The 71,535-nt window shown below is 51.0% G+C and overlaps 1 protein-coding gene and 1 non-coding gene across 2 annotated transcripts; both read right to left on the bottom strand.

The window, feature by feature from the left end:
* Positions 1 to 648: 648 nt before the first annotated feature.
* TRNAI-AAU lies at positions 649 to 721 on the bottom strand. The gene has a single exon. It is a non-coding gene; the product is annotated as a tRNA-Ile (tRNA).
* Positions 722 to 32,108: 31,387 nt separating this feature from the next.
* LOC120381625 (zinc finger protein 3-like) lies at positions 32,109 to 65,668 on the bottom strand (the record flags this gene model as incomplete). Its single annotated transcript, XM_039499783.1, has 2 exons — positions 32,109 to 32,931; positions 65,496 to 65,668. Coding segments are annotated over 2 exons (996 nt in total), but the record flags the coding sequence as incomplete, so codon positions are not given.
* Between the last annotated feature and the right edge of the window lie 5,867 nt (positions 65,669 to 71,535).

Below are 71,535 nucleotides of genomic sequence, written 5' to 3'. Positions count from 1 at the left end.
AATTTCCTCCCAGAGCTTTGCTTGTCTTCCTTTCACCAGAACCATCCTTCTTCTCCTGGGCTGCAAGTAGCCATCCCTGGGAAGCCAAGAGGCAGGCACAGGATTCTGCCAGGTAAGTGTCCCCCAGCGCCGCGATGGACGGTGCGATGAAGGTAAGTCTTCCCGAGGCATGATGGAATGTAACGCAGCGAACCACTTGCCAGGCGGTCGGGGAGAAGGGCATTCACTGGAGGTACAAGCTTGTGAGTGACTCCTGAGCACAGGGCCCCTTCCCCTTTTAAGGACCTGCTCCTCATGGCCTGCGATTAGAGATGACTTGGCTGCATCTGGTGGGTCACACTCCACCTTGGGCAGTGTCCATTCTCTGGGTGTGTGATCGCTGCCTAATTAGAGTCCCAGACACCTTGTCTATCTAGGAGCTCTTCTGATCTTCCAGCTGTTCAACCAGCTCCTTCATCCCACAAGCACTGCAGGAGGGAGCGGGAGAGGGAGGGGGAGGGGGAAAGCCACTTCACAGGCATTCAGAGAGGGAGAGGAGACAAAAATGGGAATGGGGGAAGTATAACAGACCTATTGAGCATAGAAATCACTGCTGCTCCTACAACAGCAGGGACAGGCCACTAGGAGCTGGGAAAGATTAAGCCAGCATGTTTCTGCCTGGTTTTGAACCAGGGAACTTTTGCATATTAGGCAAACGTGATAACCACTACACTACAGAAACTCTGTTGCAGGGCTTTGCCCCTCCCTTCATAGGAACAGAAGAATGGCCAGACTGGGTCAGACCAAAGGTCCATCCAACCTCATATCCCATCTGCCAACAGTGGCCAATGCCAAGTGCCCCAGAGGGACTGAACCTAACAGGTAATGATCAAGTGATCTCTTTCCTGCCATCCATCTCCACCCTCTGACAAACAGAGGCTTGGGATACCATTCCTTACCCAGGCTGCCTAATAGCCATTAATGGACTTAACCTTCATTAATTTATCTGCAAAAATAATGAGGAGTACTTGTGGCACCTTAGAGACTAACAAACTTATTTGAGCATAAGCTTTCATGGGCTAAAATCCACTTAATCAGATGCATACAGTGGAAAATACAGCAGGAAGATATATATATATACAGAGAACATGAAAAAATGGGTGTTGCCATCCACACTATAATGAGAGTGAGCAGTTAAGGTGAGCTATTATCAGCAGGAGAAAAAAACTTGTAGTGATAATCAGGATGGCCCATTTCCAACAGTTGACAAGAAGGTGTGAGTAACAGTAGGGGGACAAATAAACATGGGGAAATAGTTTTACTTTGTGTAATGACCCACCCACTCCCAGTCTTTATTCAAGCCTAATTTAATGGTGTCCAGTTTGCAAATTAATTCCAATTCAGCATCTCTCGTGGGAGTCTGTTGTTGAAGGTTTTTTGTTGTAATATTGCGACTTTTAGGTCTGTAATCGAGTGACCAGGGAGATTGAAGTGTTCTCTGGCTGTGTTTGAATGTTATAATTCTTGATGTCTGATTTGTGTCCATTTATTCTTTTATGTAGAGACTCTCTGGTTTGGCCAATGTACATGGCAGAGAGGCATTGCTGGCACATGATGGCACATATCACATTGGTAGATGTGCAGGTGAATGAGCCCCTGATGGCATGGCTGATGGTGATTATGTCCTATGATGGTGTCCCCTGAATAGATATGTGGACAGAGTTGGCAATGGGTTTTGTTGCAAGGATAGGTTCCTGGGTTAGTGTTTTTGTTGTGTGGTTGCTGGTAAGTATTTGCTTCAGGTTGGGGGGCTGTCAGTAAGCAAGGACTGGCCTGTCTCCCAAGATCTGTGAGCGTGAGGGATTGTCCTTCAGGATGGGTTGTAGATCCTTGATGATGCACTGGAGAGGTTTTAGTTGGGGGCTGAAGGTGACAGCTAGTGGGGTTCTGTTCCTTTCTTTGTTGGGCCTGTCCTGTAGTAGGTGACTTCTGGGTACTCTTCTGGCTCTGTCAATCTGCTTCTTCACTTCAGCAGGTGGGTACTGTAGTTGTAAGAACGCTTGATAGAGATCTTGTAGGTGTTTGTCTCTGTCTGAGGGGTTGGAGCAAATGCGGTTGTATCTTAGAGCTTGGCTGTAGACAATGGATTGTGTGATGTGGTCTGGGTGAAAGCTGGAGACATGTAGGTAAGTATAGCGTTCAGTATGTTTCCGGTATAGGGTAGTGTTTATGTGACCATCGCTTATTAGCACAGTAGTGTCCAGGAAGTGGATCTCTTGTGTGGTCTGGTCCAGGCAGAGGTTGTAGGTGGGATGGAAATTGTTGAAATCATGGTGGAATTCCTCAAGGGTTTTCTTTTCCATGGGACCAGATGATGAAGATGTCATCAGTGTAGCACAAGTAGAGTAGGGGCATTAGGGGACGAGAGCTGAGGAAGCGTTGTTCTAAGTCAGCCATAAAAATGTTGGCACACTGTGGAGCCATGTGAGTACCCTAGCAGTGCCGCTGACATGAAGGTACACATTGTCCCCAAATGTGAAATAGTTATGGGTGAGGACAAAGTCACAAAGTTCAGCCTCCAGGTTTGCTGTGACATTATCGGGGATACTGTTCCTGACGGCTTGTAGTCCATCTTTGTGTGGAATGATGATGGAGCGTCTACACAGCCAGACAATCCTGCTGTCAGGGTGCCAATGCCTGAGATGATGGGGCGTCCAGGATTTCCAGGTTTATGGATCTTGGCTAGCAGATACAATAACCCTGGTTGGGGTTCTAGACTGTCTTATTGCCAAGGGACGGAGAAACTCAGCCAGCAGCAGGGGGTGCAGAACACCATCCTAGTGTGGGGGTGACAGCGCCTCCGGGATCATGACACCCCTATTGGTTCCACTGCTGGTTGTTTTCCTTTTCCGGTGGGACTTTGGGCAAGTTGCTCCCCCCTCTAGGGCTCCGTCCCCAGCAGGCAAATGGGGATTTCGTACCTTCCCGCTATTGGAAAGTGCTGGGAGAATCCCCCAGCCAAAGCTGCTCTGACAGAGCTAAGCAGCATCTGACCATTCAAGGTCGGAGCACACTGCCCAGGAGGAGGAGTGTTTGGCTCTGGGGTTTCACTTCAGCCCAGTCTAGAGAGAGGGGCCCAGCCATGGGGTTTGGCTCAAGAAGACCAAGTCTCCAATTCGTTAAGGGCGTTTTGAATTCCAATCCTGAGCTCCAAAGTGCTTGGTGTCATTTGCACATTTTAGAAGCAGGCTCTCCACTCCATTTTCCAAATTATTCATGAAACTATTGAATAGTACCGGACCCCGGACTGATCCCTGCCGGACCCACTAGCTGCCCCCTCTCCGTTGGGCAGCCAAACCTGGAGATGGGCCCTTGGAGTCTGGGCTTTCAACCAGCTCTGCACCCTCATGACAGTGATTGCATCTAGACCGCATTTCCCTGGTTTGCTTGTGAGAATGTCCTGCGGGACTGTGTCAAAAGCCTTAGTAACCCCGAGATAGATCCCATCTACTGTTTACCCACCTCCACTAGGTCTGGAACCCTGCCAAAGAAGGAAAGAGGCTGGGTTTGGGATGATTTGTTCTTGACAAATCCATGCTCACTCGTCCTAAGAATCAAATTATCCTGTAGGTGCTGCTGACAAACTGATTGGTTAAGAATGTATTCCAGTATCTCTCCAGCTATGGAAGTGAGGCTAGCTAGTCTGCAAGTCCCAGGGGTCTCTTTGTTCCCCTTTGAAAGATAGGTCCTGTCTTGTTCATGGATGGGAAGGGATGTTCTTTTTCAGGGATCTCAGACAAGAACTGGGGCACAACACCTGGTTTGTTAAGGCCACAAAAATGGAGGCAGGAACCTCTTCTCTCCTGCTGGCAAAGAACCCCAGGTACCGAAAAGACAGAGACTCAAATCCCTGAATGGGCTTTAGAAAAGGCAGTGGTTAAAAAGCTTGGCCCCGACCATTTCTTGTTTTCGCAGACTAGACATTTTAGCAAACTTTAAAATTCCTTGGTGCTAAACACCGTGAAACTCCCCTTTCTCCTTCACAGAGGGCTTTAATGCCCCTTATCTCACTCAGGCTCACGACTGCCCAGAGCTCGAGAACTGTCCCTGTTCCCATTGGACAGATGGGGAGGAGCCTGAGGTCCAGAGAAGGGAAATGACCTACCCAAGGGCCTACACAGCAAGGCAGTGGCAGAGCCAGAAAGACAAGCCACCAGTTCCGACTCCTGTTCTAACAGACAAAAAAAACTCCAGAGGCAGGGATAGAGCCCAGGAATTGAAATGGTGGGGAAATTTCATCTAAACCATTTCTGTCAGAAAATCCCATTCAGACTAAACCAGTTTGTTTCTCAAAATCATAACAAGTGGGATGAAAGTTCTTTGCAAAAAGATTTTGTTCAAAACAAAAGCATCTCCTGTTTGTCACAGTGTGTTAGATTGTCTCGTCACACACAAAGAGGAGACACTTCGATCTCAAACATTAGATAAGATGCTTCAATCTGAGCTAAGTCATTGCTGCTCTTAACAATTTAAAAATAAAAAATACAAATAAAATAGACTGTTTCAGCTATTCTATTATGTCATAATCTGCTCTGAGTAAACGTGATAGGACACCTCATATTATGCACTACTCCTAGTGACACTCTCCAATGGATCCCCATCCTTCACCCACCGTGAGGTAGGTAGGAGCGGATCATCATTATCCCTACTTGAAAGAGGGAGAAGCTAAGGCTGAGAAAGGAGAATTGACTTGTCTTAGGTCACACACCCAGTCAGTGGCAGAGTTAGGAATAGGACCCAGGAGCCCTGATTTTCAAACTAACCATCGGCTCTTGAATTTCAGACATTGAATGACCTGAATAAAATGCTCTCAGATGAGCTCCAGACCAACAACAGTGCACAGGAATTATTCAGCAAGTATTTGAGGAGAACTGCAATGTTAGAGAGAATCATGAACAACTCAGAGACCATTAATGTAGAGAAGCAGCAAAATTCGTCAAACACAGAACTGGTTCTGACTTATTTCCTTGGTCTTAAAAGAGACCAACAAGGACCTGAGTCTCCTCCCTGTCAATTACCACCTGCTCAGCCAATCAGGGTAGAGACTGAGGACGGGAGGCTGAGGGTTCTCACCAGAGAGCACAAAGGATGGCCCAGGTCACTGGTGGGGATCAAATAAAATTCAGAATAAAATTCGGCCTCCTTAAGCTTGTGTTTTCCATGCCTAGAATTCAACTGTCACCAGATGGATCAGACTGAACAGGTTTCAAACCTCCAGGAGGCTCTTACCTTCTAAACAGGGACGGCTGTTTTCTAGTAAAATCACTAAAAGGGAAGGAGAAAACTCGAAAGAGGTTCCTCCTGGCGCTCACGTCCGTGAACCCGAATACTCTCTCAGTCCTCAGAGAGAGACCTGGAGAAGGAGACTTGATGAAGCAAAGCCACAGGGGTCTCTGAGGTTTCCCTGGCCCCTCGCCCCGTCCTGCCTGGCTGATGTCAGCATCTCTCTGTGAGGTCACCACCTCCCCACCACCTTGGACCAATAGGCTGAGGTTCTGCAAAAGGCCTTTGTGATGTCACTGCCACACCCCTCCCTTGCTGGGCCAATGTCCTGCCCCTGGCCAGGCACTTTGGAGGTTTGAGCTGCTCCCTGTGGATCACCCCACTCAAGGAGCGTTTGTTCTAGGCAGCAAGCCGGCTAGACAGGGAAACATCAGACGGTGCTCCCAATGCTACACTCAGTTTTTCAGAAATTACTCGACTTTACGGCCAGAAGAGACCATTAGAGCATCTAATCTGACCCCCTGCATATCACAGGCCTCCTGTATGACACAATAGCAGGTGAGGGTGGGGGCTGAGGAAGCGAGCGGGCAGGCAGTGGCGGGGGGGCAGGTGAGCCGGCGGCTGGCCCCAGCTCACCTCCACTCTGCCTCCTCCCCTGAATGCCCCGCCTCGCTTTCCCCCTACCCCTGCTAATCAGCTGTTCGCGCAGGAAGCCTTGGAGGGGAGAGAAGCCGCATGGCGGCTTCGCACTCAGGCCCAGCAAGGTGGAGACGGAGACGAGGTGAGCTGGGGCAGGGGGGCCGCCCGCACCGCAGCAGGTAACCCGGGGGGGGCACTGGGGAACCGCTCCCCACCCCAGCTCACCTACCTCCCCTCTGCCTCCCTGGGCCTGAGCACGAAGCCATTTGCTTCTCAGCCTTCCCGCGTGAACCATCAGGGGCACGGACTCCAGGGGCCGTCAGGGGACAGGGAGAAGGGGTGGTTGGATGGGGCAAGGGTCCCAGGGGGGCCATCAGGAATGACAGGAGGGGTTGGATGGGGTGGCAGGGGGCAGTCAGGGGACAGGGAAGGAGGGTAGATGGGGTAGGGGTCCCGGAGGAGGTGTCAAGGAACATGGGGGGTTGGATGGGGCAGGCGTCCCTGGGGGCAGGGGTGGGCCACAACCCCCATGTAGGGTGAGGAGGGAACTGGTTGTTAAGATTTTGGCAGCTCATCACTGGCCAGGGGGGTGGGAGGCTGAGGAGGCGAGCAGTGGTGGGGGGTGAGTATGCGAGCCGGGAGGGGGAACGGAGCTGAGCGGGGGTCTGAGGAGGCAAGCGGGCGGGCATTGGCGGGGGGGCAGGTGAGCTGGCGGTGGGGGAGGAGAGGTGAGGAGGCGAGTGGGCGGGCAGGCAGGTGAGCCGTGGGGGGCTGAGGCGAGTGAGCCGGCAGCAGGGGAGGGGGGTTGAGGTGAGCGGGGGGGGGCTGAGGAGGTGAGCGAGGAGTCAGTGGCTGACCTGTTCTACTGATCTGGTCTGGCTCCCAGCCCCTCTCCAAGGGTTGCAGTTGTCTGGAGGTGCTGCCTTCCTCAGTCCCACCTCATTCACTCCACAGGGTGACGGATTACCAAGGGGGGGGGGGAGATCTTATTCTATCTCTAACAAAAAGACATTTTCCTTTTACCTTAATTATACTACCTTAGGGGCCCCCTATAACATATTAGCAAGGTTCATTACCGCTGTTTTGGCAGGGCGGTGCTGGGGAAGGAGGGTTTGTTTCCACGGAGCAGGCGGCACTTTGGGGGGGGGATTGTTTCGGAGTGCCTGGGCAGTGCTGGGGGAGTTGTGTTTCAGAGGGGCTGGGCAGTGCTGGGGGGGTTCGGTGGAATTTTCAGCCCTCAGCTGTTTTCTTTGGAGTAATATTGCCCTTGCCACTTCACGAGTTGTGCAGGCCTGGACTAAACCACAGCCTCGGGACTCAGCATTCAAGTATCCTGCAGTCTGAGCTTCGCATCTGATACATTCCCTCGTTGGCTACCATTGTTTGCCCAGCATGGAAGTGCTTCTTGTCCAACAAGGCAGCCAGATTGGGACCCGAAGGTGCGGAATGGCTCTGAAGGAATCAGCTGTTTCTCTCTGTGCTTCATCTAACTTTGGATCCAAATGGTAAAAGACAGTTGTGCCCAATTTAATCATGGGGTCCTTCAGGAGTGTGACCAATGCCACTTAACTAGGGAGCAGGGTTCTAAAAATAGTTTACCTGGGCCACAGCTTCCATCTCGGGGGTGACAATCAACCACTAGTACCTGCAATTTCTACCTGAGCTCTTGTGAAATCTTTGACCTTCCTTGGAGTAATTTTATACTTCTCTGGCGTAGAATTCTTCACCAACCGCACAACAGATCAGTAGCGATAGTGAGGTATAACTCCCCCTACTATGCCTTTTTATTTCTTTAATCTGCTGGCACAGATTTAAATTAGGGACTAAATTCAGGTGCGGCTTAGAATCCCTGTAAGACAACAAATGTCAGGTCTCGATTAAAAATAGGTATCTTTCTGAAGCTATATCACATTCAACATGGATTTCATTTTCTACACATTTGCAGCATCTCCCAGGGGTGAGCTGAAGAGAAATGTCACTTCCATTTTTCCCATCTCTACCTAGCTAGGGATTGCATTTCCCAAATAATAGGCAACATGCAGCTGATTAGGAAGGAGATCTCTTCAGGAGCGACCTCCTGCAGGGCCTGGGCCACAATGGCTTTGGTAGCCAAATGCATGGGCACTTTGCTTAGTTATAAGTTATTTATGAGTGAATCCTCTTCCCAGCCCTTTAGAAAAAATATAGACCTAAGAAGCTGAACAAAAGGGAGATTGGGATGGTGATGAGGAATCAGGGTAAATCAGAGGGATTCCCTATGTTCTTCTGCTGATAGAGGAGAAATGACGTTTTCCCCTATCCCTGCCTTGTTCCTGCACTTTGTTATAGTTCAATATATTTTTAGTGAGAAAAATGGTAGTAAAAATATCTGCTCCCCAGCACAACCTGAACCAACATCAGAGCAACTGGGAATGAAACAATTGGTTCCTAAAGGGGGAACTCGATGACTAACAATTGCTGTGAAATGGAGGAACAGTATAACCGGGATGCTCAGGGTTTGTTTAGACCAGGGAAAGTGATGGAGTTTAGGTCAGGTCACGGGGGAAGCTAATGCCAACCCCTGCACCCGGGCTGCATCTGCTCTACAACTCTAATTGTCTTTTTACACCAAGATGACTAACTTGAGCAGCCAACGCCATGTACAGCCCTAGTGGATGGAAGGCTCAGGTAGTTTTTGCCTCAGTGTAGCTTGTTGGGTGTGACGATGCGGTCTTGGTGGGACCCAACTGAGAGTGCCAGTTCAGGACCAATTGCTTAAACAGGGCAGTTCTAGCCCTGGGCTGGGGTTTTTCCACCTGTAAGGCAAAGCAAACCAGCCAGCCAAAGAGGACTTTGGTTTCACCCCACTGGCTAACCACAAGTCACACAAGCAATTTCCTTAGACAGTCCAGTCTCCCAGTATCCCCACCAGTGCCACTCATCCTGGGGATGAATGGTTATGAAAACCAACACCCCAATAAAAGAAAACGGTTCTCTCGATCCCAAAGGACCAAGCCCCAGACCCAGGTCAATATACACATCAGATCTTACCCACAAATCACGCTGTTGCCAATCCTTTAGAATCTAAAATCTAAAGGTTTATTCATAAAAGGAAAAAAAAGATAGAGCTGAGAGTTAGAATTGGTTAAATGGAATCAATTACATGCAGTAATGGCAAAGTTCTTAGTTCAGGCTTGTAGCAGTGACGGAGTAAACTGCAGGTTCAAATCAAGTCTCTGGAGAACATCCCCCGCTGGGATGGGTCAGTCAGTCCTTTGTGCAGAGCTTCAGTTTGTAGCAAAGTCCCTCCAGAGGTAAGAAGCAGGATTGAAGACAAGATGGAGATGAGGCATCAGCCTTTTATAGTCTCTTTTCCAGGTGTAAGAACCTCTTTGTCCTTACTGTGGAAAATTACAGCAAAATGGAGTCTGGAGTCACACGGGCAACTCCTTGCATACTTTGCTGAGTCACAAGGCGTATTTGCCTTCTCTCCATGGGTCAATTGTATAGCTGATGGTCCTTAATGGGACATCAAGCAGGCTAGGCAGAGCTAACACCAACTTGTCTGGGATGTCTCCCAGAAGCAGAGCACAAGTTTGAAATACAGACAGGATAGAGCCAATATTCATAACTTCAACTAAAAAATGACATGTATACAGACAGTATAATCATAACCAGCAACCCATAACCTGGTCTTAGACACCTTATATGACCCCCTTTACATAAGATTTGGTGCCACTACAGGACCTTGGTTACAACCATGTTCTATATGGTCCCAGATTATATCAATAACGTCACCTGGAGCTGATGAACATTCCTGGCTGGAGGGACACACACTCCTTCAATTCAAAAGGAAAGGAGTTGATAGAGAAGATCACAGGACTGACCCCAAAGAAGGGTGAGTTATACAAGGCAGAAGCAGGAAACTCATCTGAGGGAGCTGAGACACCACGGTGAAGATGGTGCAAAGATCACTATGACGGAATTAACAAATGTGATTAAAAAAAAAATCTTTGGTCAGTCCTAGTCAAGGCGTTTGTGGATTTTCAGATGTCTAATAAGGACTGAGCTGTAACCGAAGCTTTTCCCGCACTCAGAGCACGTGTAGGGCATCTGCCCTGTGTGGATTCTCCTATGTCTGATAAGGTGTGAGCTCTGCTTGAAGCGTTTCCCGCACTCAGAGCATTCATAAGGTTTCTCACCGGTGTGGATTCTCTGATGTGCGACAAGGTTTGAGCTCCGATGGAAGCATTTCCCGCACTCAGAGCAGGAGTAGGGTTTCTCTCCTGTGTGGATTCTACCATGTGCGAGAAGGGTTGAGCTCAGATGGAAGTTTTTCCCACAGTCAGAGCATGTGTAGGGCGTTTCTCCTGTATGGATTTTCTGATGTCTAATAAGGTTTGAGCGCTGATTGAAGCGTTTCTCGCACTCAGAGCACGTGTACAGTTTCTCTCCAGTGTGGATTCTCTGATGTGTGATAAGGATTGAGCTTCGATTGAAGCTTTTCCCACACTCATGGCATGTGTAGCGTGTCTCTTCCAAGTTGTTTCTCTCACGTGTAATAAGGTCTGAGTGGCTACTGAAGTTCTCCTCTGGCCTGTGCAGAGTCTCACAGGCTTTTGCTTTTTCTGGGAGTGCACAACTCCTGGAATCGTTCCCTTTGGATCTTCCTGATAACATCCTATGTGGTTCTACTTTCTCAGCATCTTCCTGCTGGGGTTTCTCCTCCTCATTCTCACTCACCTTCCCATCACCTGACGGGAGACAGAGAGAATCCAGACACAGGTCACTCTCTGCACCTGAGAGAAAGGAAATATCAGAGAGAGGAATGGAAAAAGGAGGGAACAAACCAAAATATGTGCAGGAAAGATCAATCCTATCAGGAGCTGATTTTCCCCAAACCCTTCCCCAGAGGAGAGAGGAAGCATTTCACATCTCACCAGAACACTCAGGGGAAAGTGAGATGGGGAGGGACCTGCTGCCAGTTGTCAGTCAGAATAGGTGGGAAGCCATGAGTGACATCTGCCATAATGATTCCACATCTGCAGGGAACAATCTTGAACTTGGAGAGCTCACAAGGTCTTTGTAGGGCATCCCAAATGTTTCCTGCATTCACAGACAGTTTTTGAGTTGGTTTAACCAATTCCTCACCTGTGCAGGCAGCTCTTGGGAGCACTTTTTTTCTCAGAGCCCTGGAGGTCTGGGACCCACGGCTCTTCCCCTTTTTCCAGCTGAGAGATCACATCAGGTCTGGAAACTGGAAACCCTACTGCAGGCAAAGAAAACAAGGGAGGTCAGTGGAATTTGTGGGATACTTGTCACAAGGAATAGTCCATGGTTTTAACCCCAGCTCATTTTTAAGCAGTAACATCCCAAGGCCAGCTTCCTTGGCTCAAAGTGACAGGAGAGTTATTATGATTATAAATCATATGAATTACCTTAGTGCCTAAGGACCCACTAACAGTGGGTCTCCATTGTGCTAGGCACAGTACAAACCCAGAATAGTAGCTGGGCCATGCCCTGAAGAATTTACAATCTGAATAGACAAGACAGACACAGAATGGGGGAAGGGATAGACCCCACTGTTAGAATAGAGATATTCAGGCCTGCCTGTAAAGCCTATAGTTTAAGAACTTAGGGGTATTTTTATCACTTAGCTACTTACAGGGGTATAAAAACAAAAACAAAATCACTGTCTGTATTTGTAAGGGCCTTCTCTTACTGTGACCGTCTGAGGCCTTGTTCTTAGGCTAAGGCCTTTGGCTAAGCAGCAGGGGCAGCCATAAGCTGGGAAGCGAAGGGTCACATCCTCACATCCCAAACCAGTCACACTGAAATAAGGTGCTATTGGGCTGTTAGGAAGATGATCCTGTCCCGACAGTGCCCATCACCACCAGATAAAGAAACAGATCTTAAGATGGTTAAAGAAAACTTAGTTTGACAGCAGCCTGTCTGGCAAGAAATCACTTCTCAATGGTTGTGGTTGTGAAACCCTCATTTCTGTATTGCTTTATCTTTATGGCCTCCACTTTTCCATTGTTAATCTGTCTGATTCTGTAATTGTTTCTCTCTGCTGTACAGTTAATTTTGCTAGGTGTAAGTTAGGGTGGTGGGATATAATTGGTTAGAGAAGCATGTTACAATGTGTTAGAATTGGTTCGTTAAATTTCAGTAAAATGATTGGTTAAGGTATAGCTGAGAATATTACTGTATAAACAGGGTCCAACAGGAGGGGGAAGGGAAATTGGAATCATGTTTGTTAAGGTGTGTGGGGGAAACAGGAACACAGGCAAGACTCAGCTGCATCAGAGCTGGGAAGGGGGACACGGGATAAACGCTCTGCGGCGTCAGAGCTGGGAAGGGAACACTGGGGAACAGACTGTATCAGTAGATCAAGATAAGCCCGACTGGTGTGAAGGGCTTCGGAATATGCTTCCTTGGAAACTAACCCCAATAAACATGGCATTGTCTGCACTTTGGACTTCTGGTCTTTTGCTGCTTCCTGTCTGCGTGACAAGACCCAGGGAAGTGGGAGGGTGAAGGGAAAACCTCTAACAAAACGGACATGACCTGATAACCAAGAGGTGAGCCTTAGAGGAAGGTTTTAATACACTTTGGAACAGATCAGGGATTCCCATGAGGACTGATGAGGGGCTGATGGTAAATACGCATTTAGATCCTTTTCTTGTTGTGTATCTTTTCCCCATAAGGCTGAACCTCTGGCACTGTCATGGATCCATAGGATCTGTGCAATGCCCTGGATTGTAAACAGTCCTTGGGAGGTGCCCCTTGAGTGCACTAGACCCCCAAGGGCTCCCACTCTTCCACAAGGACAGGCCACTTAGCTTCAGCACCTGAGACTGAGCCTCTGGCTTCAACACTCCTACTTCAACCTGAGAGCTCTGCCAGCAGGTCCAGCTGAACGACATTCCTGTTCAGAGACTGTTCCTCATTCATGCTTCAATGCACCTCAGGAAGTTTTTGCTGTGACACTGGGCAGACTTAAAACATTGCAGGGTTTATTAGTCAACCGAAACACAGCACTGGAAAGTCTTTTCATTAGCACAGAGAAGCAATGAAGACAATATAGTCCACACTGGCCAATGCCCTTGAGCCAGGCTGCTGTAGAAAACAGTTTGGTTTCTTTTCACTGTCTCTGTCCATTTGTCTTCACTCCAGCAAAGCTCCCTGTGTCTGCGAGCCCAGTTCTTCCTGCTCTCAAAAACATAACGAGTCCATGTGTGCTTCACTCAGCCAAGCTGAGATCCTCCCACGGACAGGTGACAATTATTCCCTTGTCTCTGTCGGGTATCCCATTGATCTATGTTGGCCCCAGCCAGTCCTTAATGACCCATTCGTATCACCCCATGACAGCTACGTGACAAAACACCTCACGTCTCCTGCTCTTTACAATCATAGCAATACCAATCACAGCAGGAAACTGAGGTGTGTATTGGCATCATACAAGTATCACCAAAAGTCCCACCTCTGTCTCAGACAGACACACTGCTCACAGCCCCTGGAACTGGCCGTTAGTCCAGCAAACACAGTGGAGGAGAAGCTGCAATCCTCACACACTGGTCAAAAAGGAGAGGCATGTGGGTCCCTGCCCATAGAGAGGGGCTGGCTAGAGGCCTGATACCTGAGGGGCCATTCCGTGAGCAGACCATGGAGGCAGGTCAAAGGCTTCGCTACCCCAGAACTGTGACATTGCAAAAGCACATTTTGGGGAATTAGGAAATCTAGTGACTCAGGTGTAATGGGAGGGAGAATTAAACTCCCCCAGTGGGAGGAGAAGGCTGGGGAATTACACACTAACATTCAGGAGCAACAGCCTCTAATTCTTCCGGAAAAGGAGAAGGTCAGAAACAAGAACTGGGCCAGGCAGCCTCAGGAGGGACAGGCTCAGAGATCCAAGGAGCCTGGAGGGAAGACGGCTTGTGGCTGCTGCAGATGGGGAGAGGGGGGACAAGACTCTCTCCAAACTCTCACTCTTCTTGACCCCGACCTGATTTTACGATCTATGACCCAGTCTCACGTCTTGTGGGCAATTTCATACTCACTAGAGGTAAGATGTCATGATCAGAGAATTGCTTATGAGTTTGGACCATGAGTGGAGGGGCAAGGAGGTGAACATAGATAAATGGGTTATTCAGCTTGCTACAGTTAAGGGCCTTATATTAGGTGGAGGATTTGTGGGAGAAGTTCTGCTGAAGTCTGGGATTTACCTGACCAGGCCTAAGGAGAGAATCCCAGGTCAGATATTTTGCACCCTCATTTTTACAGACTAAGGCGTAACTACAAACAGGTGGAATACGCCACAGGATTCTGAAAGAAGGAAGTTTGGGGTGGGCTTTAGCAATTAGGTTGCTATGCAGGATCTCAGCAGTTGGAAGTGATGTAAATCATGAGTATTAAGGCTTGATGCTAAATTATGGACTTCCCAAAGGCCAGGTATGGGTTGGGGCAGCTATTGACATTATTGTAATCAGAGCAAAGCAGCAGATGTGGTATATCGCCATCCTATTACCATAAGGAAGTGGATAAATTACCTCTCCTAGTGACCATTTTTTCATTTTGTCAGGTCCCCGAGACAGTGTAAACTGAAGCAGGGCCTCCCTTCTGACGGGCTCCCTTGCCCCTCGATCTTTGTTTCCATTGGTGTCATAACTTGTACGTCCGCACCGTGCAAGCCCCTCTTTACTATACTGATCTTAGTCTAACTGTTACGTGGATTGATCCTTGCCTGTGATTTCAGTTATAACTGTCTGTATTTAATCAAGTTTCTGTGTGTTTCACCAAATTCCATCTCCTCCATTAACGGTGAGTAGCCATGTACAAGGGCGAGTTGTGCCCCAATACGTAATCTTATAGGTGTAAAAATTGCACAGGATACACCACCACCCTGTGACATTATCAACAAAGTGCCCATTTGTGCCTGGGTAGGGGCCCTGCTCTGGGAGGGAGGATGCAGCAAGGACTCAGGATCGGTGGCCGGGGTCGCTGTGCATAGAGATGGGGAGGTTATATGGGGAGGGGGGTAATGAGTGGGAGAGGGAGGTCAAGAGTTAAAAGAATATTTGGGGGAGGAAACGTATAATGAAGTGAAACAGAACAGAAATAAAACTGGAGTGTAGGCTCTAGAACAACAAGGCTTGGGCAGGGATTCAGGGTTAAAGGTCTGGGATCCCCCAGCGCTCTAGATCCCCAAACCTCTCCTCCCTCCCACTGACCCACCCAGACCACTTCCTGGGTGCCCTTCTCCCACACTGCCCTCCCCTCCTTCCCATTACTCTCAGCCGGCACCACCTCCTGGCACCTTGGGAGCTTCTTGTGTTCCCTCCTCGTCTCTCAACCTCTTCCCTCCCTGCTGCTTCTTAGCTCTAATCCTGCACACACCCTCCCCATGTCCTGGCACCCCAGAATTAGTTACTCCCCCCTTCTCCTCCCCTCCCACAGCTCTGTTCTCCCTTCACCCGTGGGGTCCTGAATGGCAACATTACACTCTCCTATCAAAAGATGAGCTCATCTGACTGTCACCCAAGCCATGCATCAGTCACACACCTATTTTTATTAATTTAATTATTTATTTTTAAATAATTTTTAAAATATTTTTATTTTTTTATAATTTTATTAATTAATTTTAAAAAACCGTTGCTAATGTAGCCAATAAGGATACATTAAATGCAATTTCAAAATGACTGATGACAAATGTCTAAAAATTATTCTAGTGGGTGGGAGATGAGGCAAAAGGGGGGGGGGCAAGGAAACTTGTCAAAACTTGTATGATGAATAAAGGTATCAAGTTATTACTACTCAGGTTCTTTAGAGACCCCACAGCTTCTAATAACCCAGGGGACAGGATTCCTTACCCAGCGAGGTCACCGTCTCATAGTTCTCCTGCATGACATCCCTGCAGAGGGCTCTCTGAGTGGGGTCCAGCAGAGCCCCCTCTCCCCTGGTGAAATACACAGCCACCTCCTCGAAGGTCACCGGCCCCTGAAAGAGCAAGAGTCCAACACTCAGGACCTGCTGCCCCACTCAAACTTTCAATCAAATGGGAGCTCTGGGTGGCTCACAGGCAGAGTCCCACCCCCACCCCACTCAGAGCAGCCAGGAAACGCCAGGGGGAGGGACGAAGCGAGAGCCCCTTGTCTCTCCCAGCAGATCCATCCCCCCCTACTAGCCACAGACGCACACAGGAGATGGAGGCCCTGGCAGGTGCAGGGAGAGCTCGCTGGCAGGGAGCCCAGCGCTGTTCTCATTGTGAAGAGCTGGACGGGGCCAGACTCAGTGGGGGCCAGACGACATGACGGTACAGGGGGGCCTTGCTGAGGGGGTTCCTCCAGCAAGGGTGTCCGGTCCCTCCTCCCCCCACTTCTCTTCAGCTGTCTGCCCCTGCAGCTGTTCCTGCAGCCCTGCCCCCCGTCACTTGGAGCTGCCCCCGGCCAAGCTGCTCCCTGGAGCCTCCTGTGCTGTGCGGGGGGGTGGCCCCACCCTCCTGCCTCTGTGCCCAGTCTCTGCTGAGCTGAGGTGGGGGGACAAGATTCTGTGCTGCTGCCTCTGGATCAGGAGTGGGGTCTGCTGGCCCCTGCTGCCATGTGAACGAGCCTTCGGACTAGTGAGTGCGGCTGGGCTGGGAGTGACAGCGGGCGTGTCTCACCCTCCCCCCCCCACACACACACATACCCCACAACAGACACATCAGTTACTGTTGTTACTTCCTGTCAAAATGCACAAAGTACATATAGTCTCTCTAATTTTATTCTTTCACATTCAGTCAGGATGACAGTGCTGGTAGTTTAGCTTTTTAACGGGTCTGTGCATTTCATCATTTTATTTCTGTCTTATGCTTAAATTCAGTTCTTTGAGTAACGAGTTCTAAAACAACTCACCTGGCCTGGCTGGAGTAATTATCATTATTACTGTTATTGCCGTATTGTGCTTGGTCATTCGTTATTTACAATATTTACAATCAAACAACAGACTGTACATTTTGCTTGTACTTACCTTAGCAGGGCTCGTTAGAAAAAAAATAGCTAAACTCAAAACTTTAGACACTGTGCAGATGAAGATCATTTATCTGCAAACTGTATTTTTAAATCTGTCTGTAAAGTAACAAAATTTCTATGAAAATAAACGCAGCTCCAAGTATGATGGAGTCAAATCTTACTGAGTCACATACATGATAGTGATATGCAGAGAACCAGGCACATGCAGGGCAGTGGAGTTTTTATAGCACGTTGGAGGCCTTAGAAAGAAAAAGGTTAAGACCCCCCCCCGCCCCAGCCTCCCTGGTGGGTGCCCCTCACATCTCACAGCAGCCGCTGGTTAATCAGGTCGGGCTCCAGCCCTGGGATTCTGGCCCATTTTCCTAGCCCCACCTAGGGGGGTTGTTTCCTGTCCCACAAATTAGAGCATTTCCACCCTCTTACCTCGTGGGTCTGTTCCTAGAATGGAAGCCGCATATTGAACAAGTCCCAACAGGTTTGCTACACACTGGCCTCCTCCCATTCTCCACCCTGGGAATTTTTTGGCAAACTCCAACCTCCAAACCAGACTGCCCAAACCTCCCACCTCTGGTGCATTTGGTGTCCCTCTCCCTCCAGCAGAAACCCACCAGCAACTCCCCAATTACCCCTACCTGGACGGGATCCTCTGCAGCCATTTCCATTCCCTGTCCCATGGGAGGATGGGATGAGCTGGAGCGAAACATGGACGACATCCTGCAGCCTGGCAGGGTGAGAAGGGCAGTTGCGGAGGTTTCAGAACAGGCTTTAGTTCATGTCACATCACGATTCCCCCAGGATCTTTCCCTGCAGAGACACAGCCTAGGCTCTGCCATGCTGGGAACATGCTCCAGCTCTTTATTGCAAGGGAGACCTGGCCCCTCCTGCCAGGCTAAGCCCACAGGGAGATTTTTCAGCCTCCCCAGTAATAAAGTCTCTGAACAAAATGCTGGAAAGGAGCAGAACCAAAGGGGCTGGGCAGGCTCCATAGGGACACTGGCTCCTCCCTTCCCCTCCTGTGCGGCCATGTCCCTGTCGCTGGTAGAGATCGGCCCCCCCATGTCCCCCCCCAGAGGCAGCCGTGTCTGCGGGCTCCCCCAGCCAGCACCTACTAACCACCACCCATGCTGGGGGAGTGACACAGGACAGCAAATTCCACCTACCCAAGGACAAATTGCTGCAGATAAATGGGCTGGGTTCACATCCCAAAGCTGAGGAGAATTTAAGAATTATGGAGAAAATAGGGAAAATGAGAGACTAGAGAGTCAATAATTTTAGGGAAAACGAGGGAATCTCCTTGAGTTTTCTAGCCACATGTGGGGAGGGGAGAGAGAAGGGGAAGAACTAGAGAGAATTGTTCTCAGGTTTTGAGATGGAAAGAAATGGCACAAACAGGAAAAGGATGCAAGTAGCTCACCCTGTGACCATAGGCCTGTGCAGCACATTTAATTAGGGTGTGCACCCAGGGAGCCCCGCCCTAGCCCCATCCCATCCTCTGCCTCCCACTTCCTGCCCCCTGGCTGCCCCCCTCAGAACCCCCAACCCCCACTGCTCCTTGTCCCCTGACTTCCCCTCCTGAGACGACCCCCACTGTAACTGCCTCCCTAGGACCCTACCCCTACCTGTCCTCCTGACCCTTATCCACACCCCACCCCAGACAGACCCCGGGACTCCCACGCCCCATCCAACCGCTCCTCGCCCCTGACAGGACCCCAGAACTCCCAACCCATCCAACTCCCTCTGCTGCCTGCCTGCCCCAACCCCGCTCCACCCCCACCCCAAACCCTCAACCCATCCAACCCCTGCTCCTTGTCCCCTGACCGCCCCTCCAGAGACCCCCACCCTCTAATCACCCCCTCAACTATCCAACCCCCCTCCCCACCTCCTGGCAGCTCTGTCTAGTGGCTGCTCCCACACACACACTCAGAGTGGCAGAGGAGGTTCCCTCTCCTTCGGGGGGAAGGTTGCCTATGGTTAAGGCACAGGACTCAGGCTCAGGTGTTCTGGGTTTGAGTCTCTGCTCTGCCACAGACTCCCTGCTCAGCCTTGGGAAAGTCACTTCACCTCATTGTGCCCTAGATCCCACCTGCCTAATGGGGCCAACACTGACCCTGCCTCCTGGGCTAAATCCATCCATGGTTGGGTGATGGGGGGGGGGAAATGGAGATACCAACATGGGGAGATTGGGGCTGAATTTCTCCACAGCCGGAGAGTGAGAGCCAGCTCCACAGGGGGGATGGGAGCGAGAGGGGCTCAGGCCAGCTCCACACAGAGGGGGGTCAGGGCTTCAGCCCTACAACTTCTGCCACTAAGGTGGCTGGGGCTCCCGAGCCGGGGACTTCAGCCCCACAGCTTCTGCCAGGGTCCGGGTTTCTCCTCCCTGCCCCAGGGGGACTCCTCTCCTCCTCCACCCCCCCCAGTGCAGCTCCTGCTGGGACCCGGGGCTTCTCCCCCCCCTCCCCCAGCTCGGCTCCTCCCCCTGCCCCCGCCCCAGCCCAGCTGGGCTCCCCGAGGCACCCGCCGCTGCTGTGGCCGGAGCCGAGCCTGGCGGGCAGGGAGCAGCGATTCCCGCGGGGGCCCTGGCAGAGCCCCCAGCCCGAGCGGGCGGGGAGCCCCAGGAGCGGGGGCTCTGCTGCTGCTGGCCCCGCCCCACCGACCCCTGGGGCTGTTTGGGGGCTCACCAGCCCCAGGAGCGGGGGAGCAGCGGAGCAGAGCCTGCCCAGCAAACAGCTGATCGCAGCCGCGCCCAGGCCGCCCCCGGGGTCAAGCTCCGCTGAGGAGGCGCCACAAGCAGCCGGCAGCGCGTCAGACCCGGGGGCGCCGAGCACCCGCCTGCAGCCGCCGCAGCCTCCTCCCCCCCCGGAGCCCCCACGGGAGGGGGGGAGCCGCCTCCCCAGCCAGGCTCAGGGCATTGGGGTGCCGGGGCTCCCCCCCTGCGCACGCCTGGGCCCGGGCCACTCACACACACACTCTGCCCCGGGGCTCCCCTGGTGCCCAGAGACCGATCAACCCCCCGCCCTTCCCCGCCTGCCGCTCCGGCCTCTCCCCTCCTGCCCCGCCAGCCGCACCCAGGGGAGCCCCGGGCCCCAGGCTCTGTCCCCACCTGGAGCCCAGCGGGGCCGGGGGCAGCTCCTGCTGCAGCTGAGAACAGCGGCTCCGCTCCGGCCCGGGCGGCTCCAGCGCTGCTGGCAGCACGTGGCCACCAGGGAGCAGCTGCTGGGCCCGGGCTCCTGCGTCACAATGTGCCAGAGCCCCGCCCCCCGGAGCTGCCCCCCCCCCAGCTGTGCCAGAGCCCCGCCCCCAGGAGCTCCCCCGCCCCCGGGCTGTGCCAGAGCCCCGCCCCAGGAGCTGCCCCGCCCCGGGCTGTGCCAGAGCCCCGCCCCAGGAGCTGCCCCCTGGGATTTGTTCTCCTGCCTCCTTTTCCCAGCACCCACCGCTCCCAGCTGCTCCCTTCCTGTGTCTGCAAACACCTCCCGGGCGGGCTGCAGCGCTCGCTGGGGCTGGCTCCAGTGGCTGAAGTTGCCTCCATCTCTGCTCACCTGAGGGGGAGGGGAGGGATGAAGAGAGGAGATGGGCCCAGGGTGTGAAAGCAGAACCAGGGGCAGGAAAGAAGGACTGTTTGGAAAGGTGGGTTTTTGCAGGGGGGGGGGGGTGATCCAGATGGAGTCAGAAGCAGTTGGGCAGCAGAGGCTCAGGGAGATTGAGGGGAAACCCCTGGGTGTCCAGTGTTGGCAGGGTTTGTACAGCACCTAGCGCAATATGGGGTCCCAGAGCTCTAACTAGCTCTTTTTACACCCAAGGCAAGAATATAAAATTGCGCCCCCTGCTGTGCCATCCAGCCCCCTTGAAACACCCCCCCAGCGCCACCCACCCCTGTGGAAACAACCCCCCCGCAGCACCCCCCGCCCCGCAGAAACAAACCCTCCTTCCCCAGCGCCTCCCCACCGAAACAGCTGTGGGCCGAAAAGGAAGGTTTAGGGGAGGGGGGAGGGAGAAGAAACGGCCCCCATAGGGTGACCAGATCTCACCATCACACCCCTCTTCACCCCCTATCCCCCCACTGACCTGCTGCATCTCCTGCTAGTCAGTCCCCCACCCACCACTCACCTCCTTTCACCTCCTCCATCCCCTGCCAGAAACCCCCGTGCCCACCCCTAGAGCCCCTGCTGGCTCACTGCTCACCTCTGTGCCCACCTGCCACTTGCCCACCTGCTCCCCACTTGCCCCCCACACATCCCCCAAGTGTAAAGCCTCATTCAGAGACCCAGGGGTCACCATATCACTGCACCCCGCAGTCACTCAGTGCGGTTGTAGATAAATCTCTGCATTTCGCATTTTTGTATAACTTTTACATGACTTTGTATTGAACCTTGGTAATATGTTATAGGAGGCCCCTAAGGTAGTGTAATTAAGGTAACAGAAAAATGTCTTTTTGCTAGAAGTAGAATAAGATCTCTCCCCCCCCCGCCCCACTTGGTAACCCGTCGCCCTGTGGAGTGAATGAGGTGGGACTGAGGAAGGCAGCACCTCCAGACAGCTGCACCCCATGGAGAGGGGCTGGGAGCCCGACCAAGGCCAATCAGACCTGGCAAGTGGGCTGGCTAGAGAAGAACCGACACACTGACAGCCTTGGGGTTAGGAGCAAGCACCTTCCTGTGGGAACCCCTCTGTGCAGCACTGGGACAACCCCCAGCCCAGAGAAAAGCAGCAAAAAGGACCAACAGACACTGTCCCAGATTTTGAATCTGGGAGATTTGCCCCTCTCCACCCACCGACTCGCCGCTTGCCTCCTCACCCCCCACCAAGTGTAAAGCCTCATTCAGAGACCCAGGGGTCACTATATCACTGCACCCAGCAGTCACTCACTGCAGTACCAAACATTAAACTACTGAAAATGGCGCCCCCCTCCAGCCACCGACTTTTTGGACTAGAAAGCTTTGCCCCAGACATCCCCTTCAGAAGACATCCGCAGACTGGCCTCACCTGGCAGCCCCCAAAGAAGGAATTGGGGGGACTAAATGGACAGGGCCCCTCTCTAGCTGAAGCCTGGCAAGGGAGGTACGTGGATCTCACTAGAATTTAAAATGAAAAGTGAGAGGGGGGAGGCTCTGCTGGACCTGGGCAGCTCTAGATACAGCACCAGGCACGTAGGAGGATTTCCACTCCTGAACCATGGAAGCAGAAATTGACTTTTCCTTTCCAGATTTAGTTAATGTTCAGAAAGGGAATCTAGCGCCTGCCTTCCAGATTTGAACACCTCAACATTCAGGAGTGCTCAAGCTCAGTTTGGGCAGCTGTTACTTCATTTCTCCCAAATCAAATATGCTGATCCACTGTCGTTTGCTGTAGAAAAAGTAGGATAACATTGAGCAAGAAATGTGTCCCAGGAGTTATTAGGACTGGAATTGCAATTTTCAACAGCCATTGCCTTTTTGTTTAAAAGGAAGACAGTGATATTGCACTGGCAAATTCCCCAGAGGTAATAATTGGAGATATACCAATTTCCTAGAACTGGAAGGGACCTTGAAAGGTTATTGAGTCTAGCTCCCTACCTTCACTAGCAGGACCAATTTTTGCTCCAGATTCCTAAATAGCCCCCTCAAGGATTGAACTCATAACCCTGGGTTTAGCAGGCCAATGCTCAAACCATTGAGCTATTCCTCCCCCCTGCCCTGCTAAATGACCCACCCTGGGAGCAAGTTACAAGTGACCCAGGGCTGGGGTGGAAGGAGAGTGCAGGGGTGTGTGTGTGTGGGGAGAGCCCAGGGCTGGGGTGGCAGGGGGGGCAGGTGGAGGAGGCAGAGCCCAGGGCTGGTGTGTCAGTGGGGGAGCATTGGGGGGAAAGGGCAAAGCCAAGAGCTGGGGCAGCATGGGGTATGTGGGGGGCAGAGCCCAGGGCTGGGATGGCAGGGGGGGTGCGGGTTGGGAGTGGAGAGCCCAAGGCTGGGTTGGCAGGGGGTGTGGGTGGAGGGGGCAGAGCCCAGGTCTGGGGTGGCAGGGAGGTGCAGGGGAGAGCCCAGGGCTGGGGTGGGGGCAGCCAAAATTTTTTTTTGCTTGGGACGTCAAAAAACCTAGAGCCGGCCCTGCCTCCACGCACCGTGAGGTAGGTAGGAGCGGATCATTATTATCTCTACTTGAAAGAGGGAGAAGCTAAGGCTGAGAAAGGAGAATTGACTTGTCTTAGGTCACACAGCCTGTCAGTGGCAGAGTTGGGAATAGGACCCAAGAGCCCTGATTTTCAAACTAACCATCGGATCTTGAATTTCAGACATTGAATGACCTGAGTAAAGTGCTCTCAGATGAGCTCCAGACCAACAACAGTGCACAGGAATTATTCAGCAAGTATTTGAGGAGAACTGCAATGTTAGACAGAATCATGAACTGCTCAGAGACAATTAATGCAGAGAAGCAGCAAAATTCATCAAACAGAGAACTGGTTCTGACTTATTTCCTGGGTCTTAAAAGAGACCAACAAGGATCTGAGTCTCCTCCCTGTCAATAACCCCCTGCTCAGCCAATCAGGGTAGAGACTGAGGACGGGAGGCTGAGGGTTCTCACCAGAGACCCCAAAGGATGGCCCAGGTCCCTAGTGGGGATCACTGCCCAAGCACTATTTCAGCCCCACATTTTTGTGTGGACCTCCCAAAGTGGGAGCTGCAGAGCACTGCCCCGCAACACACACACACACACACACACACACGTGGTAGTGGGAGGGGAACAGGAGAAAGGACAAAATAAGCAAGAGAAGAAGAGAAAGGAGGGAGAGAGGGATGGAGGAAAAGGAAAAAAGCACAAACCCTAATGTCTCCAGTGATTCTAAGGGACAAAATCCCAGGTGCGGAATAAACTTCTGCCTCCTTAAGCTCGTGTTTTCCATGCCTAGAATTCAACTGTCACCACATGGATCAGACTGAACAGGTTTCAAACCTCCAGGAGGCTCTTACCTTCTAAACAGGGACGGCTGTTTTCTAGTAAAATCACTCAAAGGGAAGGAGAAAACTCGAAAGAGGTTCCTCCTCGCGCTCACGTTCGTCAACCCGAATACTCCCTCAGTCCTCAAAGAGAGACCTGGAGAAGGAGACTTGCTGGAGCAAAGCCACAGGGGTCTCTGAGGTTTCCCTGGCCCCTCGCCCCTGTCCTGCCTGGCTGATGTCAGCATCTCTCTGTGAGGTCACCACCTCCCCACCACCTTGGACCAATAGTCTGAGGTCCTGCAAAAGGCCTTTGTGATGTCACTGCCACACCCCTCCCTTGCTGGGCTAATGTCCTGCCCCTGGCCAGGCACTTTGCAGGTTTGAGCTACTCCCTGGGGATCACCCCACTCAAGGAGCGTTCGTTCTAGGCAGCAAGCCGGCTAGACAGGGAAACATCAGATGCTGCTCCCAATGCTACACTCAGTTTTTCAGAAATTAGTTGACTTTATGGTCAGAAGAGACCATTAGAGCATCTAATCTAACCCCCTGCGTATCACAGGCCTCCTGTATGACACAATAGCTACTTTGGGGGCAAACACATTCCAGAAAGGCATCTAGTCTTCATGAAATGACATCAAGAGATGGAGAATGCACCACTTTCCTTGGTAGCTTGTTCCTATGATGAATCATCCTCGCTGTTGAATTTTTGTGCCTTAGTTGTAATATGAATTTGTCTCTTTTCACCTTGCAGCCATTGGGTCATCTTATGCCTTTCTCTGCTCGATTAAAGAGCTCTTAAATACCCAATCATTTCTCTCCATTAAGCCACTTCAATGAAGTCACCTTTCAATCTTCTTTTGATAAGCTAATCAGGTTGAGCTCTTTCAATAGCTCACTAGAAGGCATTTTTTCCAGCCCTCAGAACATTAGGTGGCTTTTTGCTGCCCCAACTCCAATTTCACAACATCTTTTTCAAACGAAGACACCAAAATTGGAGGCAGTATTCCAGTATCAGTCTCACTGATGCCGTGTCATCTCCTGTGACGTTATTGACATAATCTGTAATTGTATAGATCACCATTGCGACCATTGTTCTATATTTGCAGTGAATATTGTAGAAAGGTTGTCGTGTAAGAGGTCTATGGAGAGGTTCTGATTGGCTGATTATAATGATGCTACCTCCAGATGTGTATCATTTTTGTAGTTGACGTTATGAATATTGGCTCTATGCTGCCCGTATTTCAAACTTGTGCTCTGCTTCTGGGGAACCCCCCATATAAGTTGGTGTCAGTTCTGCCTAGCCTGCTTAATGGCCCATTAAGGACCATCAGCTCTACAATCGACCCATTGAGAGAAGGCAGATACGCCTTGTGACTCAGCAAGGTCTGCAGGGACCTGCCTATGGACAGAACTCTAAGGTTTTTCTGTGCCACGTGCTGGACAGAGTGTCCTTGGGACAAAGAAAGCAAAGACCACATGGCAAGAGGCTATAAAAGGCTGATGCCTCGTCTCCATCTTATTTTCAGTCCTGCTTCATGTCTCTGGAGGGACTTTGCTACAAACTGAAGCTCTGTACAAAGGACTGAATGGCCCATCCCAGCTGTGGATGGACTCCAGAGACTTGATTTGAACCTGCAGTTTATTCCATCACTGTTACAAGCCTGAACCAAGAACTTTGCCATTACTGTGTGTAATTGATTCCTTTAACAATTTTAACTCTCATCTATATTTCTTTCTTTTTATGAATAAACCTTTATATTTTAGATGCTGTAAGGGAAAATCCAGTGTTATCCAAGGCCTTGTAGACCCAGGCCTCATGTCAGACTGCCAGGGAAGGCCAGACAAGCCAAGCAGGGGGGCACGGAGGAGACAGTGGAAAGTCCTAACAGTCCCCGACTGAAAAACAATTTTGTAATATCCCCGACTGTCAACACGTAACCGCATAGAACAGATAAGTAAGAACAGGAAAAGCCTAATATGGAAGAAATTTACTCCTGCTCCAATCAGCATTATCTTTGCAATGTTTTTTAAGCAAAATAATAAGGAAATTATGTAACTTTCATATTCTGATTGTGGTTTTAAGCTTTATAAGGCTGTCTGTAACCAGCTTTCGGGAGGCCGTTTCCATAACGGTTCTCCCCTGCGTGCTTCTAATCAATAAAAGGCCTCAGGCTGATCTGATTGAAAACACAACATGTGGATCGATTTTTCCATAACAACGCTAAAGGATTTGCAAGAGCGTGATTTGTGGGTAAGATCTGACTCATCTATTCACCTGCGTTTGGGGCTTGGTCCTTTGGGGTCCTTTGAGAGAACCTTTTTTCTTCTATTGGGGTATTGGTTTTCATAACCATTCATCCCCATAAGGAGCGGGGCTGGGGATGATAGAAGGGAACTGGAATAGCTGAGGGACTTGCTTGTATGACGTCCGATTGGCCAGTGGGGTAAAACCAAAGTCCTCTCTGCATGGCTGGTGTGACATGCTTTAATAGTAAAGGGCACCCAGCCTCGGGCTGTGACTGCCCTGCTCCAAGCAATTTGTCCTGAATTGATACTCTCAGCAGTGTCCTGCCAGTGGTCGCATCATTACAGGGCTCGTCCGGGATTACAGCTGGGAACTCTCCGAAGCTCAGGATGCGCTTCCTCAGCTAGGGGAAGTATGTAACCGACACAACTCCAGGGTGTGGTGGGGTGTCCCAGCTAGTGGCACCGAGATCACTTAGAGGGAGCAATAAAACATGTCTTCTATACAGCCCTTGCTAACAGCCGGGTGGCTTTTAGTTCATGCTGTAGAGGCCCACACACTAAGCTCCAAGGTCCCCGGTTCAATCCCGCCCACCACCGCGTCACCAGCCTGGATCTGTCAGCATAACAGAGGCAGCTGCCACCCCAAGGAGAGAGCTGCCATGCCACACCCGGCTGAGAAGAGGTACTGAGCAGTGAGCTGACACCCTTCAGAGCTTCCTGTGATAAACTGTGAACTTAGGACAATAGCGAGGTGGTAAGAAGTGTTGCCCTCAGAGTGGCCTGGGTCAGAGCCCATGGGAGGCCCTAGGCTCCCCCTGCCCCACGTCATCTGCTGCATCCTTCCCCCCAAAAGGGCCAAAACCCTGACCAAGAGGCAACATCCCCACGAGCAAAGGCCATCACGAGGCATCTGTCTTCGAAAGTTTGCAGAGGATGCGGGAGCAGAAAGGGGAGAGAGGATGAGGGTGGCTCTTGGGAAGAGGGGGGAGGGAGCCTTATGTGAATCTCTTGTTTACCGCCATCAACCCAATGATCAGATCATTGATGCCTAGAATCTTCCCTGACATGTTGTAATTGATTGGATCTAGGTTTTAAAGTGGGTACCACATTTGCAAACGGAGAAATGTCAGCGAGTTGAGTGGAAGGCCATTGCAGGCTCAGCTAATTAGGCAATGTGGCTTATGCCCCATCTAACAAGCTCCTTAAACAATAGCTCCCAGTTTTCATTTACATTGTTCTGTTTAATGTTTTTCTCCAAAACACTTTTACTAAACCTTTGGGTCAGCTTTGGAAAGTTGGCCCTTTCAGCGCACCAAATATAAATATTGCTGGTGGGGACTGCCCTCTATTGGTCACAAGGAAAGCCATACTGGATCAGACCAATGGTGGGCATACCATAGATTTATAGACAGTTTGGTGAGATCCCTTTGTCACATTCTGCATTCTCTTTTGGACGTAACTAATTTGAGTTGGTTTGTATCATCTGGAAATGTTGCCACCTCACTGTTTACCCCTGTTTCCAGATCACTCAGGAGTATGTTGAACAATGCTGGTCCCAGTACAGACCCCAGGGGAACCCCACTATTTACCTCTCTCCGTTCTGAAAATCAGGCCCTTTCTTTCTTGCCTTTGAACCAGTTACCTATCCCAGAGAGGACCTTCCATCTTATCCCATTTTGCTTCAGAGCCTTTGGGGAGAGACCTTGTCAAAGGTTTTCTGAAAATCTAAGTATACTATATCCACGGGATCACCTTTATCCACATGCTTGTGGACTCCCTCAAAGAAGTATAGTAGATTTGTGAGGCATAATTTTCCTTTACAAAAACCATGTTCTTCCCCAATGTAAGCAGGGGCAGACTCACCCGGCAGCGCCTCCTCCTGGTTGTCTTGGGAATTAGCTCTCCAGCCATCAGAGCACCCTCTGCAGGCCGGTGATCTGCCTTACCGCAGCTGGCCCCCTGTCCCTCCCAGGACACCCCGGTGCCCCTTTTACCCGGGCAGTACCCCCTGGCAGTACCCCCAAAGTTCTGGGTCTCCCCCTCCCAGGGGAACCCCCACCCACTATCCCCACTTCACCTCAGTCTTGGCTACTGCCCAGTCTCCATCCAGCCCCCATTCACTGGGGCAGACTGCAGTGTGAGCCACTCACCACAGGCAAAGGGGTTTGGACCTGCCGCCTCTGCTTCCCCCTGGGCTGCCCCCTTGCAGCCCTGCACCTATTCAGCCTATAGTCAGGCCTGCAGCCTGGGGCTTTCCAGGCCAGAGCTCCCAGCTCCTCTGGCCCTTCCCAAGCCCTGCTCCCAATCTAGGTGTCTTGCTTGGGTCCCTGCAGCCAGGCCCTTCTCTTGCTACAAGCAGAGGGAGACTGACTGGGCTCCTGGCTCACAACCTCTTAGAGGGGCCAGGCTCCTTGCCCCAGCCCTCTCCTGGGCTGCTTCAAGCACCGCAGGGCAGGAGCAGGGAACCACCCGCTACACCCAGCAAATTCTGTTCACCAATGGGTCTAATAATTGGGCTGTACAATTCCACCCAACGTGCCTGGTACTGACATTAGCCTTAGTGGCCTGTAGTTGCCAGCTGCGTCTCTGGAGCCTTTTTCACACACTGCTCCAGCCAGGGACTAAAGGCCGCCCCAGACTTTCCCCTTCTCCCTTCTGGGAAATTAAGTTCAAGTTCTACAAGCAGCTAAAGAAGCCTCAACCCTGCATCTGAATTAATGTCACATTTCTCACTGCCCGACACAAACGTCATTTCAATCCCAGGTGAGTCCACTTCAGTCATTCCTCAGCCCCCTTCCTTCCCCCTCCTGCCTTAGCTTAGGGCATTGCGCCACCCTGTGGGCATTTCATGTCCCTCCTCAGTTTCACATACAGACACAATTTCCTTTGCTGTTCAACGAACAGCAAAACCTTTCTGTGTCTCTAGTCTGAGCCAGGGCATTCAATTCCCTTGAAACCTTCTCTCCTGCAATGGCAACGGCCAGACAGAGGGGACGTGGCCACCTTCAGCCCTGAGAGTGAGATATTCACTCTCCTCTTTCTTCAAGCTGCTGTTGTTAGTCCATAAAACATGTACCATGGAATAAAAAGCTGAGTTTACTCCAGGGTGAGGAAAGAAAGGAGCCACCAACTCCCCGAAAAATCTGTGTGCCTCAGAGAGAACCTGCCCCTGCTATTGGAATGACTGATGTGCTTCAGCTACAATGGGGAAAGTATCTGCTCTCAGGGGGTATAGCGCAGTGGTAGAGTGTTTGACTGCAGATCAAGTGGTCCCTGCTTCAAATCCAAGTGCCCTCTAATAAGCCTCTTATTTTTTATTTTTGAAAAAAGGGAAAACATTTTGATTTCCATTCTCCATTATGTTCAGGAGCTCCACTATACGGGGATGCTTGAAATGAATGTAAACACTCAACATTTCACTGTCCAAATGCATAAAAACCTAGCACACCTGTCCATCAGCTGAAATCAGTTCCAATCCTCTAAGTGTCTAGTTTATGTTTTTGTCAATTAAACAAAGGGATCATATGAATGTACATTTGCAGACCCCTCCTCTCCAGGGCTGTGCTGTGCAGAAGAACAAGAACCACATCCAGTTGGGGTTCAGGAGTCTGATGAGCAAAGGCCACTTGGTGCGGGCTAAAGTCACCAGCACTTTGGCTCCTTCCCATTCAACCAGCAGCTGGGCCCCCAGGACAAGGCATGAGAAGAAGACAGTGGCGGTGAGCAGGAAAATAGCCACCAAGAAGCTGGCTAAAGCTGTCAAGATCCCCAGGGAGGTCACCATGCCCATGTCTAGAATGTACTGACTGCAGCAGGGACCAAAAAGGCAGAGAAAAGCCCTCAAAAGTTCTAAGCTGCCAAGCCCCAGAAGGTGATCACAATCCTACCTAAAATCAAGACAGGATAAGGCTAAGGTCATCTCCAAAGCCAGGGCTAAGAAGGTAACACTGAGAAAGAAGTGGAGAGATTTCCATTGGGATGACTCCTGCTCCCCTAATGGCTCTGTTATGAATCACCATGGACCACCCGGAGAGATCAAAGTCCTACAGGACAAACAGCCCCATGGACAGTACAATGAAGTGGTGGCAGGGGGGGGAAGTGCTGTGTTTTGTGTAACACCTGCCAGGTGAGTGATGCACTGACAGGGCAGCTGCCCATGAGCTCATTCTCTTCGATCTGCTTCTGCTGTTATTTCAGAGCCAGCACTAGCGGGAGTGTGTCCCTGTCACTTCACCAGCTGTAGAACAGGCTCTGTCTGCAGCCCAGCTCTGATTAATCCCACTTGTTAATGTATTCCTACTGCGATACTTTCCCAGTTCTCTGCCTCATTCGAATATTCCGGTCAGAGACTGAACATGGGGAGGGATGGACTAATTTGTGTGACATTCGGTAAGTGGCCATCGTATGTGATTGAAACCTCTGCTGCAGGTGGGCAGGAGCCTGTTACACACATAAAATAGCTAAGCTTGACCAAACTACCTGCTACACATTCAAACGTTCCTGTACACACACAATAGAAATTGGGGCTCTGAGAAATGGCAACTTTCCTTTAACACAGATCATTGTTTTCTGTACTTCCAGAGGCACTGAAGTAGCAGCTGTTTAAAGGTAATGTGCTTTTATTTCATGATCAGCAGCAGAGCCTCTGTCAATTTACCACCCGTAGAGCTGATTGTTTCTAACTGCAGGTTTAGCCAGACCATTCAGTAACATTATCGCTCTGTTTACAAAGCCTTTGGTTAGTGACGAATCATGAGACTTATCCCTTCCTGATGTAATTCCACTGACTCCAGTGTCTCTTTCTCCATTTCTGGTTCCAAGAAAATAAATTAAAACAACCTTCAGAACTAACATGCTGTGGGAAAGTGGAAATGATTCAAATAATTCAATTTCTTCTGTATCTTGTGTGTGTCTATCTGCTTTGTGTGTGTGTGACCGACCAGTGGGGCTTTTTGTTTGCTCCTGGCAGGTGCAACCATGTCAGATTTGTCTGTGGGGAGGGGCCAGAGAAAACAGACACCCTGGCCTTCCAGCTTGGGGTTAGGCAAAGGAATAACAACCCTGTCCCATAAAAAATAAAAAATGTTACAGAAACAGTGGTAGGAACAGGGCTAGAGAAACTGGTAAATAATCACAAGACCCAGGCTTGAAGTAATCAGAAACACAAAATTCAAAAAGCAAAGCTCAGGGGATATTTGGGGTTTATTCTCTGAGCTTAGCCATGTGCTATAGCACAGGGAGCACTTTTGGAAGTCTCCCATCCCACAACTGGGGAAAAGGAAAAGGATTCTTAGGTTCTAGCACTGATTGAAGGAGGATGGTGATAGGGAATAAGGGAATCCCTCTGACTTACCCTAACTACATCTGTTGTTACAATGGGTGAAATGACTTCTTTTCCCTATCCCTGCCCTGTTCCTGCTCTTTGTTATAGTTCAATATAGTTCAAGTGTGGAAAATGATCATAAAAATATCTGTTCCCCAGCACAACCTGCAGCAACATCAGAACAACTGGGAATGAAACAATTTGTTCCCCAAGGGAGAACTCGATGACTAACAATTGCTGTGAAATGGGAGAACAGTATAACCGTGATGCTCAGGGTTTGTTTAGACTAGGAAAAGTGATGGAGTTTAGGTCAGGTCAAGGGGAAAGCTAATGCCAACCCCTGCACCTGGGCTGCATCTGCACTACAATTTTTTACATTAAGATCACTAATTTGAGCAGCCAACGCCATGTACAGTCCTAGTGGATGTCAGGCACAGGTAGTTTTTGCCTCAGTGTAGCTTGTTGAGATCAAACCTCTCTCCCCCCACCTGGAGGGATGAACATTCCTTGCAGGAGGGACACACACTCCTGTGACTCAAAAGGAAAGGAGTTGATAGAAAAGATCACAGGACTGACCCCAAAGAAGGGTGAGCTGCAAAAGGCAGAAGCAGGCAACTGATCTGGTGGAGCTGAGAGAAGATGGTGCAAAAATCATTATGTGGGAAATGAGCAAATATGATTTAAAAAAATTTTTTTTGGCTAACCCTAGTCAAGGGATTTATTACAGTTCTCTCTCATGTGGATTTTCTGATGTCTAATGAGGCTTGAGTGCTGATTGAAGCTTTTCCCACATTCGGAGCATCCATAAGATTTCTCACCCATGTGGATTTTCCTATGTTTGTTAAGGTGTGAGCTCTGATTAAAGCTTTTCCCACACTCAGAGCATGTGTAGGGCCTTTCTCCTGTGTGGATTCTCTGATGTACAATAAGGTGTGAGGGCCGATTGAAGATTTTCCCGCACTCTGAGCATGTGTGGGGTGCTTCTCCTGTGTGGATTCGCTGATGTGAGATGAGGGCTGAACTATCGATGAAGCATTTCCCACACTCAGAGCATTCATAAGGTTTCTCACCTGTGTGCATTGTCTGATGTCTGATAAGGGCAGAGCTCCGACTGAAGCTTTTCCCACATTCATGGCATGTGTAGGGCTTCTCTCCTGTGTGGATTCTCTGATGTCTGATAAGGACAGAACTCTGACTAAAGCTTTTCCCGCACTCAGCGCACGTGTAGGGCGTCTCCCTTGTGTGGATTCTCTGATGTGAGATGAGGGCTGAACTATCGATGAAGCATTTCCCACACTCAGAGCATCCATAAGGTTTCTCACCTGTGTGGATTTTCCTATGTTTGATAAGGTTTGAGCTCCGACTGAAGCTTTTCCCGCACTCAGAGCATGTGTGGGGCGCTTCTCCTGTGTGGATTCGCTGATGTGAGATGAGGGCTGAACTATCGATGAAGCATTTCCCACACTCAGAGCATTCATAAGGTTTCTCACCCGTGTGGATTCTCTGATGTCTGATAAGGGCAGAGCTCCGATTGAAGCTTTTCCCACACTCATGGCATGTGTAGCGTGTCTCTTCCAAGTTGATTCTGTCGCTTGTTATAAGGTCTGAGAGGCTACTAAAGTTTCCCTCTGGCCTCCCCTGAGTCTCACAGGCTTTTGTTTTTTCTGGGACTGCATAACTCCCGGAAACATTCCCTTTGGATCTTCCTGATAAAGTTCCATGTGGTTCTCCTTGCTCAGCATCTTCCTGATGGGGTTTCTCCTCCTCATTCTGACTCACCATCCCATCACCTGATGGGAGACAGAGAGAATGCAGGCATAGATCACTACCTGCACCGGAAAGAAAGAAAATCACAGAGAGAGGAATGGAAAAAGGGATGAAGAATCCAAAATGTATGTGGGAGAGATCAAACCTATCAGGAGCTGATTTTCCCCAAAACCTTCCCCAGAGGAGAGAGGAAGGGATCAGTTTTGGTCTGCATCTCATGAGAACACTCAGGGGAAAGAGAGATCGGGGAGCGACTGCTGCCAGTTGTCACTCATGGCTGCCCTCCTATTCTGACTGACATCTGCCATAATGATTCCACCTCTGCAGGGAACAATCCTGAACTTGGAGAGCTCACAGGGTCTTTGTAGGGCATCCCGAATGTTTCCTGCATTCCCACACAGTTGTTGAGTTGGTTTAACCAAGTCCTCACCTGTGCAGGCAGCTCTTGGAAGCACTTCTTTCTCAGAGCCCTGGAGGTCTGGGACCCACGGCTCTTCCCCTCATTCCAGCTGCGAGATCACATCAGGTTTGGAAACTGGAAACCGTACTGCAGGCAAAGAAAACCAGGGAGGTCAGTGGAATTTGTGGGATACTTGTAACAAGGAATGGTTTTAACCCCAGCTCATTTTTAAGCAGTAACATCCCAAGACCAACTTCCTTGTCTCAAAGTGGCAGGAGAGTTGTTATTATAAATCATATTCATTACCTTAGTGCCTAAGGAGCAACTAACAGTGGGTCCCCATTGTGCTAGGACAAGTACAAACCCAGAACAGTAAATGGCCCATGCCCTGAAGAATTTACAGTCTAAATAAGGCCTTTGGCTAAGCAGCAGGGGCAGCCATAAGCTGGGAAGCGAAGGGTCACATCCTCACATCCCAAACCGGTCACACTGAAATAAGGTGCTATTGGGCTGTTAGGAAGATGATCCTGTCCTGATAGCGCCCATCACCACCAGATAAAGAAACAGATCTTAAGATGGTTAAAGAAAACTTAGTTTGACAGCAGCCTGTCTGGCAAGAAATCCCTTATCAATGGTTGTGGTTGTGAAACCCTCATTTCTGTATTATTTTATCTTTATGGCCACCACTCTTCTATTGTTAATCAGTCCGGTTCTCTAATTGTTTCTGTCTGCTGCATAATTAATTTTTCTAGGTGTAAGTTCATTAGGGCAGTGGAATATGCTTGCTTCGAAATAACCCCAATAAACATCGCATTATCTGTGCTTTGGACTTCTGGTCTTTCGCTGCTTGCTGTCTGCGTGACAAGAACCAGGGAAGTGGGAGGGTGAAGAGAAAACCCTCTAACAAATGGACATGACCTGATAACCAAGAGGTGAGCCTTTAAGGAAGGTTTTAATACACTTTGGAATGGATCAGGGATTCTCATGAGGACTGATGAGGGGCTGATGGTAAACACACATTATGCTGTATAATTAATTTTGCTAGGTGTAAGTTAATTAGGGTGGTGGGATATAATTGGTTAGATAATTATGTTACAATATGTTAGAATTGGTTCGTTACATTTCAGTAAAATGATTGGTTAAGGTATAGCTGAGAATATTACTATATAAACAGGGTCAAACAGGAGGGGAAGGAAATTGGAGTCATGTTTGTTAAGGTGTGGGGGGGAAACGGGAACACAGGCAAGGCTCAGCTGCATCAGAGCTGGGAAGGGAGACACGGGATAAATGCTCTGCAGCATCAGAGCTGGGGAGGGAACACTGGGGAACAGACTGTATCAGTCTATCGAGATAAGCCCGACTGGTGTGAAGGGCTTCAGAATATGCTTCCTTGGAAACTAACCCCAATAAACATGGCATTGTCTGCGCTTTGGACTTCTGGTCTTTTGCTGCTTCCTGTCTGCGTCACAAGGACCAGGGAAGCGGGAGGGTGAAGGGAAAACCTCTAACAAAACGGACATGACCTGATAACCAAGAGGTGTGCCTTAGAGGAAGGTTTTAATTCACTTTGGAACAGATCAGGGATTCCCATGAGGACTGATGAGGGGCTGATGGTAAACACACATTTAGATCCTTTTCTTGTTTTATCTCTTTTCCCCATAAGGCTGAACCTCTGGCACTGTCATGGATCCATAGGATCTGTGCAATGCCCTGGCTTTTAAACCGTCCTTGGGAGGTGCCCCTTTAATGCACTAGACCCCCAAGGGCTCCCACTCTTCCACATGTAGCTTCAACACCTGAGACTGAGCCTCTGGCTTCAACACTCCTACTTCAACCTGTGAGCTCTGCCAGCAGGTCCAGCTGAACGACACTCCTGTTCAGAGACTGTTCCTCAGTCATGCTTCAATGCACCTCAGGAAGTTTTTGCTGTGACGCTGGGCAGACTTTTAAAACATAGCAGGGTTTATTAGTCAACCGAAACGCAGCACTGGAAAGTCTTTTCATTAGCACAGAGAAGCAATGAAGACAATATAGTCCACACTGGCCAATGCCCTTGAGCCAGGCTGCTGTAGAAAACAGTTTGGTTTCTTTTCACTGTCTCTGTCCATTTGTCTTCACTCCGGCAAAGCTCCCTGTGTCTGCGAGCCCAGTTCTTTCTGCTCCCAAAAACATAACGAGTCCATGTGTGCTTCACTCAGCCAAGCTGAGATCCTCCCATGGACAGGTGACAATTATTCCCTTGTCTCTGTCGGGTATCCCATTGATCTATGTTGGCCCCAGCCAGTCCTTAATGACCCATTCATATCACCCCATGACAGCTACGTGAGAAAACACCTCACGTCTCCTGCTATTTATAATCATAGCAATACCAATCACAGCGGGAAACCGAGGTGTGTATTGGCTTCATACAAGTATCACCAAAAGTCCCACCTCTCACACACACACACACTGCTCACAGCCCCTGGAGAGAAAGCAAAGCACAGGAACTGGACGTTAGTCCAGCAAACACAGTGGAGGACAAGCTGCAATCCTCACACCCTGGTCAAACAGGAGAGGCATGTGGGTCCCTGCCCATAGAGAGGGGCTGGCTGGAGGCCTGATACCTGAGGGGCCATTCCGTGAGCAGACCATGGAGGCAGGTCAAAGGCTTCGCTACCCCAGAACTGTGACATCGCAAAAGCACATTTTGGGGAATTAGGAAATCTAGTGACTCAGGGGTAATGGGAGGGAGAAATAAACTCCCCCAGTGGGAGGAGAAGGCTGGGGAATTATACACTAACATTCAGGAGCAACAGCCTCTAATTCTTCCGGAAAAGGAGAAGGTCAGAAACAAGAACTGGGCCACGCAGCCTCAGGAGGGACAGGCTCAGAGATCCAAGGAGCCTGGAGGGAAGACAGCTTGTGGCTGCTGCAGATGGGGAGAGGGGGGACAAGACTCTCTCCAAACTCTCACTCTTCTTGACCCCGACCTGATTTTACGATCTATGACCCAGTCTCACGTCTTGTGGGCAATTTCATACTCGCTAGAGGTAAGATGTCATGATCAGAGTATTGCTTATTAGCTTGGACCATGAGTGGAGGGGCAAGGAGGTGAACATAGATAAATGGGTTATTCAGCTTGCTACAGTTAAGGGCCTTATATTAGGTGGAGGATTTGTGGGAGAAGTTCTGCTGAAGTCTGGGATTTACCTGACCAGCCTAAGGAGAGAATCCCAGGTCATATATTTTGCACCCTCATTTTGACAGACTAAGGAGTAACTACAAACAGGTGGAATACGCCACAGGATTCTGAAAGAAGGAAGTTTGGGGTGGGCTTTAGCAATTAGGTTGCTATGCAGGATCTCAGCAGTTGGACACATTTATATATTGGGATTATTAATAATTAAGTGATGTAAATCATGAGTATTAAGGCTTGATGCTAAATTATGGACTTCCCAAAGGTCACATATGGGTTGGGGCAGCTATTGACATTATTGTAATCAGAGCAAAGCAGCAGATGCGGTATATTGCCATCCTATTACCATAAGGAAGTGGATAAATTACCTCTCCTAGTGACCATTTTTTCATTTTGTCAGGTCCCCGAGACAGTGTAAACTGAAGCAGGGCCTCCCTTCTGATGGGCTGCCTTGCCCCTCGATCTTTGTTTCCATTGGTGTCATAACTTGTACGTCCGCACCGTGCAAGCCCCTCTTTACTATACTGATCTTAGTCTAACTGTTACGTGGATTGATCCTTGCCTGTGATTTCAGTTATAACTGTCTGTATTTAATCAAGTTTCTGTGTGTTTCACCAAATTTAATCTCCTCCATTAACGGTGAGTAGCCATGTACAAGGGCGAGTTGTGCCCCAATACATCATCTTATAGGTGTAAAAACTGTACAGGCTACACCACCAGCCTGTGACATCATCAACAAAGTGCCCATTTGTGCCTGGGAAGGGGCCCTGCTCTGGGAGGGAGGATGCAGCAAGGACTCAGGATCGGTGGCCGGGGTCGCTGTGCACAGAGATGGGGAGGTTATATGGGGAGGGGGGTAATGAGTGGGAGAGGGAGGTCAAGAGTTAAAATAATAATATTTGGGGGAGGAAACGTATAATGAAGTGAAACAGAACAGAAATAAAACTGGAGTGTAGGCTCTAGAACAACAAGGCTTGGGCAGGGATTCAGGGTTAAAGGTCTGGGATCCCCCAGCGCTCTAGATCCCCAAACCTCTCCTCCCTCCCACTGACCCACCCAGACCACTTCCTGGGTGCCCTTCTCCCACACTGCCCTCCCCTTCTTCCATTACTCTCAGCCGGCACCACCTCCCGGCACCTTGGGAGCTTCTTGTGTTCCCTCCTCGTCTCTCAACCTCCTCCCTCCCTGCTGCTTCTTAGCTCTAACCCTGCACACACCCTCCCCATGTCCTGGCACCCCAGAATTAGCTACTCCCCCCTTCTCTGCCCCTCCCACCGCTCTGTTCTCCCTTCACCCGTGGGGTCCTGAATAGCAACATTATACTCTCCTATCAAAAGATGAGCTCATCTGACTGTCACACAAGCCAGGCATCAGTCACACACCTATTTTTATTAATTAAATTATTTATTTTTTAATAATTTTTAAAATATTTTTATTTTTTTTATAATTTTATTAATTAATTTTTAAAAACAGTTGCTAATGTAGCCAATAAGGATACATTAAATGCAATTTCAAAATGACTGATGACAAATGTCTAAAAATTATTCTAGTGGGTGGGAGATGAGGCAAAAAAGGGGGGGGCAAGGAAACTTGTCAAAACTTGTATGACGAATAAAGGTATAAAGTTATTACTGCTCAGGTTCTTTAGAGACCCCACAGCTTCTAATAACCCAGGAGACAGGACTCCTTACCCAGCGAGGTCACAGTCTCATAGTTCTCCTGCATGACATCCCAGTAGAGGGCTCTCTGAGTGGGGTCCAGCAGAGCCCCCTCTCCCCTGGTGAAATACACAGCCACCTCCTCAAAAGTCACCGGCCCCTGAAAGAGCAAGAGTCCAGCACTCAGTACCTACTGCATCACTCACACTTTCAATCAAATGGAAGCTCTGGTGGATGATAGTCAACAGAGTCCCATCCCACCCCGCTCAGAGCAGCCAGGAAACGCCAGGGGGAGGGGACGAAGCGAGAGCCCCTTTTCTCTCCCAGCAGATCCATCCCCCCCCCCAACTAGCCACAGACGGACACAGGAGATGGAGACCCTGGCAGGGTGCAGGGAGAGCTTGCTGGCAGGGAGCCCAGCGCTGTTCTCATTGTGAAGAGCTGGACGGGGCCAGACTCAGTGGGGGGCAGACGACATGGCGGTCCAGGGGGGCCTTGCTGAGGGGGTTCCTCCAGCAGGGGTGTCCTGTCTCTCCTCCCACCACTTCTCTTCAGCTGTCTGCCCCTGCAGCTGTTCCTGCAGCCCTGCCCCCCCCCCACCCACTTGGAGCTGCCCCCGGCCAAGCTGCTCCCAGGAGCCTCCTGTGCTGTGTGGGGCGGGGGGGGGGGTTTGCTGATGTCAGAGTGGCCCCACCCTCCTGCCTCTGTGCCCAGTCTCTGCTGAGCTGAGCTGGGGGGACAAGATTCTGTGCTGCTGCCTCTGGGTCAGGAGTGGGAGCTGCTGGCCCCTGCTGCCGTGTGAACGAGCCTTCGGACTAGTGAGTGCCGCTGGGCTGGAAGTGACAGCGGGTGTGTCTCACCCCCCCCACACACACCCACACACACTCACCCCACCACAGACACATCAGTTACTGTTGTTACTTCCTGTCAAAATGCGCAAAGTACATATAGTCTCCATAATTTTATTCTTTCACATTCGGTCAGGATGACAGTGCTGGTAGTTTAGCTTTTTTACTGATCTCTGAATTTCATCATTTTATTTCTGTCTTATGCTTAAATTCAATTCTCTGAGTAACGAGTTCTAAAACAACTCACCTGGCCTGGCTGGAGTAATTATCATTATTACTGTTATTGCCGTATTGTGCTTTGTCATTTGCTATTTACAATCAAACAACAGACTGTACATTTTGCTTGTACTTACCTTAGCAGGGCTCGTTAGAAAAAAAAAAGCTAAACTCAAACTTTAGACACTGTGCAGATGAAGATCATTTATCTTCAAACTGTATTTTAAAATCTGTCTGTAAAGTAACTTAAAATTTCTATGAAAATAAACGCAGCTCCAAGTATGATACTAATTGCAATGATGGAGTCAAATCTTACTGAGTCACATACATGATAGTGATATGCAGAGAACCAGGCACATGCAGGGCAGTGGAGTTTTTATAGCACGTTGGGGGCCTTAGAAAGAAAAAGGTTAAGAACCCCCCCCCACAGCCTCCCTGGTGGGTGCCCCCTCACATCTCACAGCAGCCGCTGGTTAATCAGGTCGGGCTCCAGCCCTGGGATTCTGGCCCATTTTCCTAGCCCCACCTAGGGGGGTTGTTTCCTGTCCCACAAATTAGAGCATTTCCACCCTCTTACCTCGTGGGTCTGTTCCTAGAATGGAAGCCGCATATTGAACAAGTCCCAACAGGTTTGCTACACACTGGCCTCCTCCCATTCTCCACCCTGGGAATTTTTTGGCAAACTCCAACCTCCAAACCAGACTGCCCAAACCTCCCACCTCTGGTGCATTTGGTGTCCCTCTCCCTCCAGCAGAAACCCACCAGCAAACCCCCAATAACCCCTACCTGGACGGGATCCTCTGCAGCCATTTCCCTTCCCTGTCCCATGGGAGGATGGGATGAGCTGGAGCGAAACATGGACGACATCCTGCAGCCTGGCAGGGTGAGAAGGGCAGTTGTGGAGGTTTCAGAACAGGCTTTAGTTCACGTCACATCACGATTCCCCCAGGCCCTTTCCCTGCAGAGACACAGCCTAGGCCCTGCCATGCTGGGAACATGCTCCAGCTCTTTATTGCAGGGGAGACCTGGCCCCTCCTGCCAGGCTAAGCCCACAGGGAGATTTTTCAGCCTCCCCAGTAATAAAGTCTCTGAACAAAATGCTGGAAAGGAGCAGAACCAAAGGGGCTGGGCAGGCTCCATAGGGACACTGGCTCCTCCCTTCCCCTCCTGTGCGGCCATGTCCTGTCGCTGGCAGAGATCGGCCCCCCCATCTCCCTCCCAGAGGCAGCCACGTCTGCGGGTTCCCCCAGCCAGCACCTACTAACCCCCACCCACGTTGGGGGAGTGACACAGGACAGCAAATTCCCACCCACCCAAGGACAAATTGCTGCAGATCAAACGGGCTGGGTTCACATCCCAAAGCTGAGTAGAATTTAAGAATTATGGAGAAAATAGGGAAAATGAGAGACTAGAGAGTCAATAATTTTAGGGAAAACGAGGGAATCTCCTTGGATTTTCTAGCCACATGTGGGGAGGGGAGAGAGAAGGGGAAGAACCAGAGAGAATTGTTCTCAGGTTTTGAGACGGAAAGAAATGGCACAAACAGGAAAAGGATGCAAGTAGCTCACCCTGTGACCATAGGCGTGTGCAGCACATTTCATTAGGGTGTGCACCCAGGGAGACCCCCCTAGCCCCACCCCATCCACTGCCTCCCACTTCCTGCCCCCTGGCTGCCCCCCTCAGGACCCCCAACCCCCCCTGCTCCTTGTCCCCTGACTGCCCCCTCCTGGGACCCCCCCCCCACTGTAACTGCCTCCCTAGGACCCTACCCCCTACCTGTCCTCCGGACCCTTATCCACCCCCGCCCCAGACAGACCCCCGGGACTCCCACGCCCCAACCAACCGCTCCCCGCTGATACCAGACACATCTGTGTTCTTGGGGAAGCAGGGTGCAGTATCCAGCCTGACTCATGAAAGACACCCCCCAGCCTCTGCTTAAACCAAAACCCATCAGAGAAAAAAACTTGCAGAGAGCAGTGAAGGGCCTTGGGAGACACACCTAGACCCCTCCTGACAAGGGTGACAAGATTAAGCCATCTCCATTAGCATACAGAATGGAGAGTGGAGACAACTCCCCTACCCTCATCTGCAGGAGAGATGGGACAGGAAGCCATCTCAATTTACATACAGAATGGATAACAGAGAACCGCACTGAATTCTGGGACCAGAAAAAGCAGGGAAGCACTGCATCATGGGAATCTCTGCTCCAGATGCTAATGAACCTACACCTGCCCACACCCAGCTCAGCAATTATCAGACCAATTGTAGCAATGGATCCTTAATTGATGCCCAAATAGTGAAGCCATCTAGTTGGATTGTGAGCTCCCTGGAAGAAAACACCACCCATAGCCAAGAGTGATCAGCTCCTATTGTCTAGTCTACAGAAAACCCTTGAGTCATCAGCCTTACCTATAAACAAATGCATTGTTCTCCCTTGAGCCACTGTATTTTCTCTACAAAAATCCCCACTCACCCTCCAGTCAGGGTGCTGATGCTTAGATCCAAACTAGGCATCAGTTCCACTGGGACTCCATCTTCTCCTGACTGATCGTGCTGGGGGCTCTGCCTGTCTCCAGCCCTCAGGACCCTGAGCTACCAGCATCACCTGGGAACCCCGACCAGTTCAAGCCTCATGGAGTGGCTGAGACCCCCCCACTTTCTCTCTCGCTGTTTTACTTTCTACCGTAGGTATTAACCTTTAATAGTGGATGTTAGGTTGGTTTAGGCTCCTTGTGCAGTGATCACCAGTATTCAATACATAACCTGCATGGTTCAGCTGGCTGCTTCTCTCTCTCTTGCTGAACCTCACTCTTTTGTGTTTTAGCTTCCCCCTGTCACTCTGCAGCAACGCGTCTCTTACCTAAGCTACAGATCCCTGCAGCGCCCAGAATCCTGTGGGGTTTGCTCATCAAGGAGGTTCCTGCCAGTACAATTGTGATGTGAGAGTGGGGACAGGGCCGTGCTGAATCTGGGACACATAAAAGTTACAGCTTGAAAGTGCTGCTTCATCCAGCCCAGTGAGTCCAGGGGCAGATACGGGGTCAGCGTGGCAGTGCTGATTGACCCGGTACGCTCAGACTTGCTCTGTTACTGTAGGGGCCGGTGGGTGGGTGGCTCATCTGGTTTGGGGGCTGGAAAAACCCAGCCCTAGGGAACCCAGGTCCTGCAGGAGAGCTCCAATGGGAGGGGACGTGCAGAAGGGAGGAGCAGAGCTCCAATGGGAGGGGACGTGCAGAAGGGAGGAGCAGAGCTCCATTGGGAGGGGACGTGCAGAAGGGAGGAGCAGAGCTCCGTATGAAAACACACGTGACACAAGCAGCACATTGATAGAATTACAGAATCCCCTCCCCAGAAATGTAACCCGAATAAATGAGCGTACTCCAAAGTAAGGGGCAACTCTGGTAACACCGCCCCCTGACAGGACCCCCAGAACTCCCGACCCATCCAGCTCCCTCTGCTCCCTGCCTGCCCTGACCCCGCTCCACCCCCCCCCAGGCACCCCCGAACCCTCAACCCATGCAACCCCCCCCGCTCCTTGTCCTAACCGCCCCCTCCAGAGACCCCACCACCCTCTAATCACCCCCACAACTGTCCAACCCCCCTCCCCACCTCCTGGCAGCTCTGTCTACTGCCCTGCTCCCACCCCACATTCAAAGGGGCAGAGCAGGTTCCCTCTCCCTCGGGGGGAAGGTTGCCTAGTGGTTAAGGCACAGGACTCAGGCTCAGGCATTCTGGGTTTGAGTCTCTGCTCTGCCACAGACTCCCTGCTTAGCCTTGGGAAAGTCACTTCACCTCCTTGTGCCCTAGATCCCACCTGCCCAATGAGGCCAACACTGACCCTGCCTCCTGGGCTAAATCCATCCATGGCTGGGTGATGGGGGGAAATGGAGATACCAACATGGGGAGATTTGGGCTGAATTTCTCCACAGCAGGAGAGTGAAAGCCAGCTCCACAGGGGGGATGGGAGCGAGAGGGGCTCAGGCCAGCTCCACACAGAGGGGGGTCAGGGCTTCAGCCCTGCAACTTCTGCCACTAAGGTGGCTGGGGCTCCCGAGTCGGGGACTTCAGCCCCACATCTTCTGCCAGGGTCCGGGCTTCTCCTGCCTGCCCCAGGGTGGCTCCTCTCCCCCTCCCCCCACCCAGTGCAGCTCCTGCAGGGGCCCAGGGCTTCTCCTCCACCGCCCCCAGCTCGGCTCCTCTTCCCCGCCCCCCACTCCCTGCCGGTACCTGGATGTTGTGTATTTGGTTGTCATGGGTTTTGTTACTATGGCAACTGAGTTAGACTATTAAGGGATAGCTCAGCTGGTTTCAACCGGCTGAGTGAGCTCTCTGTATATCTGTAAATAAAATGGAGGTTTTGGTTAGCTGCCTGCTCTCTGGCCTCAAGTGATTGCTTCCTACACCGGCTGCCCCAAGGATATAACACTGGAGCTTCTCCTCCCCCCAACCTTGTCTTAGGTCACACAGCCAGTCAGGGGCAGAGTTGGGAACAGGACACCAGAGCCCTGATTTTCAAACTAACCATCGGATCTTGAATTTCAGACATTGAATGACCTGAATAAAGTGCTCTCAGATGAGCTCCAGACCAACAGTGCACAGGAATTATTCAGCAAGTATTTGAGGAGAACTGCAATGTTAGAGAGAATCATGAACTGCTCAGAGACCATTAATGCAGAGAAGCAGCAAAATTTATCAAACACAGAACTGGTTCTGACTTATTTCCTTGGTCTTAAAAGAGAACAACAAGGAACTGAGTCTCCTCCCTGTCAATAACCCCCTGCTCAGCCAATCAGGGTAGAGACTAAGGAAGGGAGGCTGAGGGTTCTCACCAGAGAGCCCAAAGGATGGCCCAGGTCACTGGTGGGGATCACTGCCCAAGCACTATTTCAGCCCACAGTTTTGGGTGGACCTCCCACAGTGGGAGCTGCAGAGCACTCCCCCACAACACACACACACCTCCTGGTGTTGGGAGGTGAACAGGAAAAAGAACAAAAGAAGCATGAGATAAAGAGAAAGGAGGGAGGGATGGATGGAGGAAAAGGTAAAACAAAAAGGACAAACCCCAATGTCCCCAGTGATTCTAAGGGACAAAATCCCAGGTGAGGAATAAAATTCTGCCTCCTTAAGCTCGTGTTTTCCATGCATAGAATTCAACTGTCACCAGATGGATCAGACTGAACAGGTTTCAAACCTCGAGGAGGCTCTTACCTTCTAAACAGGGACGGCTGTTTTCTAGTAAAATCACCGAAAGGGAAGGAGAAAACTTGGAAGAGGTTCCTCCTGGCGCTCACATCCGTGAACCCAAATACTCTCTCAGTCCTCAAAGAGAGACCTGGAGAAGGAGACTTGCTGAAGCAAAGCCACAGGGGTCTCTGAGGTTTCCCTGGTCCCTCGCCCCTGTCCTGCCTGGCTGATGTCAGCATCTCTCTGTGAGGTCACCACCTCCCCACCACCTTGGACCAATAGGCTGAGGTCCTGCAAAAGGCCTTTGTGATGTCACTGCCACACCCCTCCCTCGCTGTGCCAATGTCCTGCCCCTGGCCAGGCACTTTGTAGGTTTGAGCTACTCCCTGGGGATCACCCCACTCAAGGAGCGTTCGTTCTAGGCAGCAAGCCGGCTAGACAGGGAAACATCAGACGCTGCTCCCAATGCTACACTCAGTTTGCCAGAAATTAGTCGACTTTATGGCCAGAAGAGACCATTAGAGCATCTAATCTGACCCCCTGCATATCACAGGCCCCCTGTATGACAAGAGCTACTTGGGTCTGTTCCTAGAATGGAAGCCGCATATTGAACAAGTCCCAACAGGTTTGCTACAGCCTGGCCTCCTCCCATTCTCCACCCGTGAATGTTTTGGCTACTCCAACCTCCAGGCCAGACTGCCCAAGCCTCCCACCTCCTGTGTATTTGCTGTCCCTTCAGCAGGAACCCACCAGAACCCCCCCCCCCCCAATAATCCCTACCTGAGCTGGCTCCACTGCAGCCATTTCCCTGCCCTGTCCCATGGGAGGATGGGATGAGCTGGAGCGAAACATGGACGACATCCTGCAGCCTGGCAGGGCGAGAAGGGCAGTTGTGGAGGTTTCAGAACAGGCTTTAGTTCATGTCACATCACGATTCTCCCAGGATCTTTCCCTGCAGAGACACAGCCTAGGCTCTGCCATGCTGGGAACATGCTCCAGCTCTTTATTGCAGGGGAGACCTGGCCCCTGCTGCCAGGCTAAGCCCACAGGGAGATTTTTCAGCCTCCCCAGTAATAAAGTCTCTGAACAAAATGCTGGAAAGGAGCAGAACCAAAAGGGCTGGGCAGGCTCCATAGGGACACTGGCTCCTCCCTTCCCCTCCTGTGCGGCCATGTCCTGTCGCTGGCAGAGATCGGCCCCCCCATCTCCTCCCCAGAGGCAGCTGTGTCTGCGGGCTCCCCCAGCCAGCACCTACTAACCACCACCCACGCTGGGGGAGTGACACAGGACAGCAAATTCCACCTACCCAAGGACAAATTGCTGCAGATAAATGGGCTGGGTTCACATCCCAAAGCTGAGGAGAATTTAAGAATTACAGAGAAAATAGGAAAAATGAGAGACTAGAGAGTCAATAATTTTAGGGAAAATGAGGGAATCTCCTTGGATTTTCTAGCCACATGTGGGGAGGGGAGAGAGAAGGGGAAGAACTAGAGAGAATTGTTCTCAGGTTTTGAGACGGAAAGAAATGGCACAAACAGGAAAAGGATGCGAGTAGCTCACCCCCGTGACCATAGGTGTGAGCAGCACATTTCATTAGGTGTGCACCCAGGAGCCCTGCCCTAGCCCCACCCCATCCACTGCCTCCCACTTCCTGCCCCCTGGCTGCCCCCCTCAGAACCTCCAACCCCCCCTGCTCCTTGTCCCCTGACTGCCCCCTCCTGAGACCCCCCCCCCTGTAACTGCCTCCCTAGGACCCTACCCCCTACCTGTTCCCCTGACCCTTATCCACACCCCTGCCCCCAGACAGACCCCAGGGACTCCCACGCCCCATCCAACCACACCCCCCCCCAACAGGCCCCCAGAAATCCTGATCCATCCAACCCCCTCTGCACCCTGCCGGGGCCAAACCCGCTCCACCGCCCGCCAGGCGCGCCCCGAACCCTCAACCCATCCAACCCTCCTGCTCCTTCTCCCCTGACCGCCTCCTCCACAGGCCCCCCCCAACCGCTAATCACCCCTCCAACTATCCAACCCCCCTCCCCACCTCCTGGCAGCTTTGTCTAGTGCCTGGTCCCACCCACACACTCAAAGTGGCAGAGGAGGCTCCCTCTCCTCCGGGGGGAAGGTTGCCTAGTGGTTAAGGCACAGGACTCAGGCGTTCTGGGTTTGAGTCTCTGCTCTGCCACAGACTCCCTGCTCAGCCTTGGGAAAGTCACTTCACCTCATTGTGCCCTAGATCCGACCTGCCCAGTGGGGCCCAACACTGACCCTGCCTCCTGGGCTAAATCCATCCATGGCTGGGTGATGGGGGGGGGGGAATGGAGATACCAACATGGGGAGAGTTGGGCTGAATTTCCCCACCGCCGGAGAGTGGGAGCCAGCTCCACAGGGGGGATGGGAGCGAGAGGGGCTCAGGCCAGCTCCACACAGAGGGGGGGTCAGGGCTTCGGCCCTGCAACTTCTGCCACTAAGGTGGCTGGGGCTCCAGAGCCGGGGACTTCAGCCCTACATCTTCTTCCAGGGTCCGGGCTTCTCCTCCCCTGCCCCAGGGGGGCTCCTCTCCCCCCCGTGCAGCTCCTGCTGGGGTCTGGGCTCCGCCCCCCGCCTCCCAACCCAGCGGGGATTCTCCTCCCCTGCCCCAGCCTGGCGCTTCTCCCCTACCCCCCGCACTGCAGCTCCTGCAGGGGCCCGGGGCTTCTCCTCCCCCCACTCCAGCTCGGCTCCTCTCCCGCCCCCACGGGAGGGGGGGGGAGCAGCCTCCCCAGCCGGGGCTCAGGGCATTGGGGTGCCGGGGCTCCCCCCCTGCGCACGCCTGGGCCCGGGACACTCACACACACACTCTGCCCCGGGGCTCCCCTGGTGCCCAGAGACCGATCAACCCCCCGCCTGCCCCCCCGCCCTTCCCCGCCTGCAGCTCCGGCCTCTCCCCTCCCGCCCCGCCAGCCGCACCCAGGGGAGCCCCGGGCCCCCGGCTCTGTCCCCACCTGGACCCAGCGGCGCCGGGGGCAGCTCCTGCTGCAGCTGAGACCAGCGGCTCCGCTCCGGCCCGGGGGGCTCCAGCGCTGCTGGCAGCACGTGGCCACCAGGGAGCAGCTGCTGGGCCCGGGCTCCTGCGTCACAATGTGCCAGAGCCCCGCCCCCGGGCTGTGCCAAAGCCCCGCCCCCAGGAGCTGCCCCGCCCCCGGGCTGTGCCAGAGCCCCGCCCCCAGGAGCTGCCCCGCCCCCGGGCTGTACCAGAGCCCCGCCCCCAGGAGCTGCCCCCCCTCCGCGGGATTTGTTCTCCTGCCTCCTACTTCCCAGCACCCACCGCTCCCAGCTGCTCCCTTCCTGTGTCTGCAAACACCCCCTGGGCGGGCTGCAGCGCTCGCTGGGGCTGGCTCCAGTGGCTGAAATTGCCTCCATCTCTAATCACCTGGGGCGGGGGTAGAGGGAACGAAGGGAGGAGATGGGCCCAGGGTGTGAAAGCAGAATTAGGGGGCAGGGAAAGAAGGACTGTTTGGAAAGGTGGAAAGGAAACCCTGTCACCGCTCCTGGGTGATCCAGATGGAGTCAGAAGAAGTTGGGCAGCAGAGGCTCAGATAAATTGAGAGGAACCCCCTGGGTGTCCCAGTGTTGGCCAGGGATTGTACAGCACCTAGCGCAATATGGGGTCCCGATCTCAATCATGGTCTGTGCAGCACCTGGGAGCCCTAATGTCTGTTTCCTGATCACAGGCACTGGGGATGGAGTGAGGGAAACCTCAGCACCTGAAGGGTTAATGCAGCCCTGTGTACAGCCCCTGCTAGGGTGACCAGACAGCAAATGTGAACAATCGGGACAGGGAGTGGGGGTGATAGGAGCCTATATAAGAAAAAGACCCAAAAATCGGGTCATCTGGTCACGCTAGTCCCTGCTGCGCTTACGAGGGGTTGGCTTAGAGAGTTGTAGTAATAACAGCAGCAAAGAGTCTTGTGGCACCTTATAGACTAACAGACGTATTGGAGCAGGAGCTTTCGTGGGTGAATCCCCACTTCGTCAGATGCACCAATAGTCCCATATGGTCTAGTGGGCAGGATTCCTGGTTTTCATCCCCAGGGCCTGGGTTCAACTTCTGGTGTGGGAACAGTGCAGAGCTTTTGCCCAGAGTGGAGACAGGAAATGAAAGGAACAGGAAGGGATCCTGCCAGCAGGGGAGTTAGACAGTGTGGGGAGGGGATCCCAGAAGTGGGGGTGGGGGGCAGAGGTCTGAGCGGAGACCAGGGAAGGATCCCAGCAGTGTGGGAAGTTGAGAGCACAGGCCTGGCCTGGGGACCTGGAAGAGTGAATGTGTCCCTCTAAACCCATCAACTGCAGACTAGGCAGGACTGGAAGAATTACATATTTGTTGGTAAATGTCAATTTCTGTGTAAACGCACAACCCAATGGCAAAATATTTCCATCGATAATCATCAAAATTGGCAGATGGGCAAAGTAAGAAACATGCTGCTTGAGAACTTACCCTGTTGTAGGAGCAGCAGTGATCTGTGTGCTCCGTATCACCTGTATGCCCGAAAGGTCGGTTACACTCCCCCCATCCCCCGCCCCGCCCCATCTCCTCTCCCTCTCTGAATGCCTGTGAAGTGGCTTTCCCCCTCCCCTCCCTCCTGCAATGCTGGTGGGATGAAGGGGCTGGTTGAACAGCTGGAAGATCAGAAGAGCTCCTAGATAGACAAGGTGTCTGGGACTCTCATTAGGCAGCATTGTGAAAGCACAGCTGAGCACAGGGCCCCTTCCCCTTTTAATGACCTGCTCCTCATGGCCTGCGACTGGAGATGACTTGGCTGCATCCGGTGGGTCACACTCCACCTCAGCCAGTGTCCATGCAGGGTCCCTGCTCTGGGTGTGTGAGCGCTGCCTAATGAGAGTCCCAGACACCTTGTCTACCTGGAAGCTCTTCTGATCTTCAACAAGCCCATTCATCCCCCAAGCATTGCAGGAGAGAGCGGGAGGAGGAGGAGGGGGAAAGCCACTTCACAGGCATTCAGAGAGGGAGAGGAAGTATAACAGACATTTTGAGCATAGAAATCACTGCTGTTCCTACAACAGCAGGGACAGGCCACTAGGAGCTGAGAAAAGGAAGCCATCCTGTTTCTGCCTGGCTTTGAACCAGGGACCTTTTGCGGGTTAGGCAAACGTGATAACCACTACACTACAGAAAGTCTGTAATGGGGCTGTGCCCTTCCCTTCATAAGAACATAAGAATGGCCATAGTGGGTCAGACCAAAGGTCCATCCAACCCTATATCCTATCTGCCAACAATGGCCAATGCCAGGTGCCCAAGAGGGAGTGAACCTAACCGGAAATGATCAAGTGATCTCTCTCCTGCCATCCATCTGCACTCTCTGACAAACAGAGGCTAGGGACACCATTCCTTACCCATCCTGGCTAATATCTATTAATGGACTTAACCTCCATTAATTTATCTGCAAAAAGAACAAAGAGAACATGTGGCACCTTAGAGACTAACAAATGTATTTGAGCATAAGCTTTTGTGGGCTAAAACTCACTTCATCGGATGCATGCAGTTAAAAATTCAGTAGGAAGATATATATACACAGAGAACGTGAAAAAAATGGGTGTTGCCATACACACCATAACGAGAGTGATCAGTTAACGTGAGCTGTTATCAGCAGGAGAAAAAAACCTGATTTGGGGAGGGGAACAGGAGAAAGGACAAAGGAAGGAAGAGACGAAGAGAAAAGAGGGATCAGACAGTGGATGGAGCAAGAGGTGAAACAAAAAGGACAAACCCTTATGTCCCCAGTGATTCTAAGAGACAAAATCACAGGTGCAGAATAAAATTCTGCCTCCTTAACCTCGTGTTTTCCATGCCTAGAATTCAACTGTCACCAGATGGATCTGACTGAACAGGTTTCAAACCTCCAGGAGGCTCTTACCTTCTAAACAGGGATGGCTGTTTTCTAGTAAAATCACTAAAAGGGAAGGAGAAAACTCGAAAGAGGTTCCTCCTGGCGCTCACGTCCGTGAACCCGAATACTTTCTCAGTCCTCAAAGAGAGACCTGGAGAAGGAGACTTGCTGAAGCAAAGCCACAGGGGTCTCTGAGGTTTCCCTGGCCCCTCGCCCCTGTCCTGCCTGGCTGATGTCAGCATCTCTCTGTGAGGTCACCACCTCCCCACCACCTCTGACCAATAGGCTGAGGTCCTGCAAAAAGGCCTTTGTGATGTCACTGCTGCACCCCTCCCTTGCTGGGCTAATGTCCTGCCCCTGGCCAGGCACTTTGGAGGTTTGAGCTACTCCCTGTGGATCACCCCACTCAAGGAGCGTTCGTTCTAGGCAGCAAGCCGGCTAGACAGGGAAACATCAGATGCTGCTCCCAATGCTACACTCAGTTTTTCAGAAATTAGTCGACTTTATGGCCAGAAGAGACCATTAGAGCATCTAATCTGACCCCCTGCATATCACAGGCCTCCTGTATGGCACAATAGCTACTTTGGGGGCAAATACATTCCAGAAAGGCATTTAGTCTAGATGAAATGTCATCAAGAGATGGAGAATCCACCATTTTCCTTGGTAGCTTGTTCCTGTGGTGAATCATCCTCGCTGTTGAATATTTGTGCCTTTGTTGTAATATGAATTTGTCTCTTTTCATCTTCCAGCCATTGGGTCTTGTTATACCTTTCTCTGCTTGATTCAAGAGCCCTTTAATTCCCAAATCTTTTCTCTCCCTGAAGCACTTCAACACTTCAATGAAGTCACCTTTCAATCTTCTTTTGATCAGCTAATCAGGTTGAGCTCTTTCAATAGCTCACTAGAAGGCAGTTTTCTCCAGCCCTCAGAACCTTTGGTGGCTCTTTGCTGCCCCAGCTCCAATTTCACAACATCTTTTTCAAACGAGGACACCAAAACTGGAGGCAGTATTCCAGTATCAGTCTCACTGATGCCGTGTCACCTCCTGTGACGTTATTGACATAATCTGTATCTGTATAGATCACCGTTGCGACAACTGTTCTATATTTGTAGCCAGTATTGTAGAAAGGTTGTCGTGTAAGGGGTCTATGGAGAGGTTCTGATTGGCTGATTATAATGATGCTATCTCTAGATGTGTTTCATTTTTGTAGTTGAAGTTATGAATATTGGCTTTCTGCCGGCTCACCCGCCCCCTCGCCACTGCCCACCCACTCGCCTCCTCAGCCCCCCTCCCTCACCTGCTATTGTGTCATACAGGAGGCCTGTGCAGGGGGTCAGATTAGATGCTCTAATGGTCTCTTCTGGCCATAAAGTCGACTAATTTCTGAAAAACTGAGTGTAGCTTTGGGAGCAGCGTCTGCTGTTTCCCTGTCTAGCCGGCTTGCTGCCTAGAACGAACGCTCCGTGAGTGGGGTGATCCACAGGGAGTAGCTCAAACCTCCAAAGTGCCTGGCCTGGGGCAGGACATTAGGCCAGCAAGGGAGGGGTGTGGCAGTCACATCACAAAGGTTGTTTGCAGGACCACAAACTATTGGTGGGGAGGTGGTGACCTCACAGAGAGATGCTGACATCAGCCAGGCAGGACAGGGGCGAGGGGCCAGGGAAACCTCAGAGACCCCTGTGGCTTTGCTTCAGCAAGTCTCCTTCTCCAGGTCTCTCTTTGAGGACTGAGAGAGTATTCGGGTTCACGGACGTGAACGCCAGGAGGAACCTCTTTTGAGTTTTCTCTTTCCCTTAAGGAGGCAGAATGTTATTCTGAATTTTATTTGATCCCCACCAGTGACCTGGGCCATCCTTTGGGCTCTCTGGTGAGAACCCTCAGCCTCCCGTCCTCAGTCTCTACCCCTGATTGGCTGAGCAGGGGGTTATTGACAGGGAGGAGACTCAGGTCCTTGTTCTCTTTCAAGACCAAGGAAATAAGTCAGAACCAGTTCTATGTTTGACGAATTTTGCTGCTTCTCTGCATTAATGGTCTCTGAGCAGTTCATGATTCTCTCTAACATGATTCTCCTCAAATTCTTGCTGAATAATTACTGTCACTGTTGTTGGTCTGGAGCTCATCTGAGAGCATTTTATTCAGGTCATTCAGTGTCTGAAATTCAAGATCCGATGGTTAGTTTGAAAATCAGGGATCTTGGGTCCTATTCCCAACTCTGCCATTGACTGGTTGTGTGACCTCAGACAAGTCAATTCTCCTTTCTCAGCCTTAGCTTCTCCCTCTTTCAAGTAGGGATAATAATGATCTGCTCCTACCTACCTCACAGTGGGTGGAGGCAGGGCCGGCTCTAGGTTTTTTGCCGTCCCAAGCAAAAAAAATTTTGGCTGCCCCCACCCCAGCCCTGGGCTCCCCACTGCACCTCCCTGCCACCCCAGACCTGGGCTCTGCCCCCTCCACCTGCACCCCCTGCCACCTCAGGAGGTGTGGGGGGGGAAATTCCAGATCTTTCCACCTTCTTCCAAATTCCTCCTAAGGCGCCACTTTGGGGGAATGTGCTCAGTGGGGGAGCGGCAGCCCCCCCCCCCGCTCGCCCCTAGCTACGCTCCTGCTTGTGGGGGTCCCTGCAAGACCCAGGGCCTGGGGCAAATTGCCCCACTTGCCCCCGCCTCTGGGCAGCCCTGCTAGCAGCTCTTCTGGGAGCGCAGGGAAGGAATGACTCCCCCTTCTCTAGCTTCTCCCCGTGGGGCTCTGGGGAGCAGGGAGGGTTGTATTGACACCTTCTCTCCTGCAATGGTAATGGTCAAACAGAGGGGACGTGGCCACCTTCAGCCCTGGCAGTGAGATATTCCCTCTCCTCTTTCTTCATGCTGATGTTGTTATTCCATAAAACATGAACCATGGAATAAATAGCTGAGTTTACTTCAGGGTGAGGAAAGAAAGGAGCCACCAACTCCCCAAAAAATCTCAGTGCCCCAGAGAAAAGCTGCCCCTGTTATTGGAACTAATGATGTGCTGGAGATATGTTGGGAAAAGGGACTGTCTGAATTGCCAAGGCAGGAAACGAATAATCTACAGCAACATCATTAACCACAGACACACTCTAGCCATGCTCCAGCCAGTGGGGAAATGGGCAGGAATTCATAACGTCAACTATAAAAATGATACACATCTAGAAATAGCATAATTATAATCAGCCAATCAGGACCTCTCCATAGACCCCTTTATGCGACAACCTTTCTACAATATTGGCTACAAATAGAACAGCGGTCGCAATGGTGATCTATACGGTTACAGATTATGTCAATAACGTCACAGGAGGTGACACGGCATCAGTGAGACTGATACTGGAATAGCCACCAGTTTTGGTGTCCTCGTTTGAAAAAGATGTTGTGAAATTGGAGCTGGGGCAGCAAAGAGCCTCCAAATGTTCTGAGGGCTGCAGAAAAATGCCTTCTAGTGAGCTACTGAAAGAGCTCAACCTGCTTAGCTTATCAAAAGAAGATTGAAAGGCGACTTCATTGAAGTGTTGAATTGCCTTAATGGAGAGAAAAGATTGGGTATTAAAGGGCTCTTTAATGTAGCAGAGAAAGGCACAACAAGACCCAATGGCTGGAAGGTGAAAAGAGACAAATTCATATTACAACTAAGGCACAAATATTCAACAGTCAGGATGATTCACCACAGGAACAAGCTACCAAGGAAAGTGGTGGATTCTCCATTTCCTGATGTCATTTCATGAAGACTAAATGCCTTTCTGGAATGTGTTTGCCCCCAAAGTAGCTCTTGTGTCATACAGGAGGCCTGTGATATGCAGGGGGGGTCAGATTAGATGCTCTAATGGTCTCTTCTGGTCAACTAATTTCTGAAAAACTGAGTGTAGCATTGGGAGCAGCGTCTGATGTTTCCCTGTCTAGCCGGCTTGCTGCCTAGAACGAACGCTCCTTGAGTGGGGTGATCCACAGGGAGTAGCTCAACCCTCCAAAGTGCCTGGCCAGGAGCAGGACATTGGCCCAGCAAGGGAGGGGTGTGGCAGTGACATCACAAAGGCCTTTTGCAGGACCTCAGCCTATTGGTCCAAGGTGGTGGGGAGGTGGTGACCTCACAGAGAGATGCTGACATCAGCCAGGTAGGACAGGGGCGTGTGGGAACTTGGCAGATAAGTATGTGAGAGCTGAAGTGTTTAGACTTCAAGGTCGAGGCTAGTTTTTATCTGCTGGTAGGCAGTAAATAGGATGATAAGTCAAACAGGTGTTAGGATGATAATTACCCTATGGGGTTACAGCTGCGGCTGTGTAAATTTTGTTAACCAATTAGCAACTGCTTGCTTGCCTGCTTCAAGAGTATAAAGATGTATGCTGGAGAGAAATAAATGACTTTGCTGCCAATCAAACTGACTGAAGAGCTTTGTTCATATACGCCTGCGATGCAACAAATGGTGACCCCGACGTGATTGAATGAGGACAGTGTTGGTGGCCTGAACTGAAAAGAAGAAAAGGAGGCGCACCTGAGTCTCAGTGTCGAGCGGCTAGGAGCCGCAGGGCGTCCGAAAAGAGGGGCGCACCTGAGCTCAGTGTCGAGCGGCGGCCGCAGGGCGTCCGAAAAGAAGGGCGCACCTGAGTCTCAGTGTCGAGCGGCTAGGAGCCGTAGGGCGTCCGAAAAGAGGGGCGCACCTGAGCTCAGTGTCGAGCGGCGGCCGCAGGGCGTCCGAAAAGAAGGGCGCACCTGAGTTCAGTGTTGAGCGGCTAGGAGCCGTAGGGCGTCCGAAAAGAGGGGCGCACCTGAGCTCAGTGTCGAGTGGCAAGCCGCAGGGCGTCTGAAAAGGGAGGCACACCCCAGCCCAGAGGTGAGCAGCTAATATGGGAACCACTGCATCAGCGGAAGAAAGGACGGTGCATGAATGTTTGATGCGCATCGCGGAGCGGCAGGGAGAGAAGCTCCCCTCTAATACGTTATCCTGTCTGCTGCGGTGGGGACGGAGAAGGGGACTTTCTGTTCAACCAAGTACAATTTTTGATAAAACTGTTTGGGAGCGGCTAGGCTCCGAGCTTTGGAAGTCGGTGGCTCAGGGCGATAAGGAGGCCTTCTCCCTGAGTCCAGTATGGAATAAGGCGAAGGAGATAGTAGAAACTCTCGTGGCCGAGGCAGGAGTGCAGGCGGCCCTTTCTGAGCTTTGCCGCCCAACGCCCGGAATGCCTTCTGTGTTGCCGGTTGGAGCCAGAGAGTTTTTCGGTGGTGAGGACACGGTGATACCTTTGGCTTCCAACCCCTACCCTATGGATGATGTTGCCCCTGCTACGGCTCCACTACCCTCCAATGTGGCTATTGGCCCCGACATGATTGATCCTGCTACGGTCCCGTTACCCCCCGATACACCCGAGCCTATGGAGACAGCCTTGCCGTATGCGCCCCCTCCAAAGCCATGCCGTGTCCACGGGACCTGGGGGTGCCACGATTGCGGGGGAACGAAGGGGGATCGGGTGGAACATGTGCCATCAAAGCCATATCCCGATTTGACTACGTTTACTCAGTTTACTCAGTCTGATGCCTTCTATAAGGAGATGGAGCGCCAGGGTCGACAGCTGCAGCATATGTGTGACAAGTTGGACCAGTTGCACGGTTCTCCACCTGGATCATCGCGGTCGCATCTTCACGAGCGCTTTCATCCGACTCGCCCTCCCACCCCGCCTGGCCCCGGGGACCCTCCAACTGGGGACCCTCCGGATCCGGTACAGCGCTGGCATGGGGTTTTAAGAGAAGCCATCCTTGAAGGTCTAACACCCGAGGCCTTTCCGGTGATTACGCCAGACCCTCAACACCCTAATCATAGACGGTGGGCCCCTTTGGACTGGAAGTTGATCCGTGAGGCACAGAAATCGATCATGGCTTATGGACTAGATAATCCGTATGTACAGTCTATCATTGAACAGGTATTTGCTGGCCAAGCAATGTGTCCGTACGATGCGATTAAGCTAGCTGACATGCTTCTTACACCTACACAGAAACTGTTGTGGAAAGATGATTGGGCTAAGAGAGTTGACTTGGCTCTTGTCCGCAATTTGGATTTACCGGATGATGATCCTCGGCGCGTGGCCACTGCTGATATGTTTTTGGGAGCCGGTCGCTTTGTTGACCCGCATTTGCAAGCCCGCCTCGATCCCCGGATCCTGCAGCAGTCGCAGGAACTGGCTTTGGCTGCCTTTAAAGCGGTGCCCCAGATGGGAAAGCCGAGCCCTCCCTACGCTAAAATTATGCAAGGCCCATCGGAACCGTATTCCACCTTTTTGGATCGCCTTCGAGAGGCTATTGATAGATCTCCTAATCTGACGCCAGAGGCCAGAACTGCAGTTGGACTTGATCTTGCAACCCAGAATGCAAATCCCACTTGCCGCCGTATATTAGCCACCTTGCCCAAGACTGCGACCCTGATGGAAATGATTGAGGCATGTGGTAGGGCCGCTATGCTTGAGGAGACGGATAAGGCAGCAATTCATGCTAAGGCACAGGCCTCTGCACTGGCCGTGGCGTTACAACCCCTGCTCGGGCGACAGCGGGGGGCTAGAAAACCTACCCGGCCAGCCGGCCCCTGTTTTGGTTGCGGAAAACCCGGGCATTTCCGGCGGGACTGCCCTATGCAAAATGAGCAGCGGGCCTCTGATGTGTTACCTGAAGCTGCAACTGGCGCTTGCACACGATGTGATAAGTTTGGACATCGCGCCGCCGACTGTTGGGCGCGTTACAAGAAGGATGGAACACCGCTGCCGGGAAACGGATCACGGAGCGCCCCTCGGAGGAGCGCGACGACACAAGTACCTCCACCCGCCAACCTGGCTGCCTGGAACACCTCCCCGGAGCAACCCGTGGCAGTGCCGGAGTGGATTTGGCCACAGCGACAGATGTAGTTTTACAGACTGACGAGGTTCAAGTTCTTCCTTCCAACACCGATGGCCCATTAGGATTTGGATTAAGTGCCCTTTTGATTGGCCGCTCGTCAACATCAAAACAAGGTATTTTTGTTTTGCCTGGCCTTATTGATGCCGACTATACGGGGAATATTGGGATAATGGTACGTGCCCTTTGTCCCCCTGTGACTATAACTGCTGGTACACGTCTTGCTCAGTTAATACCTTTCAAGGGATGTGTGCCCCGATCGACCCCGATTGACCGCGGGTCTCGAGGCTTTGGATCCACTGGCCCTCCCCAAACTGCCTTTGCTATGGACATCACTTTGCGCAAGCCCACCCAAACTGCTCGGCTTCAGGGATCCGATGGGCGGCAGATCACTCAGGGAGCTTTTATTGGGGATGCAATGCAGAGTGGGGTAACTGAGGCATCTGTGACGACAGAGGTAGAAGATCCTGTGTTTACCTTGGAATCAGAGCCCACTGAAGCGGTTGCAGCTGAGGCCCCCATGCAGAATGATGTAGGAGATGCGCCATCTAACCTAGTATCAGAATGCCCAGGGGCAGTTGTAAATGGGGCCCCTCTACAGAGCGCCATGTGTCCTCAAGAACTGCCTGTGTGTGGAAAGGGAGACGAAGAGGAGCAAGAGAATTTAGCTGTGCAGCTGGCAGATACTGGCTCACCCATTTTTAGTATTGAAAGCTCTGGGGCTCAAAAAACATTTGTGCCTGTTACAGCTGCAGCAATTGAAGAACAAATCATTGCAGAAACTGTAACATCTATGGAAACCTCAGCTGAAACTTTAAAGCCTTTAGAAGCAGTGCCTGGAAAACTATTTCCTGAACTAGTCCAAGATATTACCACTGCTCATTCAGGATTTGAGGCTGCAAACAGTAGGACTGAAGAAACTGCAACAGTGTCAGTATTAGAGATGACTGCTGCAATGGTGGATGGAATGACTGAGAAAGCAACAAGATGTACACACCCTGAGCCCCTGGAGAACAACTGCTTGTTAGCTGTGCCAGGATCCCGTTTGTTTGATCCTCCCTGATTGATTTAATTGATTGAAATAATTTTTGCTTTGCCTGAATGTATAGGATGATATCCTGATAATTTCCCCCGTAGAACTTGAACCACGATGGTGGTGGAACAGAAGAAAAAACACTCACATCATTGATATTGCCAATGTCTAGAAATTCCTGACTAAAAGGGCATTGAGAACTGACCCTGGTAAAGAAGCAAAGAATTGCACACTGGCAGGAAAAAATTTGGACTCCTGCTAAAAAATGTGGTATTGATTGGATTTTGGGGTTTATTTTACAGGCTGCGCCCTGTGTTGTGGAATTTTTTTTTAGCATGTATTGCCCTCCCTAATTGGATTGTAAATGGTATTACCCCCCCCCCATTACTACCCCTGTTTTTTAGAGCCTAATTGTTTTTTGTTTTTAAAGTTTGAGAAAACTCAGCCAAAAGGTTTGTTGAGTATTCTCAAAGGGGGGGGGGAGTTTATGGTGTTATTTAGGCATAAATTTAGGTAATTTGGGAGAATGGCTTTGAATTTATGTGACCCAAAATACCTTTATGTAAAGTGCTTTGGATCGGGCCCAGGCAGGCACGCGATAGATAGAGAACTTGAAGAGGAAAAAAGGATCGGGCCCAGGCGGCGGGCAACAGACAAGAAGCTTGGAAAACTGGTTGATAACCTTGAGGGTGTAGTTGATAGAGAAGGTAATTAACTACAAGCGAGTAATGTTAGGCAGAGTAAAAGTTAACTCTGTGATTGCTAGAGGGAACAGCAGTTGAATTTTGCAAAGTTGCTAAAGAGTAAAGTTTTGGTGTTTTTGAAATGTTTGTAAATAAATTTAGGTAAAGTTATTAGTTTGTAATTGTTTGGTTATAAATAATTTTGTTGTATTAGCTGAAGAATGTATATAGTGCTATGTAATTGAAATTGTATTAGGCTTAAGGGTATATAAGTGGTGATTTTTTTTGGGGGGGGGGGTTTAAAGGTAGAAGTTAATAGTAAGAACCCTTAAGCTGTGAATAGCTTTGAATTTAGAAGTAAGCCAAGATGCAATTGTATTACTGTAAATGATTTAATTGATGAAGTGATTCCCCTGTTTTGTCTGAAATTAATAAGGGTATTTGTGTATTTTAAGTAATGATTGATTGCCCAGTAGGGGTATATTTGTTTTTGTATTTTAGATAATTGAGGAATATGGATGTTAGCTGCTTAGTACTTGATATACCATGCATTTGTTTACAGAGTTAAATTTATGTTATGTGTTGTATGTTTGTTTGTTTGTTTCTTTGTTTGTTTCTGGCCAGAATTGTTTTTTGCGTTTTATGTGGTTTATGTTGTGTTTTTCTAGGACCCCCCCCCCTCAGTGTCAGTTTGATCACCTGACATCTGAGGGATGATTTGGTAATAGAAGTTTGCCACAAGTTGGTGTGCTATAGAGAAGGGGGGAATCCTGTAGAATTTACACCATTTATTTGTTGTGCTTTGTTTTTGTTTGGTGTTGTTGGGGTTATGTTAAGAATTGCATGGTTATATAGGTTGGCTTTATAAAGTTTTAATTTTGGTTTGTGATAGATTGTAGTGTTATGATGTTATGAGATGGGAATGTTTTGCTTATGCCTTTTTTCTTTTTTTTATTTTTTTATTTTGAGAAAAGGCGGGAGATGTGGGAATTTGGCAGATAAGTATGTGAGAGCTGAAGTGTTTAGACTTCAAGGTCGAGGCTAGTTTTTATCTGCTGGTAGGCAGTAAATAGGATGATAAGTCAAACAGGTGTTAGGATGATAATTACCCTATGGGGTTACAGCTGCGGCTGTGTAAATTTTGTTAACCAATTAGCAACTGCCTGCTTCAAGAGTATAAAGATGTATGCTGGAGAGAAATAAATGACTTTGCTGCCAATCAAACTGACTGAAGAGCTTTGTTCATATACGCCTGCGATGCAACAGGGGCGAGGGGCCAGGGAAACCTCAGAGACGCCTGTGGCTTTGCTTCAGCAAGTCTCCTTCTCCGGGTCTCTCTTTGAGGACTGAGAGAGTATTCGGGTTCACGGACATGAGCGCCAGGAGGAACCTCTTTCAAGTTTTCTCCTTCCCTTTCAGTGATTTTACTGGAAAACAGCCGTCCCTGTTTAGAAGGTAAGAGCCTCCTGGAGGTTTGAAACCTGTTCAGTCTGATCCATCTGGTGACAGGTCACTTCCCTTCTCTATACCTCAGGCTCCTCCCCATCTGCCCAATGGGAACAGGGAGAGTTCTCAAACTCTGGTCAGTTGTGAGCCTGGCTCTGACCGGGGTCACACGTCCTCTGATGCAGGCTCATGTGCAGAACATGGGAGCTCTGGCTTGTCCTAAATGCTGTAGAGCGTGAGTTCCTGGGAAAGGGCAGGGGGGTGGGAGCAAGAGGAGAAAGGCAGAGACATTGGAGACGAGGAATTGGGGGGGAGAAGAGAGAAAATAAATGATTGAAGCAGAACAGGTGTCCCAACTCCATCAGGCTCATCACAGGTGTTCACAGAGCTGGGTAGCTGCAGGTTTTCCTGTGTCAAGTCTGAACTTTGATTCTAACAATGTGCGTTGAAATATCAAGGGGATCTCCACATACCTGATCTCTTCCCCCCTCCCCTTTTTTGTATTAATTTTTATTTTTACGTGTTTGGCTTAACTGTGATCTTCCCTTTCCCCACCTGTATTGCAACTTGGGGGTTATGTTTATTGTGCCTCCCTTTTGTTCATGTTGTTATAATTGTAACAGCAAAGGAATCTGCAGGAGCAAAAACTGACTCAAAACTTCATTTCCCCATCATGCCGGAACATCCTACAAACAGCTCACGCAGCTGGAATCATAACACGCAAGGCCAGGGGATGGGAGATGCAGGTTTCCAAGTGTTCTGTCTTTCTCAGATGACACATTCTAGCCCCTTGTGTGCCTCCATCCTGTATGACCTGCTGGACTTCGACACATTTATTATTTCATTCTCTAGATAATGTGATTGTAACACAACGTGACTGAAATTAAACCACTTCCAGATGAGGAAACAACAAAGGAGAAAAGCCATTATTGCATTGGCTGGGAATCAAACCCAGATGAATTGCTTAGAAAGCACCTACACACACCACTATACCACCAATGCAGCTGGCAGGAGTAGTTTTCCTGCAGGCTCTGTGTGCTGGCAGAGGGAGTAACACATGACCACAGAGTTAGTGAGCAGGGTGGATGGGCTGGAAGCTGCCTGACAGCTGGGGGCAGAGTTACCATCCCAGAGTGACTGAAAGGGGGCAAAGGTGAAAACAGATCTCACTGGGAGCTGGCCCCACACCAGCCCCGCCCCTAGGAGAGGGGAACTGAAGCTCAACTTCAATCACAGAAAACTCTTCCCTGAGAAGGAAGGGGACAGCTTGTTTTAAAGACCAGGTTTGTGTTTGTTCCTGCTACATACGGAGGGGCTGGGTAGTGCTGATTCCAGCCCCCAGACTCTGGGAGGATAAGGAACAAATTCAGGCTGCCAGTGACCTGCAGGAGGGAGATGATCTGTTGACAGTGACGGACGCCTCATCCTAAAGGCCTTTGTCTGCCCCCTTCCAGTGACTGTTTGGCACAGGAATGCAGCCCCCACTCCTGGGTCTCTCCTGGGGAAATAATGTTTCTGTGCAAAACACCAAAGCTTTTAACAGAAAGGAAGAAAAGGAAATGGCCACATGATGGGACTAGGACATAAGGAATGAAACACACATGGGCGGCGAGTTATATACCCACGTGGTGCCCGGGCACCAGCAATATTCAGAGCCCTGGGGCCCAGCTCCACCAAAGTTTGGGGACGGGTCTCCCCTCTGGCCCCACCTGCCACCCCCCGTGCTTCCCCCGAGTGTCCCCCGGGCCCCCTTGCTGGCCCCATGCATGTCCCTGGGCCCCGGAGCAGAGCGTCCCTGCCTCTTCCATGCAGCTCCATGCTGCCTCCCTGCAGCAACTGCTGCCACAGGGTCCTAGTGCCCCCCCTTCCCAACTCACTGCCAGGGCAGACTGACTCTGAGCCTGCCCTTCCACCTCAGACCCTTCCCTTTTCCAGCGGGACCCTCCACCATCACAGCCCCCCCCTGCAGTCACCACTCCTGCCCCATGCTGGGCAAGGAGACAGCCCCATCCCCCACCCCCAGTGAGGCTACAGTCAGGGGCAACAGCAGGGGAGGAGGTGCATGCAGCACCCCCCGGCACCCATAATGGGGGAGGCGAGGGAGATTCCTGGACCTGAGAAGGGCCCTAGGAGCACCTGCAGTGACAGTGGTGGGAGTGAGGGTGCTGCTGGGGGGGGGAGTGAGGGGTTCCTCCCCCAGAGCTTGCTGCTGCCAGCAGGGAAAGGGCTGGGGGGAGTCCTCCTTTCTGGCCCTTGTCCCGGAGCAGCCTGCCTGCACCCCAAACTCATCCCCAGCCCTGCCTCACCCCAGAGCCCACACCCCCAGTCACAGCTTTCACCCCCCCACCACATCCTCAACCCTCTGCCTGAGCCCTGAGCCCCTCCCACACCCCAAACCTCCCCTCCCCAGTCCCAGCCAGAGCCTTCATTACCCCCCCACACCCCAACCCTCTGCCCCAGCCCTGAGCTCCTCCCACACCCCAAACCTCCCATCCCCAGTCCCAGCCAGAGTCCTCATCCCCCCGCACACCCCAACCCTCTGCCCCAGCCCTGAGCTCCTCCCACACCCCAAACCTCCCATCCCCAGTTCCAGCCAGAGTCCTCATCCCCCCGCACACCCCAACCATCTGCCCCAGCCCTGAGCCCCCTCCAACACCACAAACCCCTCATCTCCAGCCCCAGATAGAGCCCTCCCACACCCCTGCACCCCAACCTCTGCCTGAGCCCTGAGCTCATCCCAAACCTCCCATCCCCAGTTCCAGCCAGAGCCTTCATTCCCCCCCACACCCCAACCCTCTGCCCCAGCCCTGAGCTCCTCCCACACCCCAAACCTCCCATCCCCAGTCCCAGCCAGAGTCCTCATCCCCCCCGCACACCCCAACCCTCTGCCCCAGCCCTGAGCCCCCTCCAACACCACAAACCCCTCATCTCCAGCCCCAGATAGAGCCCACACACACCCCAGAACCCCAACCCACAGCCCAAGTCCAGAGCCCGCCCCCCCCCCCAACACCTTATCCCCATCCCAGACACAGCCCTCATCCCCTGCACCCTAACCTCTGCCCCAGCCCTGAGCCTCTCCAACACCCCAAACCCCAGCCTCAGACAGATCCCTCACCCCCCACACCCCTACCCTCTGCTCTAGCACTGAGCCTCTCCCACACCCCAAACCCATCATTCCCAGCCCCAGCCAGAGCCCTCATCCCTCTGCACCCTAACCATCTGCCCCAACCCTGAGCCCCCTCCTGCATCATGAACCCCTCATCTCCAGCCCCCCCACACAGCCATCACCCCACACCCCAACCCTCTGCTATAGCCCTGAGCCCCTCCCACACCCCAAACCTCTCATCCCTAGCCACACCCCAAACTCCCTCCCAGAACCTTGGGCAGGTGGGGGGCGGAGTTTGGGCAGGTTCTGGGCACCACCAAAATTTCTACAAACCTACCGCCCATGGAAACACAAGATGCTTCTCCCATGTGCATTGACTTTTAACCTTGTTTGTGGTGGTGGTGTATCCATGTTGGTCCCAGGGGTCCTCTGGGGCGCCGGGCATTAGCCACTTTCGGGAGAGTGGGCTAGATGAACTGGTCTGACTCAGTGTGGCTGTTCTTATGTTCTAACTGCTGGTTATGGAAGAGACGAACTTCCAGGCTACACAGAACTGAAGAAGGGTGCTGGGTTAGCTCCACAGCTTGTCTCTTTCACCAACAGAGGTTGGTCCTCTGCAAGCTCTTACCCTCACCCGCCTTGTCTCTCTTGGACTCTGAAAAGTGTTTTCTCTCCACTCCCCTTGGAGAGACGTTAAGTTTCCCTTTGGGCAACTATCAGGCTGAAGCAATTGTATTGACTGTGACACTAGAATTGAAGATTTAATATTATAAATAAATGAGTCTAAACCTGAGGTTCTGGTTTTCACATTGGTTTTTCTAACTCCGTTCCCAGTTCTCTTCTAGAAAGGCCTCCAGGACGCCTGCCCAGCCCAGCAAAAGTGGCCAGGAGAAAGCCCACACTGCTGCTCTTTCAGGTAGTTGAAGGCTGCTATCAAACCGCCCTCACTCCGTCAGTCCCCAGTCTGTGGCAGTGCCTGGGATTCTTCCGTCCTAAGTGCAGGACTCTGCACTTCTCCTTGTTGAACCTCCTCAGATTTCTTTGGGCCCAATCCTCCAATTTGTCTAGGTCACTCTGGACCCAAACCCTGTCCTCCAGCGCTTGGATTCTTTACATGCTTTCACAGAGCAAAGAGCACATGTTCCATGATTTCACAGGGCAGAGTTTTGTGCTATTGGGAGCTTTCCCTGTGTGGATTTGACAGGTGGATCAACATAGAGACACATTGTGACCCTCTCAGGGTGCTGAGGGCTGTGAGTCTCCTTGTTGGCACCTGCCACAAGGAAGAGGGAGTTTGGCATTTGGCAGCTGGATGTTAGTGACCAAACTCACCAGCCTGCTGGAACTCAAGGACCCTCCTCTGAGCTACAGCAGCCACCTTAACCCTTGAGTTCCTTCAATGTGTCCCCCTCTGGGGTCCAGCCCGGATCACCAGATACTCGGTGAAATCCCAGATCCTCTCTTGCCCAAGTATCCCAGGTTACTAGTTTTACTGTGGACCATTGCTACTGTATCTCACACAGCACCTGAGTACAGTTATCGAACAAGTAAAACATTTATTTAACAACGGAGAGAGATTTAAACAGATAAACATGAGTGATGGAAACCAACTGTTACCAACTAAACAAAGGCAGAAAATGATAGAATAGAAAGGCCAGCACAAAAAACAGAGAGAGGAACAATAAGATACTAAAAGGATAATGGTTGGAACTCTCCATTTCTCTCAGTCTTTGGATTGATGGGTAGTAGAGCTGTAGCAACAGTTGAGGAACCAGGGTAAATTAAATCTAAGGTTTGAGCTGCTAGTGAAGCATTTCCCACACTCACGGCATTCATAGGGCCTCTCTCCTCTGTGGATTGTTTGATGCCTAATAAGGTGCGAACTGCGATTGAAGGTTTTCCCGCACTCAGTGCATTCATAGGGCCTGTCCCCTGTGTGGATTCTCTGATGTCTAGAAAGGTCTGAGCTGCTAGTGAAGCTTTTCTCACAGTCACTGCATTCAAAGGGCCTTTCCCCTGTGTGGATTCTCTGATGTTGAGAAAGGTTTGAGCTGCTAGTGAAGCTTTTCCCACACTCACGGCATTCAAAGGGCCTCTCCCCTGTGTGGATTCTCTGATGTTTAGAAAGGTCTGAGCTGCTAGTGAAGCTTTTCCCGCACTCACTGCATTCATAGGGCCTGTCCCCTGTGTGGATTCTCTGATGTACAGAAAGGGCTGAGCTGTGAGAGAAGGTTTTTCCACACTCACTGCATGTATTTTTTCTCTTTCGCCTGAGGATATCCTGCTGTGTTGTGGTTTCCATGAGGACCTCCTGAGTTCCCCAACAGGAAATAAATTTATCCACTTTCTTCCCTGGCTGGTTTCCTTGATCTGTTTTTGGTCTGTGCTGAATCTCCCAGGATTTTCCCTGCTCATGACTCCTGGACACATTCCTTTTCGATCTTTGCGATAATGCTCTGTTTTTACCCACTGGCTCAACATTTCCAGGCTGAGAATTCTGCTCCTCTTTCTCACATGCCATTGCATCACCTGCTGTGACAGAGACAGAAACCTCAAACAGGGATGGAAAGGGGAAGACCAAACAAAAACAAGTGCTGAAGACAGGTCAAATAAAAATCAGGAGCTGAACTCCCCCAAACTCTTCCCCCAAATAGGAGAGAGGAGGGGGATGAATTCAGCCTTCACATCCCATCCAAATACGCAGGGGGAAGGGAGGAAGCTACTGCCTGGTGTCTGCTAGGATTTATAGGAAGCCATGAACTATATTTACCCTGAGGATATGACCCCTGCAAGGGACAATAATGAACTGAGAGACCTCCCCAAGGGCTTTGTTGGGCATTCCAGATGTTTCCTTCAGGCACTTACAGATTCTGAGGTGGTTTAATGTTTCCTCACCTATGCAGGGAGATCTCAGGATCTCTCTTTCCTCTGACCGCTGGAGGTCTGGGACCCATGGCTCTTCCCCTTGTTCCAGCTGGGAGATCACATCACGTTGGAAAACTAGAAACCCTGCTCAGATGAAAGAAAACAAAGGAGTTCAGTTGATTTCAAAAGACTTGGTCATAAAAAAACAAACATTCTATTAATTTAACTTCAGTGCTTAGTGTGACCTGGTGGGCCAGGGGCAGTTCTCACTGAAAATGCCAAGATCAGGGCAGGCTGAAAAAGGGAGAGCAGATGCTCCCAAAAATGGTGGTTAACACTGAAGTTAAACTCACCGACCAGTCACAAACACGGGTTATCGAGAAGCTGAAAAAAGAAATCACGCAGCCCCCTTTATTCCATCCCAGTTCTCTGGCTCCTAATCAGCAGCGAGGTCCAGTACAGTGAGAGGTTATTTAAAAACTCTGCTCACATAAACAAAGTGTTCCTCTGACCCCAAAGGGTCAGCCACATCACCAGGTCAGTATAGGTTTGGATATTACCCAAAATTCCATCCTTCCAGCCAGTCCTTTAGCATCTAAACTAAAGGTTTAAATGAAAGAAAGACAGAAAGAAGTTAAATGGGAACGCAGTCAGATATATTCCAAAATGGATATATCAGGTTCTTAGCAGTATTGGTGAGTTGCTGGCTTGAAAGTACGTCTGGAACACATCCACAGTTTGGATGGGTCATTCAGTCCTTTGTTCCAGGGTTCAGTTTGTAGAGAAGTTGCTCCAGAGGTAGGAAGGGGGATTGAAGACAAAATGGAGATGATGCAGCTGCCCTTTATATTCCTTTTGCCATGTGGCCTGTACTTCCTGTGTTCCAAACACAAGATTCACAGCACGTGGCATGGAAAAGCCTTGGAGTTCTCATTACACAGGCATACCCCGGCATGTCTTGCTGACTCAATAGGTGTATCCCCTTGGTCCTTTCCATGGGCTCATTGTACAGCTGATGATCGTCAATGGGCCATCAAACAGGCTAGGCAGTGTTGATCCCAATATGTCTGGGGGTGTCACCCAGAAACACTGCACAAGTCTGGAAATACAGATATACCCTACATATCTATAACTCACAATACAAAGGTGATACAAACATAGAAATAATATTATCATACTTGGCAAATCATAACATTTTTACTGACACCTTACATGGCATATCTAGCACGATTCATTATTATTTTATTATTAATACCAAAGTGTCTCACAATTCCATACAGTGTCACACTTGGTAAACCAGTGAATTCCCAGGACCAGTTCCCCAGGGCCTTGAAGATGCCGAACACTATCCTTATAAGGGATTGAAATACCCACATATCTGCTGGGAACACACACACAGACACTGTGTCTGTCTATACCCCTGTGTTCACTCTTCTAGAAAATTATGATCAATTTTGTACACAGTATGGCTTGTGAGGTATCATTTGAAAACGCATAATCTACTGAATATTATCCTCCTGTTAAAATGTGTAGTAACACTGTATGTAAAGTTATGAGATTTTACAGTATGAGATTACTGAAAATGTTACAATTCTGGGGAACACCCACAGACCAGTTCCTCAGAGACAGCAAGGCAAACAGCTGGTCAAACAGCCATTCTCCTGTAGGGGGAAGGTGTGAAGAAGACATTTACATTCCATCACAGGGACCTCTTGAAGCTGTTGTGGAAAACAACCACACGTTTGATTTTGAATCAGCTCAGCCTGAGGCTCTTTTCTTGGTTAAAAGTGCGCAGGGGGCGACAGCTATTGGAATACTGTCCCCTGAGCTAAAAATCACACAAGCCTTTTAAAGCTTAAAACCCCAAACAACGACACATATGTTGCACGTTAATTACCTTATTTGGAATATATTGCAAAATATGATGCAAGCAATGTTGGAAATAATTAAGAAAGGGATAGATACGACAGAATATATCATATATCATAATTGTAAAAACAGCAAATAAATCCATGATAGACCCACATCTTGAATACTGCATGAAGATGTTGTCGCCCCATCTCAAAAAAAGATATATTGGAATTGGAAAAGGTTCAGAAAAGGGCAACAAAAATGATTAGGGGTATGGAACAGTTATGCCAGACCTAACCCCCAGTTTCACTTGAGTAAACAGGAGCTATTTGACACTGTGCGATACGGCTCCTGTGCTCTGTTCCCAAAGTGTTCTGCAGCAGGGGAGGGTCTCTGGTAGCGTGTGTATGTCACTGGCATATTGGGGTGATGCTGAAACAGGACAGAGTAGAGGTGGCATTGTGGGGCTGGCATGAACCTTTTCTCTTCATTTCCCCTTCCAAGATCCGAGGGGACAGGACTCCTTACCCAGCGAGGTCACAGTCTCATAGTTCTCCTGCATGACATCCCAGTAGAGGGCTCTCTGAGCGGGGTCCAGCAGAGCCCACTCTCCCCTGGTGAAATACACAGCCACCTCCTCGAAGGTCACCGGCCCCTGAAAGAGCAAGAGTCCAACACTCAGGACCTCTTTCCCCACTCACAGCCCCACTATTTGTGGCAGAGAGGAGCCAATCAAATGGAAGCTCTGGGTGGATCCCACTCAACAGAGTCCAACCCCCACCCCGCTCAGAGTATCCAGCAAATACCAGGGTGAGGGGACGAAGAGAGAGCCCCTTGTCTCTCCCAGCAGATCCATCACACCCCTACTGGTCACCGACCGATACAGGAGATGGAGCCCCTAGCAGGGTCCAGGGAGAGCTCCCTGGTAGGAAGCCCAATAGCCTCCTCATTGTGAAAAGCGGGATATGAAGGGAGAGGCAGCTCCAATAAGCCTGACTCATGGGTGCCCCCTTCATATCTCACAGCAGCCGCTGGTTAGTGAGGTCAGGCTCCAGCACTGGGAGTCTGGGAGTCTGGTCAGTTTGACTAGCTCCATGTAGGTGGGCTATTTTCTTTCTTCACAAATTAGGACATTTCCACCTCCGAACTTCCTGGGTCTGTACCTAGAATCTAGGCCACTTATTAAATAACTCCCAGCAGGTTTGCCACACCCTGGCCTCCTCCTTTCTCCACCCTGTGCATCTCCTGCCCCGCTCCAACCTCCAAACCAGACTGTGCAAACCTTCCCATCTCCGGTGTATTTGCTCTACCTCTCCTCCAGCAGGAACCCACCAGCAACCCCCTGATAATCTCTACCTGAGTTGGCTCCACTGCAGCCATTTCTCTTCCCTGTCCCACGCCAGGCTGGGATGCGCTGGAGCAAAACATGGACATCATTCTGCAGCCTGTCTGGGGGAGAAGGGCAGTTGTGGGTGTTTCAGAACCGGTTTTAGTTAATTTCACATCAGAATTCCCCCAGGCCCTTTCCCTGCAGACAGACACCCTAGATTCTGCCATGCTGGGAAATGCTCAATCTGTTTATTACAATGTAGACCTGGCCCCTGCTGCCAGGCTAAGCCCAGACACATTTTTAACCTCCCTTTTCCCTCCCCTCACCCCACCGGCCAGAGAACCCCCACCAGATCTTCATTGCCAGGTTGGGAGTCCCAAAGTGTTTTCCCCCTCCCCCCAAGAGACCCCAACAGCCAGAGACCCCCCCAAAGGGACCCCCACTGGGAACTCAGTCCCTCACTGCCTGCCTAGGATCCCCCCCCCACCCTCCAGCAGGATCTGCCCTGCCCTTTGCCTGGCACCCCCTCCTCCCCCCTGCGGGATCCCCTGATGCTTTACAGGGGCACCCCCTGGCCTAGCGTCGGGGATTCTCCCACACACACTCTGTGCACTGGGCACGGCAGCAATCCCAGGAGTCTGCGGGGGAAGCCCAGACAGAGCCCCTGGCTCAGCACCAGGCTCCCTTGTTAGCCAAAAGGGCTCGTTTCCCCCTGGAGCTTACCTAATTACACCAAGGAGGCACGGAGACAGGAAGACGAGTACCACACCCTTTATTGATCGGTCAGCTGAGCGGGTGTTCCTCTCGGCTAATGCCAGAGAAAGAGACACACCTTTCATGGCCAAGCGGCCTACCTTTATAGCCGGTAACAAACAACTTAGCCTACGTTTGTCTACGTCATTTGGTTGACCTATAGACCCTGTACATGTATCTATTAGGGGATAATTGGATATGCAGGATACATATATCATTTTGTGGGGGCTACAAGATACATCTGTTGAGGATACATTTGTCATTCTGAAGGGGACACAAGATACATCCGTTGACCCTTTGTACTAGATACTTTGGATGCATACATGTGAACGCAGCTGCATACACTTGGGGAGCCAACATATACTTGGGGAGCCAAATAAAACTGATAAGCAAAATAGCTGAAATAGGTAAATACACGGCCTTCAGTCTAATGAGTTCTGTAAGCTTTCCAACACGGTTTGGGCAAGCATAGCATAACTTTGGTTCACTCAGGCCTAATGCAAAAAGGCTTCATTAGCACTATGATTTTCCAGCACCCTCTAACACCCTGTCCCAGCTCCCCAAGAGACGCCCACCCCGGCTGTTCTGCAGCCCCCAGCGATACCCACCTCCAGGACCCACAGCCTCAGGGCTGGGCACATCACAACCACCCCCTGAAACCCCAAATCTCCAGAACCCACCAACCTCACTAGGGTACCCCCTGCCCAGCCACCCAGAGGCCTCCCCCCACCACAATCCCCCTTCAGCTGCTATCTCCCCCCCGCAGCCCCAGCCCCACCCAGCAACACTGTTACCTCACAGTGCCTGAGAAGTGGATAGAAAGTGACCACCGCCCCCTGCTGGCCAGTCACACAGGCAGAGGGAGCCCTGGGGGATGCCTCTTGAACTGGAGTATGGAAGGCCTGGAGGGACAAAATAGATAAGAAATGTCCATGGCCTGTCTCTACCAAATAATGGCCACCATGGATCCACCCCAGAGGTGGCTGCATCTTAGCACTGCGGGAAGCAACCCCTCACCAAGGCCATTTGCCATGGGGTTTGGGATACTTCTCAACTCACACTGCACTCAGAGT

The sequence above is a fragment of the Mauremys reevesii genome, linkage group 14, assembly GCF_016161935.1.
Source record: "Mauremys reevesii isolate NIE-2019 linkage group 14, ASM1616193v1, whole genome shotgun sequence".
In the NCBI taxonomy this organism is placed as follows: domain Eukaryota; kingdom Metazoa; phylum Chordata; order Testudines; family Geoemydidae; genus Mauremys; species Mauremys reevesii.
The sequence above is the reverse complement of the archived record's forward strand: the minus strand, read 5'-3'. Positions and strand labels throughout refer to the sequence as shown.